The 72,089-nt window shown below is 46.3% G+C and overlaps 1 long non-coding RNA gene across 1 annotated transcript; it reads right to left on the bottom strand.

The window, feature by feature from the left end:
• Window positions 1-32,230: 32,230 nt before the first annotated feature.
• On the bottom strand, window positions 32,231-49,560 carry LOC146172296 (uncharacterized). The gene is made up of 4 exons (XR_014702609.1): window positions 49,315-49,560; window positions 48,109-48,184; window positions 36,740-36,850; window positions 32,231-32,611 (listed from the first exon to the last, which is right to left on the bottom strand). It is a non-coding gene; the product is annotated as an uncharacterized LOC146172296 (long non-coding RNA).
• Between the last annotated feature and the right edge of the window lie 22,529 nt (window positions 49,561-72,089).

Genomic DNA, 72,089 nt, shown 5'->3' with positions numbered 1-72,089 from the left:
ATTCTATACTAATTCGAGACCTTACCATGCTGCAGTCAATGCATCGCACCTTTCTAATTACCTCTACATTCTGCATAATGTCACGGTTAAAACAAGTCAATTTCATTTTTAGTATTCCCGTTAAGGTTCTTACATATCCAATTTCGGTTCTTCCGTCTCCTGAAGAAGGTATTCATAACTCTAAAGTTATGCACTCTGCCAATTCAACTAGTAACTCCCCCCTGCTATTTGTAGAACCAATACCATTGTCACCCACTGCCTGGTCTCCAGTCTGATTTTTTCCTCTTGGCATTGAAGTCGCCCATTAACACGTACTTTCCCCATTGCAAATTCTGCATCTTTGCAGAAGCTTTCAACTGCCTGGTCTTCATGACTACATTTCGGTGCGTAGGCCTGTACAATCTTCAGCTTATGCTGCTTATTAAGCCTAATTACGATGCCTGCTCCCCTCTCTATATTGGTATAAATTTCATCTTTACTACCAGCTGTATATTTATTGAGAAGGAAACCTAGTCCTTGTTCTCGTTTCTCCGGTAAACCTCAACAACATAGTACATGCCTGAGCTTCAGTACAGTATATGTCGCATTCGGTCTCCCAACCTCACACAGCCCTATGATATCCCATTTCATTCTCGGTAGCTGATCGAAGAGCACTGCTAAACTAGCCTCACTAGCTAGGGTTCCAGCAATAAATATTGCCAGGGTTAGTTTCCAATGGCGGCCTCTCCGGAGCCAGAGATTCTTTTCTGGGCTACAGGTCTGATCGCCGCCGTGGTCAGTTGCTCCGCCGCCGCTGAGAACTGAGGGCCAGGAGTTTGTTGGAGTATTCATAGAAGGTAGCGGCCAATCACTATACTACAGGGTGTCCAAATTCTTTCCTTGTGAGAGAGTGCATTTCCAGATGTGTTCCCCGGCTTCAAGTCATACCCCAAACCTTTTTATGCAATTCCGTAGACGCGCGGATTTCTTTTTTCATTTTTTTCTGTCTGGTGGGAAATTTAACGGCGCCGGGATTCGAAGCATGGTCCTCTTGCACGCGAGGCGGATGCTATACCTCTGTTTCATCACTGCTGGCGGGCTGGCAGCATTGTTAAAAATATTCTAAATATCTTTCCTATTATATAGCTTCAAATTGTCTCCGCGAACTCGGTTTGCCGAATTCTCACTCCTTAAACGAAACTGTATGTTGCCAACCATTTCTATAATTCCCCATTCAAACATAAAAACATCGCCAAAATAGAACTTATGAAGCACTCTTTATAACGGGCTTTTCGATCAGCCACAATGTATGGCGTGTCCAGACGCTGTTAATGTTTGTTCTCCTTTTCATCGATTATGTATTTCAAATTTTCTGTCATGTTTGTATGCACGGTCGCCCAAGCGACCTAAGGTTTCCATCGGCCTGTTTGTGTTTGTAGTGTGTTGGTTTTGAAATAAAGATTTGTTTTTAATATTTATCTTTTAGTTTAGGCGCATCTATTACTGTGTGCTTCAGTCGCGTTTATGTAGTGTGTTAATCTTTCTGGTGTAATGTATACTGCATATGTGAAAATTCATATACATCTGTGTGTGCGCTTGCATATGTGCGTGCCTGTGTGCGTGTGCGTGCGCTTGCGCGCACGCGTGTGTGTGTGCGTGTGTGTGTGTGTGTGTGCGTGTGCGTGCGTGTGTGTGCGTGTGTGTTTGTGTCAGAGAGAAAGACCCCTTGTCCACGTGAATATCGGCATTAAGAAAATTGATTGGTGTGGCTGGGCAGGTGGGGCTAAACCTAAGAAGGAGTTCTATCCTTGTCCATATGTAAAAATGTGATCTAAATAGTGTTTGTGAGAAAAGCGGCTGAGTTGTACAAGAACGTTTGAATACGTGATGCATGAAAATGTTGTAGTAGTAGGGGGTCATTCTGTACCCGTAACAGTGCCACTTACTCGTACATAATAAAAAGATTGGATTCGAAGCTGTTGTCTCCTAGGGCAATTTTGACCAATGCTTCTAACACCGTTGAATGGGGAGATCCGTAAACTCTTTGTGAATTATGATTCAGCAAGTGCTGCAACGAAGTTGGCGTGGGGAGTTTTTTTACGTCACCGTCAAAGCTGCTTAAGCCCGGTAGTCAAGCCAGAAGACAGGAGGGTCAGGAATAGTCTTGCTGGTGAATTTGAAATAAACGCTACTTGAGAGGGTTGAAGTAATATCCCCACGTACAGGATATATATTCGGCCGTTCTGCTGCAGGACGGAGAAAAAATGCTTGAGGAGAAGTCGTAAAAAGGTTATTGCATGAACTAACGCGCATACTACAAACAAAACAACACTCGGCTGCTCCTAAAGCTACAAGTAGCACCCTAGCTGTGAGTATACTCTCGACGGTTGCGGAGGTCAGAATAGCCATCGTTCTCATCCGCGCTAAATGTATAAGGCACAGCGAATTTTAGACCAGCGCGCCCAACACACAGACAAAAAGGTTGAACAAAGAAGCTTGACCATGGCTGTAGAGAACAAAAGGATAAAATTGCATTCCACCAGCACGATGCCAAGAACGCGCCAAAATACAAAGTGTCGCAGTACTATAAAATAATATTTGTTAACTGATCTCCAATAATAAACACGAAGGCACGAAGGATGAAAGTGTACCAGCCGCTAAGACACATAATGGCTAAATACATTCACTTGTTATCATAATTTCTCACTGGTTATTTTCTCCATTTCGCTTCTTCTATGCTAGGTGGCAAACTATTTCTCAAAAGTACCCAGGCCGCGTGGCTGGATTTTCATTTCAACAATGGAAACCTTACAGTATTCCTATAGATCAAAAGTTCTCGAAAGTAGAGCACAAGGGCTGCCTCAGCTCATAGAGTCTTAGAGCTTTAAGGGTGGAATAAGTGCGGCACCACACAACTGAGAAGCAAGCCATGCAGTATGATTATTCTAGACAAAGAGAGTATATTTCGTGATCGCCATGGCCCCTCCTTATTACGAAGCTGACATTTCTTCGCTGCCCTTCTCAATCGCGCTCCTGCGCATTCTTTAGCTGTATTCTTCCTCGCTCATGATCTGATATCCGCCTGTGCAGATTGCTAGGTCGACAGAAGAGCGAGACACGCATCCAGGAGACATAACGAGAGGCCTTTTTTTTGTCACAAAAAACTCTCGACACGTTCCTGTTCTGAAAGCGGTGTTTCCCTTGCAGTTCGCTTAATGCAATCATGGAGGCGACTAACTTCACTTTTCTTTCAAAATGTTTACTCATGACCATACAGACGACATTAAAGACTAGACTGATGACGTAAGGAACGGGCCTGGAATTAGAGGACCAACATATTATTTAGCACATTCAAAAGCGTGCCGCCTCCATGGGCATGCTGTCATACAAGAGCACGCAGTCAAACATTTGTCTACTGAGTCGTCAATGTCGTCCTGCAAAAATGAAGAAGACGCTATTCTTGTTAAGGGAGATATCATGCCTTCTAAAATTCTGAATAGCGAGCTTCATCGTGTGCAAGGGCCCGCACAGAATGTATTGAAGCGAGGTTCTTTATGCACGCTCCACCTGCATGACTGGCGAAGCTAGTAATTGTAGACATGAAGGTGAGGTACTCTGGAAAAGGGACTGCGCTGTCTCTTATAGTCTCACCGCTAGGACTTGTACAGATAAGCTGCCAATTTTAACCATGATACGAAAGTGTTCTCGTCAGTCTTTCTACCGCCGACAAAAAGCGACCAGGAGTGCATTTAAATATTTTTGGTTGAGTGCAGCTATCCAGTGCTTTCGCAAATCGAATTACGAAGGAAATAGACCATGAAAATGACACATCGGTAATGCTCTCCAAAACATTCTTCCACGCTGCATTTTTGTGCACCATAAGCAATATTGCTGGCCTGTAGACTTTTTATGGCCATATGCCATTATTTGCAAGAGTAACTCACTAGCGACAGGATAAACGGAAGCATATATGGCCAGCTAAAGTTTGGGAATGGAAGCGTAAGGCAAGCTCACAGTCCGGACCGAAGAGCCAACACCGATTCGTACTCTCGATGCCAGAAGGTCTAAGTGGCTCCCCTGTGAACGTGTCTATACTTAACGCACCAAAGCGCACTGCACTGCATGAGATTAGGAAGCATGAGGGGATTAAATGCATTCAGCTGGCACAGGACAGGGTGAATTGGAGAGATATGGGAGCTGCCTGTACCCTCCAAAGGTTGCAGTCAGGCAGGTAATGAGGATAACAAGGATGATTATGAAGATGAAATATCTTGAACAGTGCAAGCTTAAGCATTGTTTTATAGATATTATGCATTGATACTGAGTGATGACTTGAATTAGTTGCTGGTTTGTTGTAAGCGTTTGTTTAGGTTTCCGTTCTTCCATTCATTCGTTTGTTTGTTTCCAAATTTTACGGACACTTTAGCCCCACCTTTGGGGGCAGTGTTCAAGGCTGCCTTTTGTGGATTCCCTAACAGATCCTTGTTTGTGTACATGTAGTTCTCCACTCGCTCAATCACTCATTTCTTAACGTTTGGCTCTGTTATCCCACACATACTCCTTTGCATGTAGTCGTAAACTATCACATTATGTGCAAGGTCACTCGCTGTAAAGCTCCGCATTTACGAAGCCATACGAACGTGCCTGCGTGCCTAAGGGCATGCGAGAGTCGCGGGTTCGATTCCCACTTTCTGCTTACTGGACGCGTCCCGTATTCTTGTGACGTCGTACAACCCGCAACCAATCAAGGCGCAACCATGTTACTTATCAAATTCCACATACCGAAGCACGCCCGTAACATTTCATCACGACGCCAACCCGAGTTTTCCGCTGCCTAAAGCTATATGTCGCTATATATAAAGCTATATATAGTTCAAAAATGGCGCTTAAATATCCTTAAGGTTTGATGCAATAGCATTACTGCAATCATTTTCCTGAGTACTTGAATAAAGCTTTGCTAATTAGCAGTCATAATGTTTTGTGCTGGTGATTAGTACTATATATTAGGCTGGCCATGCTACTTAGACTTGCTAAGCCAAATGGAATCAAACATGATTTGAGGAGTCTTTTTTCGTTACACGACGTTTTGACAAGTGGACTTGTCTTCATCTGGCCAGCCCGTCATTACTGGCAGAGTTTACATAAGTTTTTGCTTCCAAAGAAGCTTCCAAAGGGAAGCGAAGAAGAGGCGAGTAGGGTAAGAAACAGGGAAGAAAGTTGCCTTGAAGGTGGTTTGTCGCAGCTCGAAACCTGTATTCTTATAACCCTAAATGTTATTATAAGAGTTGCAGCAGCAACAAAGAAAGAGTGCGAAATACGTGAATAATCAAAACAACCTTTCTGAATGCTGGCACTAATTTTCAGCTGAGGATTTCAGAACAACCTGATCAGAAATACAGCTACAGCAGAATTTTATAGGCGGGTGCTGATGAAATTGCCAAATGCCAATCTATTGGCTAACCGCGATTGTTAATGCAGTAAAAAAAAAGAGGATAAAAATAAAAGAGGGATGGGTGAACAGCAGCAATAGCCTGGCAGAGAATGCTAGTAGTTCCTCTCAGCAAACAATTATCAAGCAAGAGAGGGGTAAAACCTTGGGGCATTTAATCTCAACCCTTAATATTATGGCGCAATAACGTTAATGGCATCCGTATGCGGCTCCGTTTGCCGATAATCATTCAGGTGCATTTAGTTGGCCATTCGCTTAATCTCTGGTCCCTTAACTTTTGCCTCGGTTATCTCTCACACACCCCTCAGCACACACTCGTGAGCCACCATATTATGCGGAAGGCCACCAGACATAGATACAAGGTCCTGATTTACCCATCCGTACTAACGTGCCTGCGTGGCCGAGAAGTAGCGTGCCTCACTTGGGACCCAAGTATCCCTGTGTGCTAGATTCCCATCTCACCCACCCAACTGAGAGGAGGAGAATTCCCAGTTGGCAGATCCTGTCATGCATATCATGTGGTCTCCAGATAAAACAGCCCGGTGACCAATCAGTTCTAGGCCATATATGTCACCTGCCAGCTACCACCAGCCAGGGGCATAGCAGTGATTCTTCGGTCATCGGAAATTCTGCAAAACGAGCTCTTTAACGTTATAAAAATTTTCAGAGTAGTTTCTCAGCTGAATGAACGTTATACGGCCAGAGAGCGAACCTTTGCCATATGGTGTGGGTTTGCTAAGAAATCGAAGTCATACCTCCCAAAGAAAATCAAACGTGGGCGGATCGGGAGATGGCCCTGTCCAGCTACAACCTTGGCGCACAAAGCATCTCGTTTGCGAGAGCTCAGGCGGCGGCATCAGCCAAAAGAGTCCCGGGATGAGGACCAGACCAACCCCACCCTTAATCATAAACCCAGTTTCCTTAATAAATATTTGATATTGCTCACATATCGCGTTAGAACCGAGGGAAACTATGGAGGCTGAAAAGAGTATACTTTAAGGACTCTGGAAGAGCTCTCGGCTCAAGGTAATTTGTGCCGCCCTGCATCTGAGCCACATCCTTCAAGTGCCGGCCTGGGTAGCATTATCAAAGAAGAGCTGGCCTCAATGACCTCTTCCCCCAACACCGGTCGCTCCTGCCATCTGTCATGTGCCAACGTACGCCCAGGTCACGTCCTTGCCGCCTGCAGTTGGAGCGCCTACGCCACCGGCGCCTGCCACTGCTCATTTCGCCGCATTGGCACTACATGCCGCGGCGCCGATATACTACCCCACCTGGCGCCCAGCCCGCCCTGTTTGTTATTACTGCGGGTACCGAGGCCATATTTCCAGCTTCTGTCGTCGCAGGCTCCAAAATGAACGCCGCAGCTACGACTCATTTGAAGCAGACTACCCTCCTCTCTTCTCCTGCTCTAACCACCGTTCATTCCCTGATTATCCCCGACATTCATCATCCCCGCCAGAAAGTCCCGCTCCGCCTGGTGGTTACAGGCCTTCAAGACGTCGTCTCCTTCGCCTTTTCGCCGCTCAACCTCGCCTCTCCGCCAAGCTTCTCTGACGACCCCCCTCCTATCGGAAAAGTGACCACTGCAGTTTTCGGAGGGAAAACTGCACTCTTCGGCCATCCCAAAAATCCTCCGGAACGTCCCTCGAATATTATTTTAGTTTGGGTTGAAGGTTTATTGTTGAGGCTTTGGTTGACACGGGCGCCGCTGTTTCTGTGATACACACTGACTTGTGCTTCCGCTTGCGAAAAGTGAAACCATCTTACGATGGACCTGAACTCCGTGGAACTAATGGTGCAATAATTCGGCCTTTTGCTAAGTGTACTGTGCGAGTTTTTGTTGACGGTGTCCGCCACCATGTACAATTTGCCATGATGTCACCGTGCACTTGTACAATTATTTTAGGCTGGGAGTTTCTGTCTGCCGCATCAGCCAGCATTTCGTGTCGTGACAGTGTCATTTACATGGACGAGAGCGATCCGTCTTCTGAACCTCCCGAGCCCCGTCATCGCCTGCTTGCGCTAATGATTCAGTGTTGCCCCCTCGATGCGAACAACTTGTCGCGCTTACTTCTACTGACATTGATAACGGAGATGTGCTAATCGGGCCTTCTGATCGCCATCTAACCCGTGGAATCGCGTTACCACCACGTCTTGTTCAGTTTGAGCATGGCACAGCGCTTGTCACTGCTTCGAACACTTCCCCAGAGCCCATTGTGCTGACTAAAGGGACATGTTTTCCTTGTGCCCTGGACATTCATCCTGTGCCCCTCACCATCCTTACCCTTACCAATCTTCCTCACCAGCAACTTCTTCCGATGCCTCTCTCTCTGTTCTCTTTGGCACCATCAATTCTGACCTTCCTGCGACTCACCACCACGCTTTGCAGGAAATACTTTGAAAACACCAAACCTCCTTTGATGTCGCATCTCCGACCTTGGGCCGAACTTCTGCACAGCACCGCATTATTACAGAAGGTACTTCTATTGTTAGCCGCCGCCCTTACCATGTTTTCTTATCAGAACGTAAAATTATAGAAGGTAATGTGAATGATATGCTCCGACGAGACATTAGTCGGCCCTCAGCTAGCCCCTGGTCATCTCCGGTTTTCTTGATAAAAAGAAAGGATGGGTCCAAGCGTTTTTTGCGTTGATTACCTCGCACTTAACAAAGTCACTCGCAAAGATGTTTATCTTATACCACGAATTGACGACTCCCTCGACTGTCTTCGGGGCGCCGAATATTTCTCTACTTTGGATTTGCGTTCCGATTACTGGCAGATTCCGATGCACGAAGCCAACAAAGAAAAAACCGCATTCGCTACTCCCGATGGGCTTTACGAATTCAATGTCATGCCTTTTGGACTTTGTAATGCCCCCGCTACGTTTGAGCGCATGATTGACACTGTTCTTAGAAGACTTAAGTGGAAAACATGCTTGTGCTACCTGGAAGACATTGTTATTTTCTCTGCGACTTTTTCTGATCATTTATGCCACCTTGATCAAGTATTAACGTGCCTGGCATCCGCCGGTCTCCAGCTAGACACAAAAAAGTGTAATTTCGCCAGGAAAGAAATTAAGATCCTGGGCCACCTCGTCAGCCACGATGGCATTTTACCCGACCCTGACAAGCTTGCTGCAGTTTTGAACTTTGCACGCCCTCAGCGGACTAAGGATCTACGCAGTTTTCTTTGCCTATCTTCATACTTTCGCCGTTTCATTCGCAATTTTGCTACCATTTCTGCACCGCTCCACCACCTTCTTATCAACCGCACTACTTTCAATTGGTCTGAAGAATGCGAAAAATCTTTTCAAACCCTGAAGAATGCCCTCACTTCGGGCCCTGTTCTCGCCCACTTTGACGACACGGCTGCCTCCATTCTCCACACCGATGCCAGCAGCCTCGGTATCGGCGCCGTACTTCTGCAACGTGATACCGCTTCTCGGGAAAAGGTAATTGCGTTTGCCAGTCGAACTCTAACACCAGCGGAACGCAACTACACCATCACCGAGCAAGAGTGCCTTGCCATCGTTTGGGCAGTTCAGAAATTCCGCCCCTACCTCTACGGTCGCCATTTCACGATCGTTACCGATCACCACGCTCTGTGTTGGTTATCAACCTTCAAACGTTTCACTGAATGCCTGGACCGTTGGATTCTGCATTTGCAGGAATACCACTTCGATGTCACTTACAAATCGGGTCGCAAACATCGAGATGCCGATGCTCTTTCCCGTTGCCCGCTCCCAGAATCCCCACCTAGTGTTCCTTCGCGCCTTCCTGCGTGCATCCTCGACATCCCAATGTCGTCCAGAGTTCCAAATATTACCTGTGCTACTCCTGCCGCTACTCCAATCGCTACGACATTATTTCACACCAGCGAGCAGATCCCTATTGCCTTTCCCTAATCGACCTTCTCACCGGTGCTTCTCACCCTTCTACTGCTAGGATGCGCAGGCAACTCCAAAAGTTCAAACTTGACAACGGCGGGCTCTCCCGTTATATTTATTGCTCTGAAGGCACCCGCTGGGGCCCCGTTATTCCGAGAGCGCTTCGCACCCGTATCCTGGCGGCTCTCCACGTTGATGCTACAGCCGGTCACTTAGGCTTTCATAAAACTTACCCCCACGTGAAAACCCGTTTTTTTTCTGGCCAGGCCTCGCCTCAAGCGTGGCAAAATAAGTCGCCTTTTGTCTGCCATGCCAGCGCCGTAAACGGCCGACTTCTCCTCCTGCTGGCCTACTACAGCCGCTACCTTGTCCTGCTGCTCATTTCGCCATTGTTGGCATAGACTTATACGGGCCACTTCCATTGTCCGCACGAGGTAATCGCTGGATCGTCACCGCCGTCGACCACCTAACATGCTACGCTGAGACCGCTGCCCTGCCTAATGGCTCAGCACATGAGGTCGCGACCTTCTTTTTGGAATTGCTCGTACTGCGCCATGGGGCCCCTCAAGTGCTTCTCAGCGACCATGGTCGGACATTTCTCTCGACGATTGTAGCCGAAGTTTTTGATGCCTCAACCACATCACACATCGCAAATTGACCTCCAGCTATCACCCGCAGACCAATGGGTTGACTGAGCGGTTCCACCGCACGCTTTCTGACATGTTGTCTATGTACGTCGACCAGGACCACCGAAACTGGGACGTAATACTTCCTTTTGTTACGTTCGCCTACAATACGGCTGTACAGCGGACCACAGGTTACACCCCGTTTTTCCTCGTTTACGGCCGTTCTCCCGCTACCCTTCTTGATGCCTCTTTCCTTTCTACACATGACAGTTCCTCATCCTCTCTTCCTGACCAGTTCCTTTCCCGAGTGGCCGAATCTCGCCGGCTTGCTCGCGTCAACACGGAAGCTAGCCAGGAGGACCGTAAGTACCGCTATGATGCAACCCACTGCCAAATTTCGTTCCGTCCCGGCGACAAGGTGTTACTTTGAACCCCATTACGCACTCCTGGCCTCTGTGACAAGTTCCAGCACCGTTACATTGGTCCGTACACAGTTCTTGCAAAAACCTCCCCGATCAACTATCGCGTCTCCCCTGTTTACCCTCCACCGGACAGTCGTTACCGTGGCACTGAAGTTGTCCACGTTTCACGCATGAAGCCTTTTATTCGGCGCAATCCTGCGGACTAATTGTGGCCAGGCTGGCCGCTTCAACTGCGCGAGCGAAATAGTGTGAGCACTGTGTGGCGCTTCATCTTCCATATGGCTGAACGTGCTGCTTTGTCTTCATCTTGCTCCGTCTTGTGAATACCCATCGTCATCGCGGAGTGTGGTTGGGTGCAGTGTGCGACCAAGGCTTCAGGTCTGCAATAAAACCTGATTCCCTAAGTCCGACCTTCGCGTTACCTTACAATATTCCTATGTCAATACGGTTGCGTGAGTGAACGGTTCTGGAGAAGCACTCATTCCGAACCAAGATCACATTTAATGCGTCAGCCTTAGACCCCTTTACTGAGAACATCCGGCGTCAGCGTTGATGTCGGTGTCGTCATTGTGAGCGAAAAATGACGGTCATGGCGCTGGCAGCTGGTACTACACTGAATGGGCGAGCACTAATTCTTCGTTGTTTTTTTATTGATGAGGTTTTTATTTACTACATGAATCAAGGAGGAACGGCAAAAGGCCTATACGAAAGCATATAAGAAAACATATACGAAAGCGAATGTAAAAGAGCATCAGTTGCACCTGGCAGAAGCAAAAGCGAAATGAGCAAAAAATATATATACAGAATGTAACTATCTACACGAGCGCACCTACACTAGGCACCAGATGAAATTTAAACAAAACAAAAGCAGAAATACATAAAACATTAAACAGGATTAAAAGTCATTGTACACCCGCCCAATTTTTTTACAATATCAAGTGTTGCCTCTCTACTGCAACATGTAAAATGCTTGCTTCAGCTTTCCAGCTTCCTCATTCGCGCAGAACTTTAACACACGGCGTAGTAATGAACAGTCTCTTTACTATACTAGGATGCTAGGATGAGAGGTTTACTTAATTCCGTCAAATTTAACTAAAATCACCATCCTTTTCTGCGACAAAGAACCAACTCAAGCATCAGTGATTGTCATTCATTGCGGTCCACTTGGGTAAAAGGTCGGTGTAATACTGGAAGTGCCAACGAATTTATTTTGGCTAGTTATTTTAGGGCCGATGCGCATCAACAATTGCGACGGTACGTTGCTTGTTTCGGTTTAGATCGCAACAGACGGTGCGGGTTCTAGGTTATTTCTGACTGAATCAGGTGATTAGCATGCGATTAGAAAAACAGGGACCTCTAAGTAGACATTCGTGTGTTAAATTACAGCATAAATTAGCAAGAGATGTAGCTGAAGGACGCATTATATACGTTACATTTAGCGATGCACTCTCGAGGTCGTTAAAAATTTGGAAGGGTGTACATAGTGCACGTTTGTTGCGGAATGATCATGTTGAGTACAGCTAGTTATAATATTCCTGAACGAAGGTATTTTTCACCGCTTAAGAAAAAAAAATGTTTTGCGTAACTGTTTAAAGCCATTGGAATTAAATGCGGAAGCATTTGATGTCCATAATTGGTACGCGATTTGGACGCATGAAATTGTGCACTTCTAAAATTATAGACTGTGGGCTTTCCTAACTTATTCGTTTCTAACTGCTCTTTATTATCATTCATAAGGGTTCTAACATACATTGCTAGTTTTTTTTTAGAAGCTTGATCTATTTTAATAAGTTCGTATTTAAGAAAGAGTCTGCAATGCTATCAACGCGGGATAAGTTACCAATAGCTCGTATACAGCTCTTTTCGGCACAGTAAGTATTTTTATTCATTTGTGCAACTTAACGAGAACACATGATATAAGAAGGTTAGGAGGACCTACAAACTCGGGTTACTGATTTCAGGTGGGAAGGTGGAACAAGAACCATCCTTCCAGTGCTCTCGGAAGCCCAGCCAAAAACTCTACACCTATAGGCCATGTAGGCACATTCATACGGCTTGGTTTAGAGAGGGCTTCATGTGTCGGGCTGCTCGCCTGCGCTACCGCGTCATTAGAGACGTTTGGTTTAACGCTACCGCTTACCGCTACTGTCTATCGCTACCGCGTGAGCGTTAGTACGCATGCGCAGATCACCCCGAGGGCGACAGATGGCGACACATTCCTGGCAAATTCAGGCGGACTCCGCACTCAGGGATCAATCAGCGCGTGCTATGCTGACGGCACGTGGTAGCGGTAGTCGGCCGCGGTAAGCGGCAGCGGTAAACTAAATGTGTCTATTACCCTTAAAGACGGACCTTAAGCGTTGCCTATCAATTTTAGTCAGATAGAGGAATTTGAAGTTATCGCATTAAAGCCCAAATCCCATAATATGCGTACGAAGCGTATACGAGCGCGCAGAGTCACTTTTGCATAACTTCCGCACGAAAAAACTGGCCCCGCCTCTCATACGTCATGTCGGCTACATTGTTTTATGTGTGCGACATCATGTGGAAGTTAGGCCGCTGTTTCACGAATTCTCTGCATGCGTTGCAAAGGCGGCGTTGCTTATCATGCATGCCTTGAACATGAATCAAATTATCCCCAAGAAAACACTTGAAAAAAAAAATACATTTCAAATCGTCTTAGCCACATGACTGCACATACAAGTAGGAATTGTTTTTCGCACTACGGTATTGTATTTAACAAGTTACGAGCAAGGTGTAAAGGTTTGATGAATGTACAGTTAATTCGCGTATGAGGTACCAAGCTGTATTTAAGTGTGAACAAAACGCGCAGTTATAGATGTGAAAAAAAATCGCAGTATATATATAGAAACTGAGAGAGAGAGAAAGATAGAGCTTCCCTTTACACGTAAGCGACAGAGTAATATATCTTCGACTTGCGACAAATGGCAAAGCTGAGTTCGTCACTGACTGCAAATTCCCTCTCTGTGTCTCGAAACGCCTGAGGCTATGAGGGACGCCGTATAGAAGGGTTCCGCATCAATTTTTACCCTCTGGAGATACTTTTAGTCTCTATTGACAATATTTTTATCGCAGCACGTTTTTTCGGTATAAAACCGAAACCGTCGATCTTTTTTGGCATGGTCCAAGACCATGTTACAAAAATACGCCTAACGATATGCTCATTTTAAATTTACGACACAGCATTACGCGCTTAGTTTTCAGTGGATGTGATATCGGTGTACTTTCGCCCCATAATAATTACGCGGTCCTATGAACAAAACAAATTTTGCGCAACACAGGCAGCAAGAAGAACATTGTGTGGAAGAGGGCGACGACGCGCCATCGCCGACTCGGTTTTCCAGCCACTGCTGGGCAGCTGCAGCGTCTGGAAAACGACGGGGTGACGCACGATGGAGAGTGTCTAGTGACATGGTCTAAGAACATAAAATCAGCTGATGTACAGAACAATACAATCACGTGCCAAAACTGCAGCATGCGGTTTCTATGGTAGGGACTGTGGTGCTCCTCAACAACGCAAGTACGGGTCCCAACTGGCATCAATATATTCCTTTCAGGCGATTTTTGTATTCTTCATGTCGCAAACAGGATGCCTTTGCATGCCAGCTACATAACGAACAGCCGAAATGATTTGCGAAGAATAAAAAACCCTCTGAAGCGTTTTGCCGGTGTTGTGGGCTTTTCATGGCCACATTCGATTGGTACTTAATGTGTTGCGTGTTTGTGGTAGCAATCGTCGTATGTGTCGCTCCCTTAAAGTGTCTGAATACGCATTGCACGGGATACATGATAGTTTATTGAGTTACGACTGAACACGATTAATTAACTGGGGATGATTGGTGTGTAGGAAGCCACGTTGGTCGTGTATAATTCTGAGTGAGTATATTGTCACGTAGTGGTGACAACGCAGTACACACCAAAAGAAGACACAGGCGTGGTGGTACTGAAATAACTCTTTTATTGGGGCTAACTTGCACCCGCAAAAGAACTAAGCAACTCGGCGGCGGCGATAGCAACAAACGCGCTCGTCGGTCGTCGAACAAAGAATGCCCGTCACACTCGTCAACGCTCAATTTAAAGGCTGCTCATAACAATCTGGATGACGTCGCAAACAGCTACCAGCAAGGGCTGGAACATTGTGGAAAGACACACGAGTGGCCGGAATCTTGGAGGTAGATCTCGGTGCATCTGGCGCTACAACGAAACTGATAAAGATGTGACTAGCGCCATCGAGCATTAACAAACAAAGATTACGGAACTGATACGCGATCCAGAATCAGAGTGATAAGCCTTTATGCCGGCGGCTGTAAAAAAAAACAACAAATACAGTTTTGAAGGTTTCGCGGCATTACTCCCCCTTAAAACAAACCATCGCCTCGATGTTCCAAAACAAAGAAAGTTAAACATAAACACTGCAAAGTTCAAACACCACAGACTCCTTAACGCGCGTAATATGGCTTCAGCCGTACATGTACAATTTCTGGGCGTGCGCGTCACCGTTGTGATGCTGACGTTCCGTCGGGAATGACTTCAAAGTCCTGTGGTCAGACGCGGCGAATGATTTTGTACGGCCCAAAGTATCGACGAAACAACTTTTCACTTAATCCGTGACGGCGAATTGGTGTCCAAACCCACAATTGGTCCCCTGGATTGTACTCTGCGTGGCGTCGTCGTAAGTTGTATCGTCGGCTGTCGGGGAGCTGTTGGTCTTTAATACGCAGCCGTGTGAGTCGTCGGGCTTCCTCTGCACGCTGCAGGTAGGCGGCGACGTCAAGGTTGTCTTCGCTGGTTACGTGCGGCAGCATTGCGTCGAGCGTCGTCGTGGGCTCCCTGCCGTACACAAGCTTAAACGGGGTCGCTCTGGTCGTCTCCTGGACTGCCGTGTTATACGCGAAGATCACGTACGGCAAGATGGCGTCCCAGGTCTTGTGTTCAGCGTCGACGTACATAGCGATCATGTCCGCGATCGTTTTGTTCAGGCGCTCCGTAAGGCCATTGGTCTGGGGATGGTACGCAGTTGTTCGTCGATGGCTTGTATGACTGTATTCCAGGATGGCTTGTGTCAACTCTGCCGTAAACGCCGTTCCCCTGTCCATGATGAGCACTTCTGGGGCGCCGTGTCGCAAAAGAATTTGTTCGACAAAAAATGCGGCGACTTCGGCCGTGGTACCATTTGGTAGTGCTTTTGCTTCGGCGTAACGGGTAAGGTAATCAGTGGCCACGATGATCCACTTGTTACCCATAGGCGAAGCTGGAAAGGGGCCGAGGAGATCCATCCCAATTTGTTGAAAGGGCAGGTCTGGGGGAGGAATCGGGTTTAGTAGTCCTGCTCGACTGATCGGCGGCGTCTTGCGTCGTTGGCCCTCACGACATGTCTTCACGTAGTGGGCAACTTCGGCAGGCAGTCGCGGCCAGTAGTACTTCTCGTGGATTCGACGCAACGTGCGTGAAAATCCAAGATGGCCTGCTGTGGGCTCATCATGCAATGCCTGCAGAATTTCCTGCCGGAGGTTTTTAGGCACTACAAGAAGTTGCGCAGTCCTGTTGGGTGCGAAGTTCTTCTTCACGAGGAGGCCATTGCTTAACGCGAACGAATATAAATTTCGCCTGAACACACCAGGGGGGGACGTGGTCTTTCCTTCTAAGTAATCGGCTAGCGCTTTCAGCTCAGAGTCTGATCACTGTTGTTCTGCGAAACTGCTGGCGCTTACCGGTCCCAAAAAGGCGTCGTTGTCATCGTCCTTCGGGGGAGCGTCGACGGGAGTGCGTGATAAGCAGTCTGCGTCGGAATGCTTCCGGCCCGACTTATAGACTACAGTCAAGTCAAATTATTGAACGTAGGCTCCATCTGGCAAGGCGGCCGGAGGGATCTTTCAAATTAGCGAGCCTGCAGAGCGCGTGATGGTCGCTTACCACCTTGAATGGTCGGCCGTATAGGTATGGACGAAACTTAGACGTGGCCCAGATGATCTCGAGGCACTGCTTCTCGGTCGTCGATTAATTGACTTCGGCTTTTGTGAGGGGCCTGCTAGCGTAGGCGATTACTTTCTCCTGTCCGGCACTCTTCTGGACGAGAACGGCTCCTAGGCCCACACTGCTCACGTCGGTGTGAATTTCGGTCTTGGCGTTTTCATCAAAGTGGCCAAGTACAGGCGGGCATTGCAGGCGGCGCTTAAGTTCGTCGAAGGCTTCTCCTTGCGGCGCTTCCCATTTAAAAGGTACGTCAGCCTTTGTAAGCTGCGTCAACGGTTCGGCGATCCGCGAAAAGTTTCTGACAAATCGCCGATAATAAGCGCACAGCCCAAGGAATCAGCGCATAGCTTTCTTGTCGGCAGGCGGTGGGAATTGTGCTATTGCAGCTGTTTTCTCCGGGTCTGGGCGAATACCGTCCTTGCTAACGATGTGACCTAGGAACCGGAGTTATTCGTAGGCGAAGTGACACTTCTCTGCTTTTAGCGTTAGTCCCGATGACCTGATGGCTTCCAGCACTGTCTGTAATCGTTTTAGGTGGTCTTCAAAGTTTGACGAGAAGACAGCAACGTCGTCCAAATATACCAAACAAATTTGCCACTTCAAGCCTGCCAGGACTGTGTCCATTACTCGTTGAAATGTGGCTGGTGCGGAGCAGAAGCCAAATGGCATCACCTTGAACGCAAGAAGACCGTCCGGTGTGACGAATGCGGTCTTCTCGCGATCTCTTTCGTCGACCTCAATTTGCCAATATCCGCTCTTCAGGTCCATCGATGACGTGCCTTGCATTGCAGAGCCGATCGAGAGTGTCGTCGATGCGGGGAAGCGGGTAGACATCCTTCTTCGTTATGCTATTGAAGCGGCGGTAGTCTTCGCAGAAGCGAAGTGTGCAGTCTTTCTTCTTCACCAAAACGACGGGTGCCGCCCAGGGGCTGTTTGATGGCTGGATTACGTCATCACGCAGCATTTCCTCAACTTGATCGCGAATGGCCTGGCGTTCTCGAGGCGATATACGATAAGGGCTTTGGCACAGAGGTCGGGCGTGTTCGTCCGTTATAATGCGGTGCTTGGCCAGTGGTGTTTGTCGTACCGTCGATGACGAGAAGCACTCGCCGTAGCTTCGAAGAAGACTGAGAATCTGGTATTTCCTGTTGTGGGTCAATGCCGGGTTGATGTCAAATTTGGGCTGACGGAATTGGTCCGGTGCGTCTTCCAGCGTTTGGTCGTGGAGGGTGTGTACATCTTTGAGGTCGGCTAATTCGTCGAGAAAAGCAATCGTCGTGCCCTTGTTGAGATGCCAGTATTCTTCGGTGAAGTTTGTTACCAGCACCTGAGCTTGACCTCTCCGGAATTTCGCGATGCCTCTTGCGATTCCGACACCTCGTTCTAAGAGCAATTTGATATTTCCTTCGACGATGCCTTCAGCAGTTTCGATATTTGCGCTACCTACGCAGACTGCGACGCTTGATCGGGGGCGGCACGGTCAATTCTCCATCGAGGACGTTTAGAGCGATGTGTTGCGTCGAAGTCGTCGTAGCAGGAATGGCTTTGTCTGCAGAGAGATTTGATGAGCTTGGATCGCAGGTCGATGATAGCCCTATGTTCATTTAGGAAATCCATACCTAAAATCACGTCGCGGGAGCACTGCTGCAAGATCATAAATCTGGTGGGGTAAGTACGCCCATTTACGGTTATTCTTGCAGTGCATCGTCCCGATGGCGTACTCAGGTTGCCACCTGCGGTGCGAATCAGCGGGCCATCCCAAGCGGTAGTAACTTTCCTAAGCTGAGAGGCTAACGGTCCACTCATGACTGAATAGTCAGCTCCGGTGTCTACTAGGGCAGTGACTCTGCGGCCGTCGACATCAACTTCAAGGTCACTTGTTCGCGCCCTCGCATTGCACATGGGCCTTGGTGTCCGATCTCGGCTCTGTCGTTTCTTCAGGTCATGGCCGGGGCATACCGTTGTTACTTCACTGGGCGACGGTGTCGGCTTGCACTCTGGTTGTGTTGTCGTCGATGTCGTCGTGTGGAGCGGCAATGAAATAGCTGCGTCGTCGTTAGCGGTCGTCGGCGGCGGCGGATCTTCGTCTTTTCGCCTTTGAGCAACCTCACCTCCAAAGGTTGCTGCCTTTAGTTTCCCCTGCGCGGGCTTGGAGACCTGTAGGCTGGTCTTCCAGGGCGACAGGAACACGGTATGGGTCTTCGCTTGAAGGATCAAAGGCAGCACCTCCACCAGATGTCACGTAGTGGTGACAACGCCGTACACGCCAAAAGAAGACACAGGGGTGGTGTTACGGAAATAACTCTTTTTTGGGGCTGACTTGAGCCCACAAAAGAACTAAGCAACTTGGCGGCGGCAATAGCAATAAACGCGCTCGTCGGTCGTCGAACAAAAAATGCCCGTCACACTCGTCAACGCTCACTTTAAAGGCTGCTCAGAACAATCTGGATGACGTCGCAAACAGCTACAGGCAAGGGCTGGAACATTGTGGAAAGACACACGAGTGGCCGGAATCTTGGAGATAGATCTCGGTGCATCTTGCGCTACAACGAAACTCATGAAGATGTGACTAGCGCCATCGAGCATTAACAAACAAAGATTACGGAACTGATACGCGATCCAGAAACAGAGTGATAAGCCTTTATGCCGGCGGCTGTAAAAAACAACAAATACAGTTTTGAAGGTTTCGCGGCAATATGCCGCGTGGTAAGTCATATTACTCGCTACCTAATGTAAACTGCTGTTCCTTCCCGAGGCTGTTGAACATTACCTTAGTCTTCTGCATATTGATTTTCAACCCTACCTTTCTACTTTTCCTGTCTAGGTCATCAATCATTATTTGCAGTTCATCCCACGAGTTGCTTAGCAAGGCAATGTCATCAGCAAATCGCAGATTACTGAGGTATTCTCCATTTACCCTTATCACTAACTGCTCCCATTCCAAGTCTCTAAATACTTCCTCTAAACAAGCTGTGAATAGTACTGGGGAGATTGTGTCTCCTTGCCTAACACCTTTTTTTATGGGAATTTTGTTACTTTCTTTATGCAGAACTATGGTTGCTGTGCAGCCACTATATATATCTTGCAGCGCTTTCACGTACGGCTCGTCTACCCCCTGATTTCGCAATGCCTGCATCACCGCCGAGGTTTCAACTGAGTCAAATGCTTTTTCGTAATCAATGAATGCTATGTATAAGGGTTGGTTGTATTCCGAGCATTTTTCTATCACCTGATTGATGGTATGGATATGATCGATAGTAGAGTACCGTTTCCGAAACCCTTCTTGATCCTTTGCTTGATTGCAGTCTAATGTTGTCCTGATTCTATTAGCGATTACCTTAGTAAATACCTTATACGTAACAGACAGTAAGCTGATTGGTCTGTAATTTTTAAGGTCCTTAGAGTCCCCTTTCTTGTGAATGAGGATAATGTTTGCATTCTTCCATGGTTCCGGTAACGTCGATGACACCAGGCACTGCATATACAGGATGGCCAGTTTTTCTAGCACGATATCCCCCCGTCCTTCAGCAAATCTGTAGTTATCTGATCCTCTCCAGCTGATTTCCCCCTTTTCATAGTTTCTAGTGCTTTATTGACCTCATCCTTCGTCACTGGTGGAACGTCTGACTGTTTTTCCCTACCGCCAATCTCATTACGGTCCTAACTACTTTGGCTACTGTAGAGATCTGTATAGAACTCCTCGGCTACTTTGACTATCTTTTCCATATTAGTGATGACGTTGCCCGCCTTGTCCCTTATCGCATACATCTGGTTTTTGCCTATGCCCAATTTCTTCTTTACCGCTTTAAGGCTTCCCCCGTTCTTTACAGCATGCTCAATTTTCTCCGTGTTATACTTCTTTATATCGGCCACCTTGCACTTATTGATTAGCTTTTATATCTCGGCCAATTCGATCTGGTCTGTTGGATTGGAAGCTTTCATACTCTGGCGTTTCTTAATCAAATATTTCGTCTCCTTAGACAGCTTACCGGTATCCTCTCTAACTATCCTACCGCCTACTTCTACCGCGCACTCAGTAATGATATCTCTGAAATTATTGTTCCTTGCCTCTAGGGTAATGTCGCCATCCTCAGTTAGAGCTGAATACCTATTCTGTAGCGAGCTCCTGAACTCTTCTGCCCTCCCCCTCACCGCTAATTCATTGATGGGTTTCTTTCTTACTAATTTGTTGCGTTCCTTCTTCAGATTTAGGCTAATTCGGGACCTCACCATCCTGTGGTCACTGCATCGCACTTTCCCGATTACCTCTACATCTTGCATAAGGGCGGGGTTGAACACATTATGAATGAACACATTAGGTAGCGAAATACTGGAAGTTGTGGGCGAATATGTCTACTTAGGACAGGTAGTAACCGCAGATCCGGACCATGAAAAGGAAATGACAAAAAGAATAAGATAGGGATGGAGTGCATTTGGCAAGCACTCGCAGATTATGACTAGCAGCTTACCGGTATCGCTCAAGAGGAAAGTATACAACTGTTGCATCTTGCCTGTACTCACCTATGGGGCTGAAACGTGGAGGCTAACCAAGAGAGTTCTACATAAGTTGAGGACAACCCAGAGGGCTATGGAACGGAAAATGGTAGGGGTAACATTAAGAGATAGAAAGCGTGCAGAGTGGGTCAGAGAAATAACTCAAGTTACCGACATTCTAGTAGAAATTAAGAAGAAGACATGGACATGGGCAGGACATGTAGTGCGAAGAGAGGATAGCCGATGGTCGCTGAGGGTAACAAACTGGATTCCAAGGGAAGGAAAGCGTAGCAGGGGTCGGCAGAAAGTTAGGTGGGCGAATGAGATTAAGAAGTTCGCAGGGGTCAAGTGGATGCAGCTAGCACAGAACCGGGTTAAGTGGAGAAATATGGGAGAGGCTTTCGCCCTGCAGTGGGTATAATCAGGCTGATGATGATGATGAAGTCATATTACTCAGCATGACACGTGATGTGTTCTCATAACAGCCATGTCAAGTGACGACTCATGATGAGTAATTTGGTGTAACTATATATTGGTGATTGCCGACCATTAGCAAAGCAGTGTGCATGTGTCGTATGACCAGTCATGACTAATGTCATGCAGATCCAGACCGTAACACAGGCGATACTCGTAGTGTTAATTAAATTAGAAAAGTAACAGTGAAAAAGTCATGATAATACTGCGATAGTGACGTCATGTTTACTGGCGTCAGGAGCTTGCTTGACCGATGGCAGCGACGTGCGGAGTTTCTTTAACGCGTTGCAACAGGCTTTCGAAGCATGCTAAGATTGTGTTGCGTGCAAGGTTTTGCAAGCTCCTGCAATGCAATTCCCACAGGATTCTTGTGCTATCGCGAACAAATCAGACATTCCTTAAGTATCCGATATTGTTGTCCTATATTGAAAAAAAACATAACGGACGATTAATAGGTCAATTGCTAATTAGGTCCGCTAGCCCTTTGGTTTTTCCTTTTCCCTCGGTTTCAGCTCGAGGCTTTATTTTCAAAGTTAAGCGTGAGCAGAAATTGAAAAACATGGCGACGTTCAAAGCACAGCATTGAGGCTACCTGTTAAACACATGGCATTTTCGGCTACGGCGATGCCCTGGAAGAATATGCAGTGGCCATCAAAGCAGATGTATTCGCGCTGTTTCGGGTTCGGAGCTTATACTCGCGGCCATAAGCTTATGTTATCGCAGGTCAGACTAGTTAGACAGCCACTGGTGAAATCGGTGAGTGGGGCTGTATGTGCTAGCGCACTAAAGAAGACAGTCGTAGCGCACCGTCTGCATATCCTTGCAGATAGGTTTCGCCAACAATACTAAAATCATTTTTGTTCTTGTTTTGACCGTCATCTCAATAGTATGAACATATTATGATTAAAAACAGCTGAAGAGATAATTTCAAACCACAGAAATCTTCGACGGTCCAGAAAAAAAAAAGTGAATCACTGGAAAATTCAGTTGGAAAACTAATAGACCGACCCCACCGGCCAGTTTCACGACGCCACCCGGAATACCCATGCGCGTCATGACGCCTAACTTGTTCGAATGGGCTTTGGCGGTGATATCTGTATTTAAGCTATCGCTTTTATGGCTTGTCAAAGCTCTTTTTTAGTAACGGCGATATTCTTGTCATTAATACGTAGCTGGTATTCTACTAATGCATTTTGTTGGGCTTATCTTACTTATCCCATTATTTATCACATTTTAAATACGATAAGCCCAACAAAATACGCGAGTTACTGTCCTTGGTGCGGTGCAAGCCCCACACTCTATCACATCTCTTGGGAATGCCAGGACAAACCTCACCCAACGTTACTAGTGCCATGCCCGACACACGAGCAGTGGGAGGCGGCCCTGACCAGCGACAACCTGGACCAGCAAGCCTGGATTATCCAGCTAGTTCGCAAGTCAGCTGCTGCCAGCGTAGCCCTGGACTAGGGGCACCGACCACCCAGCTCCTGCGAATTCTTACTGATTATTATGCTCATTAAAAGTTTTCTCTCTCTCTCTCTCTCTCTCTCTCTCTCTCTACTAATGCAAACCAACTTCATTTTTCTCTTCAGTGTCCCTTTATCGTATGACATAACATTATGGCTCCGGTTTACCCACTGTCTCGTTTGCGCAGATGGGCTCCATTAGTCGCTTAATTACTCTCGCTTATTTTTGCATCTATTATCCCACACATCCACACATACTGTGGTTTGCATGAACTCCTAAACCACCACAGCCATATAATGGCAAAGATCAGCCGCATAATGGCAAAGATCATCCGATATAGATATAAATAGCCGCTTTAACAGAGCTGTCAGGCTAGATTTAGATCTCACGCCCGCATCTGAAATCGGAGCCTCAGTTTTCAGCGGCCGCCAATTCGACCATGTCATGTGGTATCATGACGTCTCGCAAACTGGCGGACAGTGGGTACATTTCCAAGCTATCTGAGTGATACCATCTGATACCACAACGATGACGGTGAATAATCTAAAGAACGCGGCCTTTAACGCTCTCATGTTAATACAAAATTAGACGCCTTAACAGTTCATAATGCGGAACCCTAGAAGCATTTTATTTCTATTTTTAATTTTAGAAATATGATAAAGTGCGAAATTAGGCAGCTGCTACCCGCACGAGTTAATCGATAGATACAATGCTTGCCGACTCTTGCAGCTGGCAAGCGACAAATTGGTATTCTCATGCGCACACAATTGAAGCCGCACCAGACGTCATCAGTTTCTTGTTTTGCTTCCCGGGGGATATTTTCGCGTCATGCTCAGAATGCGTTTTTTCCGCGCGGGATTTACTACTCTTTTTGTTTTCTATTTACTTCGTAGAATAGGAGTTGAGCTTGCAGAGATGGGGGGGTCGGAGAATTACGAACATCGTACTCAATACATACCATGCAGTACAGACCATATTTTAATCATTCCGACCAACCTCTCTGCCTTTCCGTTCATTAAATCCATGTAATCTATCTATGCATGGCAATAGCAGAAAAAGAGAATTACAGCACTTTAACTGCATATTGAAACCAGTGTAATTAATTGTTCATTTTATAGATTCCACAGAAGATCAACTTTCCTAATTATTTGATATTTCAAATTTATTTTATTTTCCGATATATTGTGTACGTAGTACTCAATATATCAACTGTGCAATTATTTTTTTCCTAATAAATATTAAAGAAAAAAAGTACGAACGAGGTCACGCCGAAGGCAGACTTTTCGCCCACATCGCTGTGTCCCGATATTGCGATGGCGTAAACAAGTGAAGTAAACGAAGCCATGGGTAATATATTTTGTTCAGACAAACCTCAGGTGGCAAGGACTAAGTTCGGCGTCTTTATGCCATTCTGAGGAAGTTATTGCTTCCAAAAAAATCATTCAAAAAGTACACTTATGAGAAATCAGACCCTGTTTACTTTTTTTTTCTCCCTAACAAGAATAGACCCCTTATTCAGTGGATCCGAGCTAATAGGCACTTGTGCAATAATTAAACGCACTACCCTTAATTGTTATATATCAAGGGGAAGCATAAGAAATATTATGCCAAATATTGCATTTGTGACTGTATGAGTTATTTTCAAAAATAAGTTATACGAACACAATTACTAATTTTCCTCAAAATTATTCAAATAATGCTCGAGATGTAGGTAACGAAAGATATGAAAAGGCGTGTCGCATTGCTTGGTTTCTTGTCAGATTGCGAAAGCTCTGACTTGTCACTTATCCAGCATTGGCAAAAAGCACCTCAATGGCGGTCGTGAAGCAGCTGCTACTTCGCCCCATGCTTTAAATTGCCTGTAATTTTCATAACAGATAATTTTTCTTTAGTGGACGGTATAAATTTTTTTAATTTTTAATTGCCAGCATCAACCTGTGATTTAAACGCGATGAAGTGGCGCTGCTGTCACCGATCGAAAGCAACAGTTTAGGGAACTAGACATAACAATTCATGCAGAACAAAGTTTATCTTTTTGTGTTGCTTTGTACTTGTGTTGTCTTCCTTTCTCAATAATACTCATCAACATTGCAATATAATGCGCGATTTAAAATGCAATCTATCTGTAAAGCATCCACTATGTATTCCGCGTGGAAGTGTGGAAGTGTAAGCCATTGCAAACCCATGTTAGCATACTTGCCAACATATTGTTCTGTTTCCCCATTTAACCAATAAAGACAGCTTTTGATCGCTTTATGGTCATAAAATTAAGGTCATAAGAAGTATCAAAGGAGGAAATATTTTAAACTGTCATGAAAGATGCACTTGCTCATGTCACCCCTTCCTCTACCTATTGTTTACTGGTAAAGCTGTTGTTGCCAAATTTCTTGCTATTGAATGGGCGACAGTGCTTCGCGAGCTATAGCAAATGCTTTATTTGGTATACAAATACTGTTGTCTCTGTTACGCGCGTGTATCTGAAAAAGAGTTTACGTTCTACCTCGCCCTCTCAGGGGTGAGGGGGACTTCTACTCCATAAACCCGCTCCATATCATGGAACATCATCACAGTTCCCCCAAAGGAATTTTAATGTACTGTCAGATATTATCCGTAATATACTTAATAGTTTCCTGGAGGGTGAAGATATTCCGGATTGCGTAAAAACTTCAGTTCTTTGACTCTTGCACAAATCAGAAAATAAAGATAAAATTGAAACCTACAGACTAATTTCCATCCTACAAGCACTTCCTAAGTCTGTAGAAAAAATTATTTTCTATACTATATGTCCTCGTCTCTGAACAAGTTTTCGATCCAGACTGATCGACAATTTGGCTTCATTTCCGTCGTGTTAAAGTTGCACTACACGAGATTTCTTTTAATTAATTGTTCTCGGGTTTGATCAGTTCGCTTATCCTAGATGTATCGAAAGCGCTTGGCACCATGAACCATAACTTCTTTTAAAGCAAACTGCATATTTTGGTAATCGTGAGCCCTTTCGCAACATTCTTGAAAATTACTTGAACAATCGTTTCCAGAAAGTCGCTCGTGATGATACGGACATTTTCACTTCTAACTTCTCACTGAGTGCGGGTGTTCTTCATAGATCAGTTTCATGGCTAACATTATTAACATTTTCGCTAATGACTTCAAATTGGCAATTTCAAAATGGTGTTTAGTATGCTGATAAAATTGAGTTTATTTAAAACTCCTTTTTCTCACAAAACAGCCCTTGAAATATCGCCAAATCACGCGAATAATGCAGTTTTTGTTTGCGAACAATGGGCTTGTCAATGCAAAAAAAGCTTGTCTGTTTTAACTGTCCGCTAAAAACAACTATTATGATTATTATACCTCTATAGTTACATAAGCGACATAAGCCCAAATGTTTTTTTTTTTCTTGCATATGTAAACTTATTCTTATTTTGGACTGTGTTAGATATCTCTTAAACTATTTTTCGACCGTAACCGGTCTAGGCATCATCACTTGTCATATATTGTTTTTTTTTACCTTTGCTCAGTGGCCGGGTTATTGTATAATGTCAAGAGTTTTGTGCCCTTGTCGATAAAGAAAATGCTTGTGCATGCATTGGATTATAGTACATGGAAATGCTGCATTACAGTCTTCGGCGTCTGCTAGAATTGTGGAAGACGCAGGTTGACCGCATTGTCTAAAATATTCTTTAAAAATGTTGCCTACGATACAGATGGAAAATATCTCGGCCAACTGGGTTTACCGAATTTTCAACCCTTGTAAACGAAACTGTATGTTGTCAAATATTTCTTGAACTCCACATTCAAACATAAAAATACTTATAAGAGAGAACTTCGGAAACGCTCTTCTTACGTGGCTTCTCGATCGGCCACAAAGAATGGCGCGTCCCGACGCTGTTCATATATGCCAAACGTTTTTGAAAAACTACTGGATGATATCTTTAACACGAATTTCAAAAGCGCACTAAAATATTATTGGAGAAACTTCCATAAAACTGACCCCCAAAAACGGTTTTGCATACCGTCTTAATTAGTGCTTCAAATCGTTTAGTACTATAAGAGAATGGCGTTTCGATGAGGCGAAAAGTAAGGCGCTCGTGTGTTGTGCAATGTCAGTGCACGTTAAAGAACCCTGGGTGGCCGAAATTTCCGGAGTCCTCCACTACGGCGTCTCTCATAACCTGAGCCGCTTTGGGACGTTAAACCCCACAAACCAAACCAAGATAATGTTATTGCAATCTTAGCCATTTACTGTTGGATTATTTTCTTCATTCGCCTTTGCCATGATGATGCATTTCACCTTTTGTGTCGTATTCGCTGGCTCCGTCGTCTGAGCGGGCTCAGGCTTAAACCAGCCTGTTTATACTGCGTCGGCGGGGAAATAAAGATTGGTTATCATTATTTGCCTCTTATATTAAGAGCCTTTTAAATGCGTTGCGGTTATTTTCATATTTCATACATACATACATACACTGTAAACCAAAATACACCCTTAAGGGAGATATCGATGTCTATAACTAACACCCTTACACCCTTCAGAAAGGGTAATTTTAGGTTGAAATGTACCCTTATAAAGGGCAATGTTTCATAATTTTTCCCCTTTTGCAGCAGAAACTGGGGAATGTTACGTTTCTCCACCGAGAAGTGGGACAGCTGACGCGGCCACCGCACAGCAACAGGCAGAACCGCGAGCGGATCGGCCATTTCGACGCCGTTCATCGGCCGCGCAACGCTTCCTCCCGCCGACAAGTCTCAACGTGATCCTGCCACGCGCCAAATGTGTGTGCGTGCGTGTGTGTGGGCAAACGCCGGCCAAGCCTGGAGCTCGTGACAGAGGGCGCCGCCCTCGCCCGTCTGCAGGAGGTGGAGGAGATGAGGTCGGACCATCTGCGATTGAGTCATTCGTCGTGAACCAACATGTTTTGCTCTCCCTTTCCTGTGAGGGTTTACCCTTTCCCTGTGAACTGGAAAAACTATAAAAAGCAACGGCCGACTCCGCTGAGAGAGAGACTACTTTGACGCGCCGTTGGCACGACGCTAGACACCAGCTGTGTGAGAGTGTCTGTAATCTCTCCGGGTCAGCTTCACTGCCCGTTTCTTAATGATGTTGCAGTAAAGGTTGTTTCGTTAAAAGACGCCTCGTCTTTGCTGGCACCTTTGATGCCGTCCGCCGTCCACGGAGCCGCCAGGCCAACGCTACCGAGGGGCCGCGCGCCGCACGTAATAACTGCTGGCAGCGGTACGCTACCCAGGCCCTCGCGAACCCAAACCTAACAATTGGTGAACAGCGGTGGGATGACGACGACCAAGCCGTAACCGTGGTCGGAGGGACGAGCCAGGCGATACCGTCGTCCAGCAACTGGTGAACAGCGGAGAGACGAGAACGACCAAGCAGTGACCGTGGTCGGTGAAACGAGCCAGGCCTGACCGAGGTGCAACATCTGGTGGGAAGAGCGGAGATGTCACAGGCGTGACCCGTGAATCAAAGCAGCTCAGCGGAAAGGCGGGAGCAGTGCAACGAGCTCTGTGTGATGACTGGTTGCCTGCAGCGGAACGACTGCGTTGGATTCTTGGCTGCGAGGTTCGGTGAGTGCGGGACTTTCTTCTACTGAGTTTTGCCAGGCTTTTGTTAAGTAGAGAACAGAGCTGGTAATTGTGTTGTCGTTGTTGCTGGGTTAATTGCAGCAAGGCAATAGTGGGCAGTAGAGAAGGCAGCACTCGGAACAGCCATGAATTTGGATTTGAAGTCGTTGCGCAAACCGAAATTGCTGGAGCTTGCGGAAGAGTTGGGTCTGGATTTGTCAGGCAAACTCAGAAAACCAGAAGTGTTAAAGGCTATTCTTGCGTTAGAAGCTGAAGATGACGAGCTTCTGGAATGCCTTGAGATCATTGACGAACGTCAAGAGGAACGTGAACGTAGAGAACGTCACGAGAAAGAGGAACGTGAACGTAGAAAACGTCACGAGAAAGAGGAACGTGAACGTCACGAGAAAGAGGAACGTGAACGTCACGAGAAAGAGATTCGTGAACGTAAAGAACGCCACGAGAAAGAGGATCGTGAGCGTAGGGAACGTCACGAGAAAGAGGATCGTGAGCGTAGGGAACGTCACGAGAAAGAGGACGCCCGCGTAAGGAAACTGATGCAGCTGGAGATTTCAGCACATGGAATGAGCGTGGAAAAGATTAAAGCTTTTAATGCCATTCATTGTAACGGTTCAATACCGCGAGACGGTCCACCACCGTTCCTCATCGCCGAGGATATGGCAAAGTATTTGGCAGACTTCGAGAGTGTCTGTAGAAGTAAACGCTTAGAGCGAGATAGTTGGGCGCAGAAGTTGGTAGCTGTTCTCTTCGCTAGCGTCGGAAGAAATCAAGCGATTGGTTGGCAACGGCTTGAAAAATTATGATGCACTAAAAGAGTCATTGCTGAAACGATATCAGATAACACCTCATGATCTTCGGAAAAGATATGAGAGCGAGAACAATTGTTACAAGTCGTACTTTGATTTGGCGTACCAGTTGAAAGCCGCTGTAAGCAAATGGCTAGACAGTGCGGAAGTTTCGGAGCAAATCGAACTTGCACCGGAGTGTGAAGAACAGCACACTGAGATTAAGACCACGTACGCCGTAGACACAAGTGAGCCTGAACAGTCAAAAGTACCAGAGAGCAAACTACAGCTTGGGGAAGCGGCCGAGCAATGTGACCGCAGTAGCGAGCCGACCGAGCCTGGAACAGAAGAGTGTCCTGTTACCTTGGTCGAGCCACTGGCTGAGACGATTAGCACAGGCTTAATCGGTGAGAAGTCCGAAGTGACGCCGTTAAGCGAGGTGAACTGCACGCCGACCCAAGTAGCTGCAGGAGATACAGTTCCATCAAATGAGTGTGGGGAACTGGTAGTAACTGAACCGCCTCTCGAGTTAAATGCAGAAACTTGTGTAGAGCGCGACGGAGATGGAAATGAGCTAGGAGAGGAGAAACTTTCAGTTTCCGAAATCAGCTGTGTCGTAGAGCAGGGCACGCAGAAAAACGAAGTGCCGATTAGGGAAACTGCGCAGCCCGCGAGTTGTGATCAGTCAGGGCAGACCGACGAGGAGTGCGCGTACGCTGTAGAGAGCGAGACTGGCGAAGGCGACAGCGAGCGACCAGAGCAGAGTCAGAATCGTTCGTGCCCTGATACCACGCTAGGTTGTATTCGCGAAAGCAACCCCAGTGCGAACGCGGACGTAGCACACATGGCCCTCACGCTATCCGAAGCGCCCGAGCTGTCGAATGAGCTTGATCGTGCGCCGGTTAGCGCTGAGCAATGCGGCTCATAGGAGGACCCGTGTAACGTGAGTGGCGAGCCGCCAGAGGAAATGCCTAGCTTGAGGGCTGGCATGAGCGGTTGTTCGGATTTGAATGAAAGTGAGTCAAGCGATGCAGCCGCGGCGCCGCCAGAGGAAATGCCTAGCTTGAGGGCTGGCGTGAGCAGTTGTCGTTCGGACTTGACGGAAAGTGAGTCATGCGCTGCTGGCCGCGATGCAGACGCGGCGCCGCACTTTTACTGCTTTGACCACTCAGACGACACCGGTACCCTACTAGCTCCGGTTACCGCTAGAATGTTGACCGCTAGCTTGCCAGAGCTCGCGCCGAAAGAAAGTAGGACTAGAGTATTCAAGTGCTGCCACCGAAAAACGCGGAAAGGCAGGCGCGAGAAAGAATGCCGCCATCGTAAGGAGAGCAAACTCAAACGATTGCAAAAAGAAAGCAAAACGCCTGTGTTCCAGTGCTGCCGCAGAAAAAAGCGGAAGGGCAGGCGAGAGAAAGAATGGAACAAGTTGAAGCTATCGCGAAAGAGAAAGCGACTATCCCAGCGGCACAAATGCTCCCGTGAAAAGAAATTGCGTGACTGGTGCGCCAAGCGTAAAGAGAGGGATAGGTTGTTTAGAAAAGCGAGTGGCTCGTGCTCGTCTGTTTCTTGGTACAGAAACAGGAAGGTACGGTTGTTCCGGGAAACGGACAGCCGAAGCTTTAGTGAAAAAGGTGATCTCAACAGTAATGCCGATGGCTTAAGTCGAAGCCCATAACGTGAGAAGAAGCCTTTATTCACTAGTTGGTGTTTTTCTTCCTGACATAGGATTTTGAACAGATTGCATTGCATTATTTTTGTTTGAAGTGCTGTTTTGAAAATGCGATTTTCAAATTTGTGGACGCGTTCCAAGTGCTGCTGAGCTGCCCTTTAATATTGATGGGGGCATAAGAGGGAAATAGTCTGGCAAAACTTAGCGAAGTTTGTGCCGTGCTTGCTGGCTGAACAGTTGAGTTTTTAGCGTGGTTGTGACGTTGTGGGTTGTCAGAAATCTCTCCTGAAGACAAGTTGCAGAGTGCCTTGGAAACCCGGACTTGCCAAGGAATTCTTCAGGCTGTTTGAGCTCAAGAGAAGCTGAGTCGGACGACCCCGGCCAGCAGCAACATCCCGATCCCTCCGGACAGCGGATGCAGTCCCCTGCCCTTCGGGATCTCCCTTCCCCGGCGGGGCAGTCTGTTACGTTTCTCCACCGAAAAGTGGGACAGCTGACGCGGCCACCGCACAGCAACAGGCAGAACCGCAAGCGAATCGGCCATTTCGACGCCGTTCATCGGCCGCGCAACGCTTCCTCCCGCCGACAAGTCTCAACGTGATCCTGCCACGCGCCAAGTGTGTGGGTGCGTGTGTGTGGGCAAACGCCGGCCAAGCCTGGAGCTCTTGAGAGAGGGCGCCGCCCTCGCCCGTCTGCAGGAGGTGGAGGAGATGAGGTCGGACCATCTGCGATTGAGTCATTCGTCGTGAACCAACATGTTTGGCTCTCCCTTTCCTGTGAGGGTTTACCCTTTCCCTGTGAACTGGAAAAACTTTAAAAAGCAGCGGCCGACTCCGCTGAGAGAGAGACTACTTTGACGCGCCGTTGGCACGACGCTAGACACCAGCTGTGTGAGAGTGTCCTCCGGGTCAGCTTCACTGCCCGTTTCTTCATGATGTTGCAGTAAAGGTTGTTTCGTTAAAAGACGCCTCGTCTTTGCTGGCACCTTTGATGCCGTCCACGGAGCCGCCAGGCCAACGCTACCGAGGGGCCGCGCGCCGCACGTAATAACTGCTGGCAGCGGTACGCTACCCAGGCCCTCGCGAACCCAAACCTAACAGCAAGGTGTTTTATGCCAGTTGCACCCTTTCACAATGGGTGTAAAAAACATTTTTTGCCTTCACACTCTTTTTTTAATTTTGCACTTTTATACCGTCCTTTTCGTTTTGATAATTTCTTTACTACGTACTGCGTGGCCAAGCAATGCTCAGTGAAATGATCAAGGCTTTGCACTTTCCAAAATATCCAGTATGTGCTGCAGACAACACAGCTGCTTTCCCTTGGTTTCAGAATGTTTAAAACATGTCAAACATTCAACGAGAATGAACACACATGAAACTGTACTCTTGGAAAACCATTTATTGAAACCATTCAGGGGACATGACAGACAGATACATGCTATCAAAAATATGACTTTGGCTTCAAGGCTAGAAGAGCAGATTCTCAATGGCAAGAACAATGTAATTTACCATGGCCTGGTCTTTAGGCAAAAGCAATTTGATGTGCTGCTATGAAGCGCTGAATGATGTGCATCACGCCTTTGTTATATAAACACCTAAAAATACCTGATCAAGTATACAAAAAGCCAGTGTGCTGCCATTCATGCTATAGCGCCTTCTATGATGTCTGGAACTCTGAGTACTAAATTAAAAAAAAAATCTCTTGTGCCTCTGCGAGGATGATGCTGGTGAATCCGATGCATGGTGTATATAGCTTCTCTTTGTCCTGAATAAGAAACAAAAAGGAAGAACAGAAGTCAAAATGTTCGCTATTTCTACAAATGACAGCATTGTTACCATCTACTGGCTTACAAATTTGTATCAGCAAAAGCTGTTACTGCAGTTTGATAAAATATTTCACACTTTAGAACCTGCAAGGCACAACAAAGCAGCCCATCTTCAAATTTTATACCAAAAAACTGTCTAAGTCTAAGGTTTTTCTTTTTAAATACCAGTCTATAAGCCCCTATGTCATTAACTTTAGCTATTTTTCTGACTCACCGGTAAGCTGCTAGTCAAATCTGCTAGTACTTGCCAAATACGCTCCATTACAGTCTTATTCTCCTAGCTAATTCCCTTTCATGGTCCGGATCTGCTGTTATTACCTGTCCTAAGTAGACATATTTGCCTACCATTTCCAGTGCTTCATTGCCCATTGTAAACTGCTGTTCCTTCTCGAGGTTGCTAAACATTACTTTAGTCCACTGCATATTGATTTTCAGGCCTACTTTTCTTTCTGCTTTCCCTGCCTAGGTCACCAAACATCTTTTGTAGTTCATCTCCTGAATTACTTAACAAGGCAACGTCATCAGCGAATTGTAGATCACTTCGGTAGTTCCCATCAACTGTTATCCCTGAATGCTCCCATTACAAGTCTGAATACTTCCTCGAAGCAAGCTGTGAATAGTACTAAGGAAGTCGTGTCTCCTCCCTAACACCTCTTTTGTATTGCAATTTTGCTACCTCTTTCATGCAGAATAATGGTTGCTATACAGCCACTACAGATATATTTCAGTACTTTCACATACGGTTTGTCTACACCCAGATTCTGCAGTGAGCAATGCCTGCACGATTGCAGAGGTTTCTATTGGGTCAAATGCTTTTTCTCTATCAAAGCATGATATGTGTAAGGTCTGGTTGTATACCGAGCATTTTTCTATCAGCTATTGTATTCTAACACCAGTGCTGTGACAGGGGACAAAGATGCGAAGGAAGGAGAAGCACTACTAACAACTGCAGTTTATGTGAAAAATACACAATATACTCGCGAAAGACAACCAAAAGTGCAAGCGCTTGCTCTTTACCCCGTAAAAAGAAAGAAAAAAAAAGAACAGACATTAGTTAGATATCCAAATACGAAATTTCATTCATGTGTATTTACTGAACAGATGTTTATGCACATGTTGCTGTTCTTGGCAATAGGCTTCATACAATGTCAATTCATCTTGATGTCTGAATATAACTTTTGCCCGGTTAAAAAGAGGAGCACATGCTTTTTTTGACACATTAGACACACTTGGCTTGTTCAGGTGAGTCTCAGTAATGTAGGGCTAAATTTGGTGAAGGAGCACCATTCAAAGACGTTTTGCGTTTTAATGAATTTCTCGGTCTGGCCCATATTATAGTTCTTGCCGCATTTAAAAGTATGTCATAGACCACGCCCTCTTCACATGGCACAAAATGCCACTCATATTCCACTTGGCCGGCTTTTTTTGGTTCTTTTTTGTTTTCATTCGCTGGCTCTTCTGTAAAAAAAAAAGCACGATATTTTCCTATCTTATTAGGAGCCGAAAATAATACCTCAACCACATATCTAGTGCCAACTTGTTTAAGCCTATGGGATAAATGATGGATGTATGGTATCACTGCATACCTCTTTTTATCTCTACTGGAAGGCCCCTGTGGATCATGTTTACCAAACGACAATCTTTTTCAAGATTTTATTGCAAGCAAGTGTTATCACGTCTTCTGGGAAGCAGGCTAACTTTTGCCTTTGGACCTGCGGCTTGAAACTTCTGTTTATATCGTGGGTGCATGATTTAGTAATCGCTGATAAGCATGGCACTGCTATGCCGCACTTAACTATCTTCGAATGCTCTGAATGATAACTAAGTAAAGGCTTTTCAGACATATGTAGAAAGAACCAACAAATTTGATCTTCCTTCTTTTCCAACAGCCAAGATTGGAGCTGATTTCATTTCGTACTTGGAAAGTAAACATCAAAATTTGGAAAAAAGTCAAAATACCAGAAATTAGCCCCAATTCCTGAATGTTTGAATGGAAGGGAACGAAGATCATGTTTCTTGTTCCTTTCTACAGTGGTCAGAAAAGCCTTTACTTATTTATTATTCAGGACATTTGAAGATAGTTAAGTGCGGCATAGCAGTGGCATGCTTAGGATCAGCGATTAATAAATCATGTAAGTTTCAAGCAGCAGGTCCATAGGCTCAGGTTAGCCGGCTTTCCGAATCACTTGAAACGCTTGCAATAAAATCCTGAAAAAGATAGTCGTTTGGTAAACATGATCCACAGGGGCCTTCCAGCAAAAAGAAAAAGAAGTATGCAGTGATATATACATCCATCAGTTATCCCATAGGCGTAAACAAGTTGGTATTATATTGCTGTTTCCAGCTCCTAATAAGCTAGCAAGAATTTGTGCTGTTGTTGACTGAAGAGCCAGAGAATGAAAACAAAAATGAAGCAAAAGGAAAAATGCCTGCAAAGTGGAACATGAGTTGCAGTTTGTGCCGTATGAAGAGGGAGTGGTCAATGACATACCTTTTAGGTTTGGCAAGAACTATATAGGCCAAACCGGCAAATTCATGAACACGCACTTACGCCAACATAAAAACGCCTTTGAATAGTGCTCCTTCGTCAAATTTAGCCCTACATTACTGAAACTCACCTGAACAAACCAAGTGTGCCTAATGTGTCAAATAAAAAAGCATGCACTCCCCTTTTTTTACAGAGCAAAAGTTATTCAGACGTCAAGATCAACTGACATGGGAATTGCATGACGCCTATTAGGTGTACAAGAACGGCAAAACGTACATAACCATCCTTTAAGTAAATATACACGACTAAAAGTTCTTATCTGGACTCCTAATATTTTTTTTGGGGGGTGGGGGGGGGGCACTTTTGGTTGTCTTGTCGGTATAATAGCTGTGTATTTTTCAAATAATCTTCACTTAGTAGCGTTTGTCGTTCGTGCTCTCTGTCCCCTATCGCAGCACTGGTAAAGTTTTCGAAGATGTACCAACTAACTGAAATGTATGTTTTGCTATCGTATGGATATGATCGATAGTAGAGTGTAGCACCCTTTCCGAAAACCTGCTTGATCTTTTGCTTGACAAATGTCTAAGGTTGACCTAATTTTGTTAGCTATTGCCTTAGTAAAACCTTATAGTTAACAGATAGTAAGCTGATTGGTCTATAATTTTCAAGTCCTTGACTTCCCCTTTTTATGAATTAAGATAGTGTTAACAATCTTCCATGATTCCAGTTCTGTTGATGACTCCAGGCCTTACACTTAAAGGATGGCTAGCTTTCCTAGCATGGTATCCCTCCAGTCTATAACAAATTCGTGGTTACCTGATCCTTCCCAGCTCCTTTCCCCCTTTTCATAGTTTCTAAAGCTTTCTCAATCTCGTTCTTCGTCACTGGTGGAACGTCTGATTGATTTTTACAACAGCCAATCTTGCTGTCCTGACTACTTCGGATGATACATAGATTCACCGTTTTAGGGCTGCCCGTTCTTTAGAACACGCTCAATTTTCTTCATGTAATACTTCCTTACGTCAGACACTTTGTACGTGTTGATTACCTTTGATAGCTCTGCCAGTTTTATTGTCGATTGGTTTGGAAGCTTTTATACTTTGGCATTTCTTAGTCAAATATTTAGTGTCATTATACAGCTTACCGGTATCTTCTCTATCCTACCGCCTACTTCTACCTTGCACCCAGTAGTGATAGCACTGAAGGTAGTACTCATCATTTATACACAAAAGTTGTCATCTTCGGTTAAAGCTGAATATCAAAATCGACTTTGGTCGCAACTGATGAAGAGAAATTTGGGGGTCCAGGGGGCCAAATTCTGGATGTTCCCCATCCCCAATCGGATATGCTCGAATAGGTTAGACATATCCAATATCAGCTCAGTTATCATAAATCCAATGCCTAAAACAACTATGGGCAATATAAGCTTTTATTCACACTCATCATTCTCATAAAGCACCTTTCACTCCCACTTGCTGCCTATGAGCCCAGTCTTGCTCGGTCCACTATTGCTACTTCTATGAACAATGTGAAGTGCATGACTCAATCTTGCAATTTATTCAATGTTGCAACTACTCACATTTCTTGTGCCTTGGGACGATACCAATGCATCAGCCTGGAGAACCACTTTCATGTCCCTGCTGCACTGCCATAAGCCCATCGTTCTCAATAAGGTTGAGTCATGCAGGAACTGCAAAGAGACCAGTATAAAAAAAGGCAAAACCAAGGAGAGATGTTAACTTGCAACAGTTACTGCATGCAGCAGCAGACTTGCATGATTACAATATCCACTCAGGAAGTGCCCCAAATCACAGCCATATGTTAGAAACTAGGACCGCAGTAGGCATCTGCTCCTATATTTCTCTGAATAATATCAAATTGTTAAGTAAACCCTTGCCAAGGGAGCACTTCATGAGTAAAGCATGATAGTGCAGTGGCAATGAAACCTCACTGCATCAGTGCACGGCGTGATCTAGACTGCCATTTCTCCCGAATCGCTTTGCATTAATTTTATACACTTACAAGTCGTAATGATGTTCCAGGCAAGAAGTGGCCTTGTAGTCAGAGTTTATGAATGGTATAATGATTTTCAGTTCAGCCACTTCACACTGATGTCAAACATTTTTTTCTTTATGGTTTAGGGCATTTAATACCCCAAAGCGACTCAGGCTATGAGACACACCATAGTGGAGGGCTCTCAAAATTCTAACCACTTATAGTTAACGCTGTTACGACCAAGCATCCGCATTTGCGCGCTCTATTGTTCGCCTGTGGGCATGGAAAAGTTTTGTGAATATGTGGTGATGGTCCATTGGCTCTAAGTGAGCCTGTTTCCAGGAATCCTGTTTTGTAAGCATGTTTTGCTTTGTGGACAACCTGCAAATGCCAAATTGGCCCTGTCAAGAGAACGTCTGGAAAAACACAAAGAAACGTCCCCCTGCGGGAAATAGCAGGAAGTGCTTTCTTTTGTTCACCCTTCCAGTCGAGAAGTGCTATCCTCCAGTGATGAATGCCTCCTATCCAAAGGAGACGACAGAGTGACATGTCCGCTGACGTGCAGGACAAGAGAAGAGCATGACTCATACGGCCATTAAGTGATTTCCCGGGAATGCAGGAAAGATTTGCAATTGTCGAAAAGGGACCATGTTGGGAGCCCTATGCGGCGCCACGTGCACTCGGGTTTCTGAGAAGTAAAACCCCCAGAACCAGCCTGTGGTTTCTTTGCTGAAGAATAGAAATGTACCTCCTCTCCTCGCCGTTCCCAAGCTTTTCCCGCCAACAAGTGATCACGCCCAACGAATGAATGCCGGACCAGTCAGTGCTTCAGACCATCAGTGCAGTGATGTGTTCGATTGGATGCCGATACCTGAGGGGCGTGCCCTGGATTTGGTTGGTCAGCATCTTCAGAGAGGGGCTGGACATAGGGGGTTTTTAAGGACGCTGCAGAGCACGAAATGTCGCTCTGGGCCCTGGGTAAACGGCTCATCCAGTCGCTTCTCGCTATGAACTCTTAACGCTTGCCATTTTGCTGATGTACCCTTCTTTTTCGTGTAAATATTGTAAATAAGTTTCTCAAAGTGCCATTAAACCTGCTTGTACATATTTTACCAACTTCGAAGATTCAGTCCTTCTTCAACCCCGAGTCTCTGCACGCTACCAAGTGAAGGCCGGGTCGACGTAGCCCCAGCGTCACGACAACTGGTGATCAGCGGTGGGATCTGAATCTACAAGCACAACGACTGGTGCCCAGCGTTGGGATCTGAATCTACAAGCCACAACATCTGGTGATTGGAGGTGGATCTGAAGCTACAAGCCACAACACCTTGTGATCGGAGGTGGCATCTCAAGCAACAAGCAGGAGCAACAATCGGCCAACAAGAGGGCAGCTCGGAACATCGATCGCATGTGTGGGTGAGTGCTTGGCTTTTCTTCTGATGTGGACCAGGTTCTAGAACAGGGTTAGATTTTAGAACTGGTAAAGAGAGTGTGGAAACGCCTTTAGGTTTGGTAGTTTGCACTGTTGTTTTGGAAGTAGCCGACACTCGGAGCGATCATGGACCTACAAAAGCTGCAGAAACCGGAACTGTTGCAATTGTGTGAGGAATTGGGAATTGATACAAGTGGTTTGGCACGAAAACCTTTGATTATAAAGGCAATCACAGATTTGGGAGCCGATGATGAGGAGCTCAGTGAAGCATGGAACCTCATCGGTCAAAAAAAGGAACAGCTCAGACAGCAGAAAGAGCGGGAAAAAGAGGAAAAGGAGCGGGAAAAAGAGCAGAAAGAGCGGGAAAAAGAGGAAAAGAGGCGTGAGCGTGAACTTGAGAGGGAAAAAGAGGAAAGGGAGCGCGAACGTGAGTGGGAAAAAGAGGAAAAGAAGCGTGAAAGAGAAGCAAAAAAGCTGGACCAAGAAATTGAGCTCCGGAAATTAGAACTAGAGTTGAGCAAGAGGTCGGGCAATTGTCCCCAGCTAGCGGTACCTCTTCTCAACAAGGAGGCAGATTTCAAGATGTCAAAGTACATGCAGCCATATGTGATATCAGGGGATATCGGTCTGTATCTGGCTAACTTTGAGCGAACCTGCGAAAAACTGTCCTTCCAGCGAGACACTTGGTCTCAGAGATTATTGACGGTTCTGCCCTGCGAGGCAGCGGAGGTTGTCGCGCGGCTAAGCAAGGAGGACGCGGACAACTACGAGAAGGTCAAAGCTTGCCTTCTGAGAAAGTATAGGCTTAGCGCCGAGGCGTTCAGACAACGTTTTCGGAAAGCTACTAAGTCCAGGGACGAGAGTTACCCTGAATTCCTGTACAATTTAAGAGTTAATTTGGGCGAGTGGCTAAAGAGCACAGATTCCTACAGTGATAGGGACGCTGTAGTCGAGCAAATTCTTTTGGAGCAGTTTTATAACTGCCTCCCAGAAAAAGAAAGAAATTGGTTACAGGACCGAGGCGAAATTAAGTCGGCAACTGAAGCTGCCGAACTTATTGAGGAGTATGCTTCGCGCCGACAATTCAGCAACCCAGCAGTGGATAGGCCCCGCAATCCCAAGTTCAGTATGAAAAACCGTCAGGAAAGGCACTTTGCTAGAGTTGGAAACGAAGAAATGAAGGTTTCTTCAGGCAAATTCCCTAGAAAGGACGGCAGTGAGAAAAGTGGGGAAGTGACCAACGTGCAGAACACAAAGAATAAGCTTGAGGCTAGGAAGCCGCTCACATGCTTTAGGTGTAATGAGCAGGGTCACATTGCCGTCAACTGCCGGAAAGAAAAGATTGCTTTCTCGTATGTCAGGGACTGCGATGAAAATATGCAGCTTTTAGAACCCTACCTGCATGACCTAGTAGTCAACGGGAAGCCTTGCAAGGTACTGCGCGATTCGGCCGCAACGATGGATGTTGTCCATCCGGCGTATGTATCGCCTTCCGACTATACAGGACAGTGTGCATGGATCCGACAGGTAGTTGAGGAACAGAGTGTGTGCTTGCCGATCGCGAACGTGGTCATCGAGGGCCCTTTCGGCGAATTAACAACCGAGGCTGCCGTTTCAGGAAAGCTTCCTAAGTGCTATCCGTATTTGTTCTCCAACAAATCGGACATGCTGCTGCGAAAGAGGGGCATCCTTTTCGGAGACAGAGTTGTGCAAGCCTTAACACGTTCAAAGGCGCGAGAACTAGCTACACTGCTCATTCCAGAAAAATCCACAGCGGAGGAAACGGCAGTTAAAACAATGGTAAATGCGGAAGATAGCAGGTCAGAAAACTTTGAGAGCGAGGCATCTCAGATAAGTCAACTTGAAAGTGAGCTTGATGAGACGCGGAATGAGGACGTTCTTGAGAGTAACCTCTTGCCGCCAGTGTCTAGTAATCTCACGAGACTTTTAAGTGGAACCCGAGAGGACTTAGCTATAGAGCAAGCCAATGATCCCAATATACAGGAGATAAGGGAGCGCCACCGCGCCACTAAGACAGCAAACAATATTTCTTTCGAGATGAGAAAGGGAGTGCTGTATCGCTTATTCAAGGATAAGCGCGGAGTAGAGCGGGACCAATTAGTCGTTCCCCAAAAGTACCGCGGAGACTTACTGCGACTTTCCCATGGCAGCTCGTGGTCATGTCACCTTGGAATAAAGAAAACAAAGCAGAGGCTGTTGCAAGAATACTATTGGCCTGGATGTTTTAAGGACACGGAAAATTTTGTACGGTCATGCGACACGTGCCAGCGGGTGGGAAAGGCGCAAGATAAGTGGAAAGCTCCGATGGTGTTAGTACCAATCATTACCGAGCCGTTTCACCGGTTAGTAATAGATATAGTTGGGCCACTTCCTGTGACCGAGTCAGGGTACCGTTATATCCTCACTATGTTATGCCCAGCCACAAAGTTTCCAGAGGCTGTTCCGCTGCGCGAGGTGACGTCCGAGAGTGTAGTGGATTCGCTGCTGTCAGTGTTTGCACGAGTTGGATTCCCTTCCGAGGTCCAAAGTGATCAGGGTAGCGTTTTCACGAGTGTCCTCACCACCTCATTTCTCGAGCGATGCGGCATTAAGGTAGTGCATAGCTCGATCCATCATCCGCAGAGCAACAGCGTAGAAAGATGGCACTCTGTTCTCAAACGAGTCCTGAGGGGACTGTGCTATGAAAACAAGCGCGAATGGGATACCTGCCTGCCTGCAGCGCTTTTCGCTTTGCGGTCAGTGCCGCACGAATCCACTGGATTTAGCCCAGCCGAGTTGGTGTACGGAAGGTCACTGCGCTCACCTTTGCGAATGGTGCGCGAAGCCTGGGAGGGGCGCGGAGAAGACCCAACAGTAGTAGAATTCATTCTGAACCTCTTGAATCGCTTACATAACACTAAGGAACTCGTTGAGGCCAGCATGAAGTCAGCCCAGGCTCGTTCCAAGGTGTACTATGATAAGTCAGCCCGTCAAAGGACGTTTTGTATCGGGGACCAGGTGATGTTGCTGAGAAGTTCAAGGCAGAATAAGCTCGAAGTACAGTGGGAAGGACCGGCTGAAGTCGTTGCAAAGCTTTCTAACACTAACTACGCAGTGAAAATTCCCGGTAGGCGTAAAGAAGTGCGCATTTATCATTGCAATCTTATGAAGCCTTATGTGCAGAGGGAAGCCGTGGTAAATCTAACGTTAAACCTTCCCGAGGAGATGGGAGACAACTTGATTTGCCTCAGCGGAAAAGGAAGCAACGCTCAGGAGCTTCTCAAAAAGACGGAGCAGAGAGGAGAACTAAAGAAATCCCAGCTGTCCGATCTGGGCGAGATAATAACAGAGTTTGAGGCCTGCTTCGTGGACAGGCCAGGCAGAACTGATTTGACTGAGCACGATATTGAGCTGACTTCAGACGTGCCAGTGCGATCAAGGTGCTACCGATTTTCTCCAAGGCAAAGAGAAATTCTGGATAGGGAAGTAACTCGCATGCTGGAATTGGGAGTAATAAAACCCTCGGAAAGCGATTATGCTTCGCCTATGATCTTAGTAGAAGCTCCAGGTAAAGACCCTAGGCCTGTGGTAGACTACCGAAAGCTAAATTCTCTCACCAGGGATCAAGTGTATCCTATTCCGAATATTGAGGAGAGAGTAGAACAGGTCAGTAGAGCGGCATATGTGACTACGCTGGACCTTACTCGAGGATACTGGCAAGTACCGCTCACTGAACGCGCCAGCAGATACGCGGCTTTCGTCACTCCGACGGGCAGCTACCAGCCAACAATGATGAGTTTCGGGCTCAAAAATGCTCCATTTTGTTTTTCCCGACTCATGGATAGGGTTTTAAAGGGGTGTGAAACATTCGCGGTGCCTTATTTAGACGACATTGCGGTTTTTTCCGACTCATGGGCGGACCATATGGTACATCTAAGAGCTGTACTGAGCCTTTTGCGTCAAGCTGGACTAACCGTAAAGGCCGAGAAATGTTGCCTGGCAAGGGCGACCGTGGACTACTTGGGTCACAATGTAGGTCAAGGTTTCAGGAAACCCAGCGAGATTAAGATTTCTGCGGTAGCAGACTACCCGCGGCCGAGCACGAAGACGGAAATTCGAGCATTCCTGGGTCTGACTGGGTACTACAATCACTACATCCCTAACTATTCAGCTTTGGCTAGCCCTCTGACCGACGCTCTCCGCAAGACAGAACCGACAAATGTAGTCTGGGACGAACAAAAGGAAGCCTCCTTCGTAAACCTGAAGGCTGTGCTGATTAGCCGTCCGGTATTGCGAGCTCCAGACTATGACCGAGAATTCACGGTCCAGTGTGATGCCAGTGATCGAGGGTTAGGTGCTGTTCTCTGCCAGAGAGATGACGACGGTAATGAGCACCCCGTGCTCTACTTGAGCAGAAAACTGAGTTCTAGAGAGAGGGCTTATTGCGCGTCAGAGAAGGAATGCGCTTGCATTGTATGGGCCATTCAAAAATTGCAGTGCTATCTTGGAGGGGCCAAATTCACCGTAGAGACGGACCATTGTCCCCTGGCTTGGCTGCAAACTGCGACATCGAAGAACAGTCGCCTTCTTAGGTGGAGCTTGATTTTACAGCAGTACAATTTTGAAATAAGATACAAAAAGGGGAAGTTAAATGGGAATGCGGACGCGCTTAGCCGCTCTTTCTAAGCGGTCCGAGATGTTCCTCACCATGTATCCAAATTGATAATCAGGTTTTTTTTTTTTTCGAGCGCTTGAATATAGATGACTATGTAAAGCAGCACGTTTGGTTTTCGAGGCATACGTGGGTCCTGAACGTCTTGAGAGTGGGCTTTTCTCGAACAACAATGGCAGTTTTCTTTTGACCTGGTCTCTTCAGACGGGAGCCGAGTGCTTGCTTCGACATGTGGTTGAGTTTCAGATAGCTCAAGCAATTTGGCCTACAACAATCAAGACAACGCGACAAGCAACAGCGAGCTTCAAGCGTTCACGTGCAGGCCATTAAGTCGTCTCTTCATGCAGCAGCTGCGGCTGCTGCCCTCCGAGTCTCTTCTGGCGGGGGAGGAGGCTGTTACGACCAAGCATCCGCATTTGCGCGCTCTATTGTTCGCCTGTGGGCATGGAAAAGTTTTGTGAATATGTGGTGATGGTCCATTGGCTCTAAGTGAGCCTGTTTCCAGGAATCCTGTTTTGTAAGCATGTTTTGCTTTGTGGACAACCTGCAAATGCCAAATTGGCCCTGTCAAGAGAACGTCTGGAAAAACACAAAGAAACGTCCCCCTGCGGGAAATAGCAGGAAGTGCTTTCTTTTGTTCACCCTTCCAGTCGAGAAGTGCTATCCTCCAGTGATGAATGCCTCCTATCCAAAGGAGACGACAGAGTGACATGTCCGCTGACGTGCAGGACAAGAGAAGAGCATGACTCATACGGCCATTAAGTGATTTCCCGGGAATGCAGGAAAGATTTGCAATTGTCGAAAAGGGACCATGTTGGGAGCCCTATGCGGCGCCACGTGCACTCGGGTTTCTGAGAAGTAAAACCCCCAGAACCAGCCTGTGGTTTCTTTGCTGAAGAATAGAAATGTACCTCCTCTCCTCGCCGTTCCCAAGCTTTTCCCGCCAACAAGTGATCACGCCCAACGAATGAATGCCGGACCAGTCAGTGCTTCAGACCATCAGTGCAGTGATGTGTTCGATTGGATGCCGATACCTGAGGGGCGTGCCCTGGATTTGGTTGGTCAGCATCTTCAGAGAGGGGCTGGACATAGGGGGTTTTTAAGGACGCTGCAGAGCACGAAATGTCGCTCTGGGCCCTGGGTAAACGGCTCATCCAGTCGCTTCTCGCTATGAACTCTTAACGCTTGCCATTTTGCTGATGTACCCTTCTTTTTCGTGTAAATATTGTAAATAAGTTTCTCAAAGTGCCATTAAACCTGCTTGTACATATTTTACCAACTTCGAAGATTCAGTCCTTCTTCAACCCCGAGTCTCTGCACGCTACCAAGTGAAGGCCGGGTCGACGTAGCCCCAGCGTCACGACAACGCGCACTGACATTGCAAACACATAGACACCTTGCTCTTTTGCATCCGCTGCTAAGTGGCTGCCACACATTTTGAGCAATCCAAGTTTTTTCAGCATGCCTTTATGTTTTCCACTGAATGGCAGTCTTAACACTGCTATGGATGCTGCAATTGCCAAATATCACAAGAAAAATGGCAACTAAGATTAATGAAATACATTCCTCAGGAAACCCAGTATGTGTGTGCATGAGAGGAAAGGTGTATTACCAAGCCACACGATACATATATTGTTTTTTTCATACCTTGCAGTTGTGGTGAAGGTATCCAGAGGGGAATATTGTTCAGAAACTACTAAGTCTACCAAGTTTCCCTGTAAACAATGTTAATATGTCAATATGCAATTTTTTATGCGTTAAAGGATGACCTGCGCTACAAACGATCTTCTATTCATCTATTCTATTCATCAACTGTTTTTTCAAAGCTGTTCCCCCCTCTACAGTATGAGCTGCATTGCTTTTTGAAACTTTTGTTGGTGCTTCTCACTTTGTCTTGCATTTGTCTCTTTTCTTTTGGCATTTCATCCTTTGCATGTGCGGCGTAACATAATTCATTCTGTTCAAATATCTCCTTTCTGTCTTATTTATTCCTTTCTTAATGTCACCCTCCAGACTCGTCAGCAATGCCTTCCTAGAACCTCCATCTTTTTCTTCCCTGCCTTCTGTGCGATCTGTTTCTCACAGTACCTACTGCTATTCGCAGCTAAGTTGGCCCATGGCAATTCCCCTACAAAATCAATTTTCTCCTACAAACACATGCAAACATCCAACCTTCTTCTTGTGCCTATTCATTGTGTACAATGCACTGCTCTTTAACTGCTGCGGCAAAATTTTATTTTCTTCAGGTTATGGGATCACAAGTTCCAAGTTAATATAAGGCCATCTCCAAGGCAGCACCTTTTTGTTCCTTCCCTAGTCGCCTTAGTCCTTGGGAAGCAAAAACAGAAACTACACCACTGCCCAGACATTGACAAGTTCACTTAAAACATCCACTGGCAGACTGCGGCTGCCCCTCAATCCTTCTTCAGTCTCCTTTGACTTTCAACAAGAGTTGTTGTCGGGCTAGTTGGCTTGAATCATGTAATGCCATTAAGGCTATGCGCAAAAAAGACAACACAAAAAACAGAGGCAACGACAGGACGAGCGCAAACTAACAACTCAGTTAGTTTGCGCTCGTCCTGTCGTTGCCTCTGTTTTTTGTGTTGTCTTTTTTGCGCATAGCCTTAATGGCATTACATGATCCTTTGACTTTATGTAGCTTATTGCCTTCATTTTGTTCTGATCTATTTTAATGATAGAATACTGATATTCAGGCCATATTAGTATGCAGACTCTTGGTGCCACACAAATTAGCTCGCTAGGAATGTTATAGCAGCTTCATACAGCAATTGAGTCCAGCTGTGGCTTCATCTATAGTTGCAGTAAGGGTTGTTTTTTTTTTTCCAACTCTCACCTCTGATAAATTAGGACTTTATACTTGCCTCAGCATTTGGCCTTTTTGAATGAAATATGTAAACGATTGAACCTGAATTAATTTGGTCATATTGAGGCCCTTGAATATCTCACAATATTTTTGGTTTCAAATACAGGCCTCAGAGTCAGCATATAGTGCGTTAGCGTTTTGTTTTAGCACGATTTCAATACCAATCAGCTTTTGCAACAGCCGTAGCCACTCATTAGTAAAAGGTTATTATGAGAGTGCTAAAGAATTCCCAATATAATGACACACGAATAAAGAAGCCATGAGAAGCTCCATTTCTGTCTGCTGACATTTACATCAATGATAACCTCTCCACACATTTTGCCTTTCATTCACCTTATGCAGGGTTTTAAGGAACACTGATGCTCAACATAATATTCAAAGTGGTCTGAAACAAGTCTCGGCTGAAATCCAACTACCAAGAATGAATAAGGTATTTAGTACATAGTTATACATATTGCTATGAAATAACGAAGCGCCAATGACGAACGAATACAAGTTCCACTACAAGTTGTCCATGTAGAATGAGAGGAAGAAGATTGCTACACTGTATGAAAGAGCACTGGAAAAGAGTAGAAGGGTGAAGCCTAGTTCGCAGGTTGAGCGAACATTTCAACAAGTGGACTTGCCTTCGTCTGGGCAGAGCGGGCATCACTGGCAAGGGTTTAAATATGCTTTTGATTTTGTTCTCATCTGCCAGCCAGCACTGCGATATCATAATGTTGACAACTACCAAGTAGCCCAGCAAAACACCCTGCATGGATATCTAGTACATCGCTTTAACCGCTCGGCCACCGACTGCAAACACACAAAAAAAAATTCTCAAAAGCATTCTCCAGATGGGGGAGAAGGACATAAAAAAAAGAATATTAACAGGACAGTGAACCACAGTGGCAGGTATCGTTCACTGTCCTGTTAATATTTTGTTTCTTTTTCCTTCTCCCCCTTTAGGAAAAGCTTTTGAGAATTGTTCCCCTACAGAATCAGTTACCAGGACCTTTTGGAATGCATGTTGCTTTTCAAGAAAAGTGTGTCTGCACTAAAACTGCTTAAGGTGCCGACTAATCACTGCAGAAACAAGCATACACTCGCTCCAATCTTCTGAAAAAAAAAAAAAGAAGGAAAAACCATGTTTCGGGGCTGGTACGGGTCCCTTGTTAACATGAAGCGCTGCATGGAACGACAGCGGCTTAAATATGGTTAAAATTGCAGAGTGACCGATTGTAGATCTCTGGAAGATTTACATGTGTCCTGCTAAGAGCATGCCTCGTGTTATGCTTTTAATAGAACACGTGGAAATCGTCCAGAGATCTACAATCGGACACTACCCAATTTTATCGCATTTAAGCTGCCCTAGTTACACGCAGCGCTCCATGTGATCAAGGGACCCGCACGGGCCCCGAAATGTCGTTTCCTTTTTTTTTTAGAACATTTTGGCGAGTGTATGTTTGTTTCTGCAATGTTCGCCTTTTGCCAGACGATAGTCCGTGAAACCCTGGACTATGCTGACTAAGCATTGTAGTTTTTCCTGCTGCTGCCACTTTTATTTCTTTTTCAGGCCACAGGAACAGATTCCAGGCTGAAAAATCCATACTGAAGAACTTTTTTTTCTATTTTTCTTTCAGTTCTTGACCTACTTTCTTCTCATGCACCCTCCTCCTCCTCAGCTTTTCTTCAGCGTATTTAAACCTCTGCCAGTGATGATTTCTCCGCCCAGATGAAGACAAGCCAACTGGTCAAAACGTTGACCTGCGAACTTAGGCATCTCCCTCTACCCTTGTTCAGTGCAAGTTGTCCGTGACACTTAGTTGTATTTGTTCATTGTTGACGCTTCTTTATTTCATAACATGCACCAACTAACACAGCAAAATGTTCTACTGAAGTGCTTACATACATATTGCATTATTTATGTAGGATGGAGAACACATAATCCAACTTAAAAAGAGGTACTGCAGCCAGGACGCGCACCATTGGTTCACATGCCGCTCCTGAATATTTTCCAGTTGCCACAAATTCAGTGCTGTGAGCTCCCATGTGGTATGTCCTGCAGACATAATGCAATGCCGTCATAAATACAACTGAGCAATGTGGCCAGAACAAAAATGTTGCAGAAGTGAGAATAAATAAAAGAAGCTCTGTAGAGGTTATCACGCAGCAGTTTTTCACACACGGACAATATTTTTCACTTCCCATTTTTTTTCTTTTATACACCTATACTTAGCACCACAAAACATTGGCTTTCCATTCTAAGCAGTCTGACTTTTAATGCATTTTCATTTTTTGTTTCAATTAACAAATTGGTCATTTATACACTATATTTTCTTAATTAGCAACATCAAGCGTTCTGTCTGAGCATTCTCTTGCCTTTAAACCCTCTGTTTTAAATTTATTTTTTTAATTCATCAATGATGAATTAAAATAATTGCATCAACTCTTCATCACCTATCACACGCCAATCAATCATCTATCACTAGAAGCCCAAATTACCATGATCAATATTTTTATGTACTCTTTTCGGCATGCTGTGCCAACTACTACTACAACTACTGCTAGTATTACTACTACTACCACTACTACTACTAATACTTTGCCGACCACTTTTCGACCGAACGTGCGGCATAAGTTGTCACTTAAGCTGAAGACAGAATGAAATAAATGCAAAGCAATCAGATGCACAAACCAGCGGCCAATGCCTGTGCAGAAGATAGAGAAAATTTTTTCTCAAATGTTGTGCTTACGCAGTGTATCACATAGAGCTAAAATACAGCCCATGAGCGCGTATGACAGTAAAAATTGACATGCGCGAAGGAACCTCTGGGCGAGATGGAAATCGACCAAATGCATTCTCCTTGCCTTTCAAAGTTGTCAAATTTTAAATCTGGCAGAACGCAGAGGTCCTAAAGAGTATGCGCTAGTAATCTCTAACATGGATGCATGGCTTCCAGTTATATTCGTGTAAATGGAATGATTTCTCTATGTTTACTGTTCAGCGCACCCCCCTCCCTCCCCCCTCCCTGTTAGTGTTGCAACCGCTCTCGGCGGAGAGCTCCGAACAAGTCTGTAACGCTTGCAATTTCCTGAACGTCGAGCTCAGCAGTATGACAGGCATACTTTCTGTAAAACATGCGTTCTAAAATTCGCACCCACCATATGCCAATACATAAGATAGCTTACCTTTAGAGGGAGGTCGAGCATCGTCGTGAAGACAACAAAGAACGCAAAGCTTCATAGGGAACTTCGAGGGCCACTTCTGTTTCGAGTGTATGTCAGACGGCACACTGAGAACAGTGAACGAAACTACTCGCATCTGCAGTTAAATATGCACACAAAAACACTACGGTTCACTTCAATACGTCGCAAAATATGTCCGAAAATGCCGTTGACGTGGACAACGCACCGCCGCCATATCACACGCTGAAAAACAAAATGGTGGGAAAACGTGGCCACGGCGATACCGATGGCCACCTGGCGGCAGACATACAGCGATGCAGCCTTGCTTTCGGTTTCGGTTTATCGCGAGACGAAACGTGTATTTTTCGTACAGCAGCAGCAGCAGCCAGGACGATTGTGTTAGCAGACACTCAAAGAAATTAAGGGAACTAATTTATTGAGGTCGAATTAGGAAATTAGGTGGATGTCAGTCCGAAAGAAGAACGCGCCTGTGCGAACTCCGCTGTTGTGATGCGTGTCCGCTCTATCGCTCGGTCCAGCTTCGACTGACTCTCTCGGTATTCACATTTTTCACACCTTCACATCCGTTCTTCCCACGGTTGAATCCCTGGTACCGGCACGTACACCAGTCACACACACGTCAGAGACGGCTCGCTCTCTCTCCTTATGTGATCTTGCCCTGCGGTTTCGTGTGCTGCGCCGACGGCCGTGAGAAAGTTCGTTTTAGCCTTGGCTGGGCGCGGTGTCGGATAGCGGCGTCAGCGTTCGATGGTCAAGGTAAACAATGCCTAAGCGGGCGCTTTGGTCGGCGTAGTCGGCGTAGCGCTGACGCGACCCTCCCGAATTTGCGCCTGTCCTCAGGTGCAAGCATTCCGGGGAGATGGCATAAGCTCATTAGCGACGAGATCGCGCTCCTTGTATCTCCGCAGTTGTTCAACGTTCACTGTTTTTCGGTTGATTTTACCAGGTGCGTGGTGTAGTCTTTCTATGACTACAAGGTTTGGCTCATCACTTCTGTAATTTCAAAGGGTCCTTCGTAGCGCGCGTCAAGTGTGTTCCGTGCGCCGGCTTCGAGCACGAAGAGATCTCCGGGATGAAATTCTGAGGCCCGTCGCCTCGCGTTATATCGGGCGGTTGATTCTCGTTGACTCTCGAGAAGGCAGTCCCTTGTTTCCGCACTGACAATTGCTACAATTGCGTCTATGATCTGCTCTGTCGCGACGAAGGTCAGTCTCACGGCATGCACTAGAATAAGAGGCAAGCCCGCATCAATACATGGAATAGTTAATTACAAAGCAAAGCGCTTTCTCATATGCGCCCATAACGAGGTGACAAGCAGCTTTAAATAAAGGCTGTCAGCCTCCAGTTTTAGAGGTACATATGGAGCGCAAAAACTACTGATAGACGAAAATTGAGCTTAATTGAAAGTTCATTTTCCAATCTGAAATTGAATATGTGATGCCCCATGTTACGTCTGGGGCGTCGGAGCCCCGTGAGCGAGGAACCTCTCGATTCGGTTGCTGGGTAGAGACTACTTTATTGTGCTTTAGGAGAGAGGGGAAGAGAAGGAGAGAGAGAAGCGTGAGCGCCTGTAAAAAAGGCATTGCTTCTCGTGCCCTGGTCACGCACATGGTCCCAGGACGGTCCAGTTCCGAGGCAACGCACGGCTCGATAACATCCGCGCAATAACATCCGCGCGATAACATTTTTGCACATCGTGAACGCGCAATCACGTGACACAAAAGTGACGTGGGGCTACTACGTCACTTCTGCGTGTCCTGTCAACGTTTTTTTATTTTTTTTTATTCTACTGGGGCAGTGAGAAAAGCGCTTGGCCGTCGGAGCGCGGCTTCGAGCTGGCGGAGGGAGAGCATCTAGCCGCCCGCACTTAAAAGCACGCACGCTTTCTTCTGTATTTTTTTCCTGTTAGTGGGGAGAGGTTGAAAGGAGGGGCGGGTAAAGCCCTTCAATAAAGGGGCTTTAGGGGCGGGCAGGCTAGCCAACATAGGCAGCGTGGTTTCAAACGAGTGATGGCTTGGAGCTGCCCTCGGTAAAGGCCCCCGTACGGTCGTTTTTAGAGGCGCTGCGCTCGTCCGCCTTCCGCCCGCTGCCGGACGCGTTCGGCACGGGAGGCGCATAGGGTGCTATACGGTCACTTTTGGGCATCTTTTGGGTGGCGGATTTCTCCAGCGCTCTGATTGGCGCGCCCGGCGCGCGCTGCTTCGAACGTCGAAACGCCGCATATGACGGCTGCGGCGCTGGTTTGGGGAAACTTTTCCTCTTCACGGTGGCTCTCGATCGTCGGCTATCAAATTAATTTTCACCCTAACTGTAGAGATCTTGAGCCCCCGCATATACAGCACAAACAGTATGAACTGACCATTAGTAGAGCGATTAAGTCGCCGGCGATGCAATAGTCCAGCAACAGCGTAGACGCACGCATGCCCCAGCGGCGCCTGCTTTCGCCGTCGACTTGGTGTGTTTATGTTAGTATGAGGAGAAGATGATACGAATTTTTTAAGTACTCCCGGACGTATACATTTAAAGGTAAAGTGTATATATCCATATCTCCCCTGCCTGTACAGGTTCACGCGTTCACTTCGCTATAACACTCGCGGCAAAGATGCAGGAGCTGGTCATTTAATGTTTTCATCCGAAATTACAGCCTGAACGCATTTTACAACAAGCCTGTTTTACTGAGAAAATAGACTGCAAAGCATAAACAAGCATGCACATCATTTGTAACATGTACAGAAGCGCTATTTTGCGTGCGGTTCTTCCCGGTGGTAGCAATCTCTTAGTGGTGTACGTTTCGCCACGTAATCCTCATTTCTGGCTGCAACGTACAGCTGTGGTGTTGCGTATGAGATGCATTTGCACGCAGAAAATGTGTCGAGGTTCATGACAGTAACAAATCTTTAAAAGTGCTTGGAATCATTTGCTATGGTATCCATGCCATAGCAGATGATTCAAACAGTGCATGTTCAAATTATCTCTAAAATTCAATGCGATTACTTCTTCAAAGACATTTAAAATAGCTGCTCAACTAGTTTATTTGTATTCAGTTTGGTTTTCAGCACTATTCATATTTGATTCAGCAGCAAGACTATGCTATTCATAATCAGTTTGGTTGGCAAAACTACAATTCGCATGCCCCTCAGCACGTAATACCAGTTTCTCCATCTCAGTGCTGCCTATATTAATGAGTGCCTTCATGTAAATTGCAGCATACACTTCCTTTTCTTGACCTATGCCATTTGGTCTTCCTAGGTTTCATATGTGTGCACAGCTTTTGTCATTTCAGACACTGAAAGTAGCAGATGAAATCTGGCGATTGAGTGTTAACATGCAACACAGCTCAAGCTACTCAGCTGCGGCATGTACTGAAAAGAATTGTTACCAATTGAGACAGCCTCTACCAGCCAAATTTCAAGTGAAATATTTGTACAGTTAGTGTTGAGCACAAATAAACAAGAATTCTGGCACAATTGTGCTGCTGCTGAGGAAGAGTCTATAAAGTTTTCGAAACATTGCATGATATAAAATGACTATTCTAAGTACAAATATGTATATATTGGATGTTTTGTGTGGAATGAGTGTTTTATTCTTCTGTTGTAGTTTTATTTCAGTGTTTCTCATACTTAAAAACAATACAGCTAAGAGTAAGCACTGAAAAGTCGCGTCACTGCACGACAGAGTAATAGTGAATGGCCAGAGCGGTCAGTTGGGATCAAGAAATACTAAGCGTCCACTGCCTTTGCATCAGCTAAGCATCCCCACTTGTAGAGAAAAACTGTCTAGGGGCTAATTGTAAAACAGTGACCAAGTGTAGTGGCATGTCACTTAGTTGCCAGGACAGCATGCAGACTTGATGGAATTTTGACTTGTCTGTGAACATGAAATACTATACTTCTATGACTAGTGTACTTACCTACCAGAGTCCTTTGCTTTGTTTAGATAACTATACTGCAAGCCCATACATCAAGTTCATCGTGGAGTGAATACACAGATCCTCAATACAATTAAAAGAACAGAAACCAATTGTAGTGGCATGTAAACACAGTGCAGTTCTCCGAAAGAGTCACGGCAAAACTGCACCTTGTGATATCAAATAAAATATCTCCTCTGAGAATTCAATACTCTTCTGAGAAAGAAAACTGTGCTTGGAACTCTGAACTGTCAAATAAAAGAAAAATGGAAGAAAGCGAGTGTGTGGATGTTAGGAGTCCTTTCCACGGGAGGCTAAATGCCTTGCAAACCCAGATGTTTTATACTCGGTAGCTCGTGTAACAAGTAACGAATGCTAAGACAGAGAGGCAAGGAATGCAGCACTGAACTGCAAGATGTTTACTAGGTCAATATTATAATTGCATATAGCGAGAAAGCTGCTGGATAATATTGTCAATCCAAGAAAAATGCTTTTATTGACTGTTTACAGTCACCTGGCCTGTTTGAGACTGATTAAAAAAATGCTGGCGATGCCCACCATCGAACCGTTTGAAATTATGGTTTCGTTTTGTACTTACACTTATTCCCTTAATCAACTGAAACTGGCAGTGCTTTTTTTCCTCAATGCTACCTATGCTTAAAAACCCATCTAATGTAGCTTTGTGTTTTGGATTGCCCATCTCACTGAATTTTATGTATTTACGGGCAGATATGGAGGCTTCTGGGTCATTTTACAATATCACCAAGCTGCAGGTGTACCGTAAAGAACACATTTCATGCTATGGCCAACCGCTGCAAGATCCTTCGTCAGGGAGTCTGTCTCCACAAAAGCATTGAATGTAAATGTATGGACCAGTGAGGCTTTACATAACTGCCAGAGGATGCATGCATATGTAATAGTCATTCGCAACTCATCCATATGTGCCATTTAGTAACTCAAATAGCATCTGCCTTGCAATGGAAACATGCCACTAGGATGCTACACGTGCTGACCATTTTATGCTTGTAATACTTGCTGTAATGCTAGTTGGTTCACACTGACCATTTGAGCGGCGCAAGGACATGATCACAGGAAAAGAAGATGGAAAGAAAGAGCACCTTTCAATCCCTCTTCTTTTCCTATGATCGTGTTCTTGTGCCGTTTTATTGATCATGTTATGCTGGGTTACTATTTCTTGAATGCGTAACAGCGCCCTCGCTTCACTGCCACTGGAAGGTTCTAGTCTCTGCCTCGTTCAATAGCCCTGGGTTTAGCTCGCCCTACCAGATTCTGCTCGCCTGAAGAGCTCATGCTGCATGATACGTCATCCTGTCCCATGTTAGATGTGTGTAGGTTTCTATATGCATTCCTGATTCTATTATTTTTTCTTTTTTTTGCCTGTGTTTCAATGTTACTTTTTAGACGTTTCCAGGATATGCACACATTCCTGTGAAGCTTTGTGGATGCGTTCCTACCTGCGCTGTAGTGTGTTCATTTCCTTCTCTGCCATTGTCATTTCCCTTCATTCACTCTCCAGGCCTTTGGGCTGCGTCGAATAACATTGGCCAGCACTACTGCTTCTTGTGCGCCTTGTTTTTGTGCTTTTCGTTCCCACTTTGTTCCCCTTAAAGCTGGATAGAAACTAGTCCATGCAGTTTCACACTTGGGAGAACCTGCCTGCTTTAATGCGAAGTCCCCAAGTAGACGAGAAGGGGGGGGGGGTGTACTGTTGTAATGAAGCAGTGATACACAGTGATATGCACAACATATAATAGTGATGATCGCACCTTGTAAACTAGCAGACAATGCTGTTCCGCCTTTGAGCAGTGTGGATGACCATATTACTGGGTTCTTTTCTATCACAAATTGAAAGTTGGCAAAGCACTACTCTTGCTCATTCATTGCAATTGTGTTTTCTTCATGCATGCAGCCTTGTACTGTAGTCTCACTTCTTCACACTTTTGCAGTGTTGCATGTGGAGACAGGCTCTGTGGAATTTTCCATACAAAGGGGTCCTTGCAATGGGTATATACAGTGACAGCTTCATTTAGGGGAACATTATAAAAATAGCCAGCGAGCTCAACAGGGAAAGAGAAGTACATTGCTCTGAGAAGACACATAACATGCTGTAAGGTGCTGTGTTCCAGAGTCGTGAAGCGCACTAAGCTTTCGGTCAGTCCGAGATTGCTAATTAGGTACATGCTGACGCAACTGCATGAATTTTCACTTGACAATCATATCTGTGGAGTACTTAGAAGCACTCCAGTGATTTTAGGTGTGTGTAACATGGCTTTTTTGAGATTTCAGGCTGTTTGTGCTGCCTGATAGTAATGCTGCACTGCTCTGGTTGAAGCCAGGAAATTCAACAAAGCAAAGGATATTTTATCCAGATTTCTGCACGCTATACCATGAACATAAAATGAGTGTTGCATGTCTGTAGCGGCAAGCTTAAGCTGTTATATGCATATCCCCAGTTATAGCATCTCACATCTGTTACCAGTATAGTGGTCTTTGAAGCCAGAAAATAAATGTTTATCCTCCCCATTTTAGTTCTCCTCAATATTTGGTTCTTGCCAAGTAATTTCCATTTTTTGCTACACTAAGCAGCAGCATTTAACATTCTCAAGAAGCATGTTTATGCAGCTCAAGGCAATGCAAGGTAATGTGGTTGTGCGACGGAATTTTACCCGAATTATCATGCTGTAGAGGGTTGACACTATCGAACCTTCACGGTTTAGTGTCAAGGAAACTTGTTTGAAAATTCATCTTGCTCAGTTGCAACTCATTATTTGAATTCATCTTCCCTCAGTGTGATCAGGGGCCCTGCCCTGATAAAAGTGTGCAAGTACCTGTATATAGTTGTGTCCTTGCAACTGGAAGAATGTTTAGCCAGGTTGAAAATTCTTTTCAGATTGTACATTTTTTTTTTTTTCATTCTGCACCATAATATTGCCCAATTCATTTCAGTCTTATAATGGGCCTTACCATCTTTCTTAGCCATTAATTTGGTGGCATCTTGCTCGTTGGGCCAAGGATAGAACGACACAAGTTGATTACACGGCATGTGCTCTATTGGGACACGAATCTCGCCTCTTGTTTTTGGCTCAGCACCAAACCCTCGGTACCCATCATAGATATGTACCCATTTAAGAGAGACAAAAAAATTAACAGTTTTGTCGGCTCACCATCATGATGCCCAGCACCCACAACATAACGATTAATCAGAACAAGACGTGGCACAGACAAGACAGGCTTGCTATAATCTAGCTATAATTGCAAGAATTATACTTCATGAAGAATCAAGCCACTGAGTGGTGCCGATGCTTCTGTAGTCACATCAGCAAGCAGACAGTGGATATCATTTCATTAATGCAAAATAGTTTCCAGAAAGGTCACGTCGCACCCAAGCCCGTTTTCAGGCACAGTACACACGAGCCACAATCAATATTTATGATGGACACGTTGCAGGGACAAAGGCGTGCATGCATGGTCACTACAGGGAGAGGAACAAACGCGATTACCTGCACAGATCGAACTTTATTTCAGCATTCAGAATGCAAGATATGTGTAGTGAGCTTTTCAAACGAATCAAATCCTTGTAGGCAATTTCAACCACGAAATAATTAAGAAGTAAAAATTAAAAAAAAAAAGAAATGAATCAATGAGAGCAGGAAATCTGCAGTAAATAATAGGTGCATGTTATTGCCATTACGAAAAGCATTTTTTTTTTTGGCTGTTCATAAGACAATGAGGGAAATGTATATTGCAGAAAAATGCCGCTGGTCAGCTGTTCACAGGATTTCATGTGACGTCTCAAGTGAATACATGTGCAAACTGCCTGTCTTGAGAGTACAAAAGCTTATGAGATGTTATTTTCTGCATATACCTTTGGTTTTTCATTGTAATGCACTTCAAAGGACTGTGGTAGCAGCCCATTTCTTAGCAAACTCAGTCTGAAATTACCTGTTCCTTCTTATACCTCTGCGACGCGAACACTTGTGATCCTCATTGAGGTTTTCAGGAAGCATTGAAGCATCCAGTGCTGCACGGCCGTTTTGAATGACCACTGAGAAGCTTCCTTCGTGTGCGTTAGGTGACTTCGAGGGTGGCGACGCCCGCTCTCGGATGTGCTTCAAAACTCAAGAGCGCTCAGAAACAGCTTCGATCCAAGCAGGCTCGGGCACGATTGCATGAGTTGAATGCAGATCGAGTTCAATGAGGATAGAAGGTGTTTGTGTGACCGTGTTACATACCTTCTACTCATTAATTTCTGCTATAAATATGCCTAAAATCTTTGCTCCTTGAGTCATACTTGAGAGTACCAGCATTCATCACTCTCATGAAGTGTTACTGCATGCAGCTTAAGGCATGTCAGATGTAAACAAATGCCTTGTGCCATGTATTTGCACCCCAAGGTTCACACTATGCTCTGTGAGCCGCATGATAAAGCTGAATCCATAGAGCCTTACACACTTTCGTGCAGGTGGTTTTCTACTGAGATCTTGCTTGCAGGTACTCTTACTCTTTATTATTATGGCTTACAGTGCGAGTTTTTTTTTTTAATGAGAATATCATGAGGACTGTCCTGCACAATGTGCAGAAAACTTCCATCCTTCTAACCTTATACTTCTCCAATGGGGAAACTGAATAACACATAAGGTTGCATTTCATTTCAGATTGTGTCTGCACTTTTCTTCATGTACCATATAACACTGCCCAATCTATTACACTTGTCCTAAAAAATCTTACACACCTTCTTAGCTTTCTCAGCCATTTCTACAGTAATCGTTCCATTCACAGAACAAGAATGCGTTGTTTTTTTTGTTTTTTTTTCTCGGCACTAAAACTTGGTTACAAGCCCGCCGTGGTTGTGTGCCCACAACTCATACCTATATATAAAGAGGCCAAGAACACTAGCAACAATGCCGTCCGCGCACGGTTGTAATGAGAGCATTCGGAGTACAACGATTAATCCCAATAAACACATCTGTCGAGACATCACACGAAGCAACGATAACAAGCAACCATCACAAACATACTTCACGAAGCATCAAGCAGCAGATTGGTGCCGGCTTCTCGACGCTTCTCCGTGCAGACAAAATTGTTTCGCGCACGTAAAATACAGTTTTCAGAAAGGGCACTTCACACCCACGGCAGTTCTGAAGCACAGCACATACACGAAACACGATTGATATCAGTGATCGGCACGTAACACGAACAACATCGTATGCTCGCGATCGCTACAAGCAGACGAATGAATGCGACTAGCACAGCTCAAAATTCATATCAACATTCGGAAAACAAAGCGTGCGCAGTGAGCTTTTCACTCGTAACAGATATACTTGCAGGCGATTTCCAACTTGGCAAAACCGCAGACGTTCCGAACGTATCACTTTCGCTACACTCCTACTAATTGTGGCTGCTATGAAACTGTCTACGCGCACAGGGAATTAATTCACTGCGGGGAGCTGCTTCCTGATGATGTCCGTGAAAATCCTGCAGCAATAAACACGTCGAGGCACCGCAACTGTGTAGCAGTAGTAGTACATCTTCCGTAGGTTTGTCGGCCCCTCGTCAACTCGGTGCAGGCCAACTCAGCTGGGGGAACTGTCACTCGATGCTTGAGCACATGGCAATCCAAACTTCCAAGTCGCTTTGAATAATCGTAATAAACGAGCAATAGCGACATGAAGTCTATCTTTCATCGACAGGCACCGTCCGCCTAGGCCTTCTTTCGCCTACGCTCGGTCGGCAGCCATCTTTGAAAAAGTAGGAGGAGCTTCCGATGCGCCTCCAGAACGCATGCGACAAAAGTTGAAGTTCGCGAACTCTGTGCGGCAGCCGGGCGGAGGACGCATGCCTCCGTCCGCCCCATTGTTAGGACCTGGCGGATGCGTTCTCGAGCGGACGGGCGCAGCGCCCAAATAGTGACCGTACAGCGGCCTTAAAGCAGTATGCACGCTTGCTTCCTTTCTTCTTTTTCCCTAGCTGTGAGGTATGGGCTGGTTTGGCTTGAGAGGCAGCGGAGGGAGTGCTAAAGATTTGCTCTGTCGTATACTTGGCTCAATCAGCCGCTTCTGCACCTTAAAAGTTACGCCTCAATTATGTACATACAACTAGATATATATAGTGACGTATCCGTAAACTAAGTAACATCTAGTATAATTTCACAGCTTAATTCCAAACACCAACGTTTAAGTGCAAGATGCTGTAAAGTTATTTGCTTTTTGCCACTAAAATATTTGAGGCCCCGCATAAGGTCAGCACTTTTGCACGTTTTCATTGTAGTGAGGAAGCAAGCTCACAATCCCTGCAGCGCGCTGCGAAGAAGCAGATTTGCGACGGGAAGTCCGTGCGTCGCTTTGAATACCAGCTCTAACCCCGCCAGACCACCGAAAGCAAAAGTCTGCGAACGCACAAAATCTGCGCTCACTCATTCCCCCGGGGGAGGGAAATTCTGTTTACTGCTTGGAGCCATGGGGGAGGAGAGAAGACTGTGTTGAAGGAAGAGCCATGGCGTGGACAAAACTAACTGCCGCGAGCACTTTACAGAAGAAAAATACAGAAGAAAGCGTCCGTGCTATTAAGTGCGGACGGCTAGATATCTCCCTCCGCCAGCTCGAAGCCGCGCTCCGACGGCCAAGCGCTTATTTCTCACTGCCCCAGTAGAATAAAAAAAAAACGTCGACAGGACACGCAGAAGTGACGTAGTAGCCCCACGTCACTTTTGTGTCACGTGATTGCGCGTTCACGATCTGCAAAAATACCCTCCCTCCGCGTGTCGTCGTCGGCGCAGGCAGGGGGAGCCACTGTACAGGGGGGACCCCCGCTGGTCCCTTCGAAGCGGCCGGCTCGCAGCTGCAAGGAGGCATTGCAACTGGAGCGGCCGTGCGTCCGTTTGCTAGGAGGCGGTGTGGCAGTGCGTCGGTTCGCGTACACAACACCCCTTCCTCCTTAGACTGGGTCACCGTATCGGTTGGGTGGACGACGTTCACGTTGAGGCCTTGGCAGAGCTTGATCATGCCTGGACTCGTTTTGCTGGTCGTCGCAGGGTTGTGTTGCGCAGTCATTTTGTCGGGCCTCAGCTTCTCCATGTTCGGAGTGGGGCGCTGTAGGCAGATTGTCCTCAGGCGAAGCTTCCGCTTGTGGTGTCGCGATCATGTAAGGAACCGGCATTGTGGAGTGTTGTTCGCTTGCTGCTGGTGCGCTGGACTGATCGTTCAATGGCGGATCTTCCGTCGGGTAGGATTCAGCACCTGGCTTTTTGTGATCAAGGTGCCGACGAACCGTTCCGGTTTTGGACCTGATCAGCCAAGATCGATGCCCTACTCTTTTTTGTACGGTGCCTTCTATCCAAGCAGGGCTTCCTGCGAAGTTGCGGTAGAAGACCGATTTTCCGACGGCCACTCGCCTCATAACGCTCTCGTCCGTCCGTGGTCTTTTCAGCAGGTCGTGGCTGAATACGTGTAAGTGCCGGTGCAGTGATGTACGCATCTGGCTACTCGTAGTGAGGTCATGCAAGGCAGGAAAGCCGTAGGGTGAGGTAGAGTGTTGGTGGTCTAGGCGTTAATTATGTGGCCAAATAAAATAGTAACATGCAGTAATGTTTACGAGCTGCGCATGTAGTTAACAATGCGCCTGCAGTATATGCAACTTTCTCCTAGATCGTCAGGATGCAAAAGAAGTGCTGGAGAAATTTTAATTCCGCAACGGCATTGCACGCTCCGTTTGGCTCCGTCACTCTGAGCCCGCGATACGATGGTAACGGGGTGGATGAAAATGTTGGCTTGATGTTATATCCGATGCATGGACTCTGGCCGGCGTAGTGCAGTTCTCAGATTTCGTAAGGCTGCCGGAATGGATACTAAAAACATGTAATGTTTACAATGCCAATGTGTAGTGCATTACAAGTTAATCTCGGATTGCTCTACTACGTACGACGCTCCCTAGCTGTAACTGTTGTACATAGCCTAATTATGGACACTGAAACCCGCATACTGTATTTTATTTCATTCTTGCAACCGTTTGCTAATCTCGGATTGCTCTACTACGCACGACGCTCCCTAGCTGTAACTGTTGTATATAGCCTAATTATGGACACTGAACCCCGCATACTGTATTTTTTTCATTCTTGCAACCGTTTGCAAAAAAAAAATGAGCGCCTGAACGTGTAGTAAAGAGCACATGATATCAGCACCGTGACAGCATTTGTACTGCTTTCACAATTACTTGAACAGACTTCATCATTCTGCAAACGAAATCCACGCTGATCCCTCCCTTTATCCTGAAGTTTTCGTAATTAATAAAAAATGAAAAAAAAATCAAAACACCCTTACACCCTTGGAGATTGGCGGGGTGCATTTTACTAAATGAACCTTTTCAATACCCCAAAAATCCCAAGTGGGCGTAAAATAGGTGCGAACAATTAAGAACACCCATTTCACGAAAAAACATGGGTGTTGTAAGGGTGGTAAATGACTAATATACCCTTAAGGGTGCAAAGTGATTTACAGTGTACATACATACATACATACATACATACATACATACATACATACATACATACATACATACATACATACATACATACATACATACATACATACATACATACATACATACATACATACATACATACATACATACATACATACATACATACATACATACATACATACATACATACATACATACATACATACATACATACATACATACATACATACATACATACATACATACATACATACATACATACATACATACATACATACATACATACATACATACATACATACATACATACATACATACATACATACATACATACATACATACATACATACATACATACATACATACATACATACATATGTGTCCGGTGTTAGAGACGACGCCATCTCTACACTAGCGCTGGGCGGTTCTACCCCATCAGAGGACCGCCCTTTACTATCGCTGGTCCCTCAGTTACAGGATACTGGCCGCCTTGCTCCTGACATGGCTCCGTCTTTGGCCCCTACACTACGGCGTACCGTTCAAGATCACATCGCTGATATCCTTCCGCTCAGCTCCATGCTCCCGCCCAGCCCTGTCCTGCCGCCCAGCCCCGTGCCGGCGCAACTAACGGCACCACTGACTTACGCCCAAGTTGCGGCCAGGCCGCTCGTGCCATCAGCATCTCTTTCCTACCAGGCCGTTCCTTCCAACCTTCCTTCGCCTTTGCCTGGGTCTGCATTCCATGTCCCTATTCCAAGGGTACGCCAACGCCCTACGAACCCTTGGCGTACCGCGGACAACCGGCCAATCTGCTACTCTTGCGGGCTGCCGGGTCATGTCGCACGCCTTTGCCGCCAACGCCTTCCACCTTCTCGACCTGACCTATGAAACTACTCCTACAATACAGACCAGCCCTCGGCGAGAAATCCGCCCAGTTCCAACTTTGTATCTCGTGACAATCAAACGTACACAACTAGCCGATCACCGTCCCCTCGTCGCCGTTCCCCGTTCCCACTTCGACGTTCTACCGGCACTGTTAAGGGAAACTAACAGTCGCAGTTCCCGGGGCAAGAACTGCGCTTGGTTCGAACTCTTAGTCCTCGGTGTTCTCCCACTAACGTAATTCAATGTTTGTCGCGGCGTCGCAGTACTCGCTCTTGTCGACACGGCGCTGCCGTATCCGTCATCAGTGAAGCTCTTTCCCGTCGTCTTCGTAAGGTGACCACCGCACTTTCCGACTTTTCGCTTCGCACCGCCTCATCACAGCGCATTCCTCCCTCAGCGGCGTGCATGGCCCGTGTTCTCATCGAAGACGTCTTATACACCATCTAGTTTATTGTACTGTCTCGCTGCTCACACGACATTACCCTGGGCTACGATTTCCTTTCCACTCATCATGCCGTTATTGACTGCGCCCGCGCGGAAGTTTCCTTTTTACCTCTTTGTCGTACCGTCTTGTGTGACGTCCCTACCCGGCCAGCAAAACTTCTCGTCGCCAATGACACAGACATTCCTCCATTTTCTGCTGCCCTCGTTCCACTCTCCTGTGAAAGCGTTATTAGTTCGACTGTCTTCTTCACACCTTCCGACGCCGCTTCACGCCATCCCTGCCTCCTGCTTTCATTTGCTGTCCTCAAGTTCGAAAATGGCCTTAGTGCAATGTACGTCTCAAATCCATTTTCGTGCCCGTCCGTCCTGCTACGCGGCGAGTGTCTCGGTCGTATTGAAGAACTTGATCCCGCGCTTGTAAATACTCTTCCTGCAACGCCTACTTCATTAGACGTCAATGTGCTCAGCTCTTGCGATATAGTGACCGCTTCGACACCACCCGATGTTCTTCAACAAGCTATTGACGCAGATCTTCCACGCGCACAACGCGATCAACTCGCTGCTCTTCTACAGAACTTTACTTCTGCCTTCGACCTTCCTCACACTGCTCTGGGTCACACGTCTGTCGTTGCGCACACAATCGACACTGCTACAAACGCACCTTTACGACAGCGTCCTTATCGCGTGTCGGCCTCTGAGCGCCAAGTCATTGCTGACAACGTCGACGACATGCTTTGCCGGGGCGTCATACAGCCATCTAACAGTCCATGGGCTTCTCCGGTTGTTTTGGTCACCAAGAAAGATGGTTCCATCCGGTTTTGCGTCGATTACCGTAGGCTTAACAAAATCACGCGCAAAGATGTCGATCCTCTGCCGCGAATCGACGACGCCTTGGACTGTTTACAGGGAGCCGAGTATCTCTCCTCTTTGGATTTGCGCTCCGGCTACTGGCAGGTACCGATGGCTGATGATGACCGCCCGAAAACTGCCTTTATAACACCGGATGGATTATACGAGTTCAACGTTATGCCCTTTGGCCTCTGCAATGCCCCAGCTACTTTCGAGCGCTTGATGGGCACTGTTCTTCGTGGACTCAAGTGGCAGACCTGTCTTTGTTACCTGGATGGCATCGTAATTTTTTCTACCGACTTTTCTTCTCACCTTCTCCGCCTAAAGCATGTCCTCACATGTTTCGCCGATGCTGGGCTTCAGTTGAATTTGAAGAAGTACCACTTTGCCGCTCAAAAACTCACAATTTTAGGACACATAGTCTCTAAGGACGGCATTCTTCCCGACCCCACCAAACTTCGCGCAGTTGCAGAGTTTCCGAAGCCAACCTCTCTGAAGCAGCTCCGGAGCTTTATCGGCCTCTGCTCCTACTTTCGAAGTTTCAACTTGAACTTGGCCTCTATCATCGCTCCTCTGACCCAGCTGCTTGCCGGCAGCTCCGACCTTTCCGCCTGGACAACAGCCTGCGATAAAGCCTTCGACACCTTACGCCGCCTTTTGGTTTCGCCTCCCATTCTACGCCCCTTTGATCCGGCTGCGCCTACGGAGATCCACACTGATGCCAGCGGTATTGGGCTTGGTGCAGTCCTTACCCAACGTAAGCCTGGTTACAGCGAGTATATTGTGGCATACGCCAGCCGAACATTGACGAAGGCAGAATCTCATTATTCAGTCACGGAAAGCGAATGTTTGGCCATTATTTGGGCCATCGGAAAATTTTGTCCTTATGTGTGTGGTCGACCGTTTTACGTTGTGACCGATCACCACGCCTTGTGCTGGCTTGCCTCTCTGAAAGACCCAACCCTTCGCCTTGCTCGCTGGGCTCTTCGTCTCCAGGAGTTTGACATTCATGTCATTTATCGATCAGGCCTGAAGCATACGGACGCGGATGCTCTTTCCCGCTCGCCATTACCTAGAGATACTTTGTCTGACCACGTCTGTGCCTACAATTTGACGACTCTTACCACTATCGACATGGCTAGCGGACTGACCCCTGGATCAATGCACTTTTGGATTCTCTCTCAAGTCCTACTCCCGGTCATTCATCCAAAGCGCTCGTCCGTCAAGCCCACCACTTCTCCATTCGTGACGGTCTTCTCTATCGCCGCAATTATTTGCTTGATGGACGGAAGTGGCTTCTAGTCATCCCGCGTCATCTCCGTGCCGACATTTGTGCTGCGTACCATGGTGACCCACAATGTGCTCACGGTGGCATATTGAAAACCTACACGCGCCTACGTCTGCGATTTTACTGGCGTGGAATGTACCGCTTCGTACGACATTTCGTGCGCGCTTGCGAATCTTGTCAACGCCGAAAAACTCCTCAGTAGTCATCTGTTTCGTTGCAGCCGTTACCCTGCCCTGCTCGTCCGTTTGACCGCGTTGGCATAGATCTCTATGGCCCTCTTCCTACTACTCCTGCTGGAAACCGGTGGATTATTGTGGCAGTAGACCATCTTACTCGCTACACTGAAACATCACCGTTACCCTCTGCCTCCGCAAGAGACGTTGCTTTGTTCATTCTCAACAACTTGATTCTTCTCCACGGGACTCCGAAGGAACTGCTCAGTGACCGCGGACGCGTTTTCTTGTGCGACGCTCTCGAGGCCCTACTGAAAGAATGTCGCATCATTCATCGCACCGCTACTTCTTACCACCCTCAGACGAATGGCCTTACAGAACGCTTCAACCGTACTCTGAGTGACATGCTGGCCATGTACGTCAACGACGCTCATTCCAACTGGGACCACGTTCTTCCCTTCGTAACCTACGCGTACAACACTGCGATACAGACCACTACTGGATTCTGTCCCTTCTTTCTTCTTTACGGGCGCGAGCCAATCTGCACAATGGACGCGCTTTTTCCCTACCGCCCTCATGTTTCTGAATCGACGCCACTCTCGGACGCCGCCCAGTACGCAGAAGAATGCCGTCAGCTCGCTCGTTCGCTTACAAAGGAAAATTGGTGGCAACAAAAACACCATCGTGACACTGGCGAGGCGCCTTCATATGCGCCCAACTCCCTGGTGTGGCTCTGGGTTCCTGCCACAACCGCCGGCCTGTCAAAGAAGCTTCTTGCTCGGTATCACGGTCCATACCGAGTCCTTCAAAAAACATCTCCTGTGAACTACGTAGTTGAGCCCGTTACGCCATCGGAGGACTTGCGTCGCCGTGGACGCGAAATAGTTCATGTGGACCGAATCAAGCCCTACTACGATCCGTCTGTCCTTTCGGCTCCATGAGTCGCCAGGATAGCTCCTTCTCTGCCCGGGGGGAAACTGTATTGTGGTAATCTTCATCGTTATAACCACTGACATGCGTCGCGTGCTGCCGCTCTCAAGGACGAAGAAGTTGTTCGCTGCCTTGCTCTTTCGCCACGCCTGACGCTCCGCTGCGAATCCCTCCTGAGCGGCTGGATCCATCTGGGTTTACCGAATAAACACACCCCTACATTACTAATTTATGTGATTACCGAAGTGAAAATTAAAAAAAAGACAAAGTACAACTCCCAATGCTTTCTTTGGCCTTGCCGACTGTTGGCTTCTTTCCTTCGTGTATTATAACGAGTACCCTCATTTCCCCTTCATATATATATATATATATATATAAATGAAGGGGAAATGAGGGTGCTCGTTATAATACATGAATGAAAGAAGCCAACAGTATATATATATGTATATATATATATATATATATATATATATATATATATATATATATATATATATATATATATATATATATATATATATATATATATATATAAATGAAGGGGAAATGAGGGTGCTCGTTATAATACATGAATGAAAGAAGCCAACAGTCGGCGAGGCCAACGAAAGCATTGGGGATTATGTTGTATGTCTTTTTTCTTTTTTTTTCTTTTTACTTGGATAATCGCAGAAATGAGTAATGTAATATGCTTAGGGGAAAGATAATTAAACACAGAGTAGAAGAAAAAACAACGCGCCGATGGTGGGGACCGAACCCACGACCTCCGAATATCGCGTCCGGTGCTCTTGTAACTGAGCTACATCGGCCGCTGTCCCCCCTGCTACTTTCTCGGGTATTAATGTTGTCTGTATACTAACCTTGAGAGTGTTCACCAGCGCCACCTTCAACCATAGCGGCGGACGTGGAACGTCCTGTGTTACCGCCAGCGTCACGTAGAACGTGATCAAGAGCGAGGGCGAAAGCTGTGCTAGAACCCTCTTACGCTACCTATGGCTTCAAGACTGCCAGAACCGAGACCCCCGTAAGCTACAAGCAGATAAATGAAGGGGAAATGAGGGTGCTCGTTATAATACATGAAGCAAAGAAGCCAACAGTCGGCGAGGCCAAGGAAAGCATTGGGGATTATGTTTTATGTTTTTTTTTTATTTTTCTTGGATAATCGCAGAAATGAGCAATGTAATCTGCTTAGGGGAAAGATAATTAAACGCAAAGTAGAAGTGGGTTCGGTCCCCACCATCGGCACGTTTTTTTTTTCTTCTACTTTTTTTCAACTTTCCCGTTTACATATTTTATTATATACTCTTGCCCAAACAGCTCAATTGCCCGGTGAAACATGCACCACCTGTACTGAAGAGATCGTCCGGTTATCCAAATGCGTCTATTCAAACACGCAACGTCGTATTGCGCCAAACTTTTGGCGGCTGACAAACGAGCTTATTGTCACCAGCCTTTATGACTATGCCGTACTAGATCTTCGGTCGACTATCATACTAATCGTGCGTAAAGACCTTTTACACCTCAACCCACTTCCCCAGCGTGAATCTCCTGAGGTCTTTGGCCACAGGGTCCCTACAGGGCCGGCTTCACCGCCACAAGTGATTGCTGGGCCGCTTTTTCCCAAGCTGCTCAAGCTCCAGCTTCGATTGACTATCAGCCTTTGTATTTCGCCAACTTGACTTTGTCGATGCTCGACACCCAAAGGTGTGACTTCGCCTCACGTAATTGCATATGTTCAATTCGAACTACCACGGTTGCTGAGCAGCACAAGAATTCAGTCACAACTACGACGCGTCCTGCTGTTCTTGGCTTAGCAATGTCTGCCTCTACCAACGATCTCCTACCGCTGTGGCGTCGAAGGTCACATCGCCAAGTACTGCGCAGTACGCTGAAGCCATGCTATAACCACCTGGCGCCTCCAACATGACCTAAAAATCGGCAATACGAACCTGGTTTACGGAAATGAAATGCTACGCGTGGATATTGCCCGAACTTTCCGAAAGAGCATCTCAGCGACCATTCCCTCGCATATGAACGAATTGTTACCCCTCCACCAGCCTTCCGTGCGCGCCGTTCCCCAATCACTACAGCACCGCTCCGTATCACCTCGTCAGAAAAACTAACCAGCGCCACCACTGGCACATCCCAGTAGATCACAGAAGATCCACACTTGTCTACCATGTTTGCCCCAGCGTCTTCTCCACTTAGTCACCTGACCACATTTCAGGCAGTGGTGCACCCAATTCAATCAGCATACCTAACGAAAAATGTTATTATTCCTCATTTATGATCTCCTTTCACCACGGTAGTGCCTCGTTATGGCCAATGAACCCACTGTCCGAGCATCCAGTTTTACCAACTGGGTTGAAACTTGCCACATGTGGACGCGTTGCTTCCGGCGTCGGTGCTTTGGTCACAAATGTTACGGCTGCCCCCGTACTTCCGGCCACTGATGAATCTTCACTCTTCGACATGATCGTCGCCGATTTGAGCTCACCTCAATGCCGTACTCTTGTGCATATTCTTCTACCCTTCTTGCCTATGTTTGACCTTTCTCAAAGAAATGGACCAACCTCGCGCCCTGTGTTTTGAACCCATCATACAATCGACACTGGTTCAGCTCATCCCATCTGTCAAAATGCGGATCACATGTCCACGTCTGAGCGCAAAGACATTCATGTGCAAATGGAGGACATGCTACGGAAGAAGGTGGTACAGGAGCCATCCAGCCCTTTGGCAGCTACTGTGTTTCTCGTGCCCAAGAAACAGAGTTCATGGTGAATTTGTGTGGATTATTGACGTGTAAATTATCTGAAGAAAAAGGAAGTCTATCGTCTTCCTCGCATAGAAGATGCCTTCCACTGCCACTCTGGTATGTCATATGTTTCTTGTCTCGATGTCAGATCTGGCTACTGGAAAATTCCAATGTGCCCTGCGGATAAGGTAAAGACGGCCTTTGTCACGTCAGATCGTCTTTTTGACATTAATGTTTTTTTATTCGGGCCGTGCAATGCGCCTAACACATTTGAACGATTTATGGACACAATTTTACGGGGCATAAAATGGGACATATGTCCCTGCTATCTTGGCGATGTTGTCATTTTTGGGAAATCCTTCCTAGAGCACAATGACCATGTAACCTGCGTCTTGAACTGTTTGCATAACGCCGCCCTGATTCTGCACTCGAAGAAGTACCGCGTTGGAGAGCGCCAAGCTTTGGTGCAAGGACATTTGGTCAATGGTGATGGTGTTATGCCGGGTCCCCCGGAAACCTCAGTTGTTGAGTCCCTTAATCCCCCGCAGATAGTGAAGAAGCTCCGCAGTTCTCTAAGGTTGTGTTTGCATTTTATAATCTCATACATCGATTTGATGTCGTCGCCTACCCACTGAGGTGCCTTCTAAAAAAAACGCCACTTTTGACTGGACACCACAGTACGACACTTTTTTCCGTCAGCTGAAGTTTCTTTTAATATCGAAACCCATTCTCCATCACTTCGATCCTGCTGGATCAACCGGAGTTCTCACGGACGCTAAATGGAATCGGCCTCGGTGCAGCCCCTGTCCAGCGCCACGATTAACGGGAGCATGTTAATTTCTACGCAAATCGTACCCTCAGCTAATCAGAGCGACATTTTATAGACACCGAACAGGGATCCATGGCTGTCATTTTCGTTGTGCAGCGTTTTCGTTCATATTTGTACGGACGGTCATTAACTACCGTAACCTACCATCATTCGCTCTGTTGGCTGCAGAACCTTTGAGACCCATGTTGCTGCCTCGCACGCTGGGCCCTCTGGTTACAGGATATGGCTTCGCCGTGGTTTACAAACGCGGCAGGCGTCATGCAGACGTAGATTGTCTTTCTAGTATGCCAGCGTATGGCCACGACCGAATCCGACAGCGATAATTTCTACATTTATATCTCAACCCTCGAGCCGCTTTTTCCCGACACGAAAGTTGTCAAAACAAAGCAGCAAAGAGACAACGGTATGCAGCCCTTCTTTGCCACCGCCCAAGCCAGCTGAGCTACAAGCCATTTTAGTGTGCGTGATGGCCTCCTATGGAAAAAGAGTCACTCCCCTGTCGGCCAGCAATGCCTACTCGTGGTTCCCAACATGCTTTGCACTGACTCATTGCGTGTCATGAACGATGCTCTGACTTCTGGACATCGGAGATCATTTCGAACACTCCACCGAGCTCAAGAAATATTTTATTTGCTGGGAAAGCGCTCGACGATTGAACAGTAAGCTACCAGTTGCATGCAGTGTCAACGCCACAAAAGTCCCACCGCAGTTCCATCTGGTTTGTCACACCCTGGGCAGACCCCGAAAGCTCCGTGAGATCGTATCATTGGCCGCGTAGATCCGTTTCCAAAATGCATGGATGGAAATCCCTGGATTGTAGTCTTTGCAGCATACCTGACACGTTATTGTGAAACCGCCGCTATTCCATCTGCTACGGCGCACCAGTGTCGCTATTCCCCGCTGCACTCAGTAATCTTGACCTGGGTTGGATCCCGGCTGCGGCAGCTTCCATCGGGCGAACGCTAAACACAGGACACCTGTTTATCACCTGTGATGCACTGCACGTCAAATAGCCAAGCATGGTTTAATTTATTTGGAGCCCTATACGCTACGGCGTCCCTCGTATATAATGAGATGCTGTGGGATGGTAAATCTCCTGAACCATAATAAAACGAGATGCATTTTCGACCTCAGTGCAGAGGTTAAAACGGCATCCTTATTGTATGCAAACTGACTGCTTCCTGTCATTTTTGAGCTCATTTTGGGCACGAAATTGAAATCGCCGATATGTTGACACGTGGTGAAAAACCACCCCCCCCCCAGAAACGACGTTGACCGAGCTGCTCATTTTTACCTTCATGGCCCAAACTATATATTCTTACTTTGACGTCACTACATGTGATGTCGGCGTCTTGTCGCCCGTTTGGCAACACCGATCGGCCCTTTTGTTCGCAATCCGTCTGGCTTGTCTTTGTGCCCCGCTTCAAGTTTGCCCTGTCTGCGAGCAAATGAAATGGCGAGCAGTAGAGGCAGCCAGAATTCGCGCAGAAGAGGGTGACGACACGCCATCGCCGACTCGGTTTCCTCGGCACTGCTGGGCGGCTGAGCCGCTTCCAATACGACGGGGTGACGCGCGACGGAGAGTGTCTATATAGTGACGCGGTCTAAAAAAATAAAATCACTCTCCAGAGTCAAAAATAGAATCGCGTGCCAGGGCTACAGCATGCGGTTGCTATGGTCGCTGTGGATCTGTCACAGTGACAATCACAGGATACCAGCATTACAAACTAACGGACATAAAATACGGCACCCGGTTCGGCTTTGGGTAACGCTTAAGGTTAAACTTCAGTCCCTTCTTCAGGATAGGCAACATGTGCACATTTCGTTGTCTACTTTTTAGCGTGCAGTTGAAACCATAAAATCACGTTAAAAAATTATCAGGGTGCCCTCGGGATTGACTTCTCGCCGAAGCTGCTTGTTTCGTGAGTGTTCGTCTCTTCCGTGCGGTTACTGTGTGGTTGGAGCTCTAGTCTGACCATCGTTCCCAGTTGGCACGCTGAGTGCCCCTTGAACTGTGATCCGTGTGGTGAGTCAAGGTGCGCTGCGCCGTGCTCAGACGGTACTGGGATAAAAAAAACATTCAAGCTATAGAATCAGGAAGCAATGCGTGGCGTGAAAGGGGTCTACGATGAGTGACTCCTGACTTCAATCCCTCAACGGTGCTAGGGCTCTAAGGCGTCCCCAAAACAGTAGCCTGATGCCCG

This window comes from Amblyomma maculatum, unplaced genomic scaffold (assembly GCF_055883805.1).
Source record: "Amblyomma maculatum isolate TAMU_Amacu unplaced genomic scaffold, ASM5588380v1 scaffold_13, whole genome shotgun sequence".
NCBI lineage: Eukaryota > Metazoa > Arthropoda > Arachnida > Ixodida > Ixodidae > Amblyomma > Amblyomma maculatum.
The sequence above is the reverse complement of the archived record's forward strand: the minus strand, read 5'-3'. Positions and strand labels throughout refer to the sequence as shown.